Source organism: Mustela nigripes, chromosome 15 (assembly GCF_022355385.1).
Source record: "Mustela nigripes isolate SB6536 chromosome 15, MUSNIG.SB6536, whole genome shotgun sequence".
Lineage (NCBI taxonomy): Eukaryota > Metazoa > Chordata > Mammalia > Carnivora > Mustelidae > Mustela > Mustela nigripes.
The window spans coordinates 28447091-28519179 of NC_081571.1; the positions used below are offsets into that span (position 1 = coordinate 28447091).

Below are 72089 nucleotides of genomic sequence, written 5' to 3' on the forward strand. Positions count from 1 at the left end.
GTTTTGAGCCACACACAGGCACCAGCTAAAAGTGAACAGCTGCCATGTGTCGGCCCCAGTCAGGAGCGTTGCTGGAAAAGAACTGGAGAAGAAAATCTTCTGACTGCTCAGACTTCCAACAGCACCTCTGTACCACCAAGCCTGGAGGTCTTGAATCCACAACCACAGCCCAGGTGGTTAGTCTTCATTGGTCCCCCCAGATCTTTTCCATCTCCTTGTGTCACGCTGTATTTGAAGAAATGTCTTTTAATCAGGTTTCCAGGGGCGCCTGGGTGGGTCAGTTGGTTGAGCGTCTGACTTTTGGTATCAGTTCAGGTCATGATCTCAGGAAGGTTAGATCAAGCCCTATGTGGGGCTCCACACTCAGCTGGGGGTCTACTTGGGATTCTTTCTCCCCCTCCCTCTGCCTCTCTTCCCACTCATTCTCCTTCTGCCTCAAGTAAATAAATAAATTTTTTTTTTTTTAATGGCAATTACTGGGACACCTGGATGGCTCAGTCAGTTAAGCATCTGCCTTTGGCTCAGCTCATGATCTCAGGGTCCTGGGATTAAGTCCTGCACTGGGCTCCTCACTCAGTGGGGAGTCTGCATCTCCCTCTGCCTGCTACTCCCCTTGCTTGTGTGCTCTCTGACACATAAATAAAATCTTAAAAAAAAAAAAAAGATTAAAAAATAAAAAGCTTTAGTTTGTTTTGGCCACACAATGTATAAAGAAATTTGTGACATAAACAACCAAAAGGCTGAGGACAGAGCTGTAAAGAAGCAGAGTTTTTGTACATTATTAAATTTAAGCTGGTACAAATTCAAATTAAAGTGTTGTAATTTTAGAACGTTAAATGTAATCCCCATGGTAACCACAAAGAAAATTTCTGTAGAATATACAGAAAAGGAAACAAGAAAAGAAATAGAACATATTACTGTAAAAAGTCAAGTAAACATAAGATAAGACAGTCATGTGAGAAATGAGGGATAAAAAATTATAAGGCATACAGAAAACAACATAATGATATAAGTCCTTCCTTATCAATAATTGCTTTAAATGTAAATGGATTAAACTCTCCACTTAAAAGACACAGATTGGAAGAGGGACGCCTGGGTGGCTCAATTGGTTAAGTGAATGCCTTCCGCTCAGGTCATGATCCTCGAGATCCGGGACTGAGTCCCACCTTGGGCTCCCTGCTTGGTGGCGAGTCTGCTTCTCCTTCCAAACCTCCCCTTCTGTGCTCGCTCTCTCTCTCATTCTCTCTTTCAAAAATAAATAAATATGTATATCTTTAAGGGAAAAAAAAGACAAAGATTGGAAGAATGGATTGAAAACACAAGATCCAGGGCACCTGCGTGGCTCAGGCGGTTAAGCATCTGCCTTTGGCTTAGGTCATGATGCCAGGGTTCTGGGATCGAGTCCTGCATCAGGCTCCCTGGTCAGCGGGGAGCCTGCTTCTCCCTCGGCCTCTGCCTGCTGCTCCCCCTGCTCTGTCAAATAAATAAACAAAATCTTTAAAAAAAAAAAAATAAAAACCACACACATAAGATCCAAATATATGCTATATATAAGAGATTCATTGAGATCCAAAGACCAAACGAGCTGAGAATAGAAGGAAGAAGACAGTCCGTAGGAATAGTGACCGAGAGAGCAAGAACTTAAGTCGGAAGAGCTTACAAGAGAGAAAGAAGAACATTGAATATTAATATAAGGTTAAATTTAGTAAGACAATATATAACAATTATAAACATTTACACACCTAATGACAAGCCATCAAAATTTTTGAAGCAAAAACTGACAGAACTGAAGGGAGAAAGAGACAGTTCTCCAGTAATAGTTGGAGATTTCAATACCCCACTCACGATAATAGATAAAACAACTAAACAGAAGATAAATAAGGAAATAAAGGACGTAACACAATAAAGCACTAGATCTAACAGGCATATATAGAACACTCTAACCAACAACAGAATACACATTCTATTTAAGTGCACATGAAGCATTTTCTAGGAAAACCGTGTTAGGTCACAAATTAAGTCTCAATAGATTAAAAAAAATAAATAAATGGCCATAGTAGGATGAAATTAGAAACCAGTAACAAGGGGTGCCTGGCTGCCTTAGTGGAGCATGTAACTCTTGATGTTAGAGTTGCAAATTCAATCCCCAGGTTGAGTGTACAGACTACATAAAATCTTTTACAAAGTAAGAAAGAAAGGAAAACAGAAAAACTCCTCAAAATTATAGAAATTTAACAACACACTTTTAAGCAACCAATAGATCAAAGAAATTAGAAAGGAAATTGGAAATACTTAGAAACAAATGAGGGTTCAGTCGGTTAAGCAACTGACTTGTGATTTCAGCTCAGGTCATGATCTCAGGGTCACGGGATCAAGCCCCGTGTCAGGCTCCATGCTGACAGGGAGCCTGCTTTGGATTCTCTCTCCCTCTGCCCCTCTCTTTTGCTCCTCTCCCTCTGCTCGTGCACACGTTCACTCTCTTTCTCTCAAAAGGACGGAAGGCAGGTAGAAGGGATGGAGGAAGGGAGGAAAGTAGAAAGGGAGGACGGGGGGAAGGAAGGACTTAGAGATAAATGCAAGTGAAAATACAATTTGCCAAAACGTATGGGATGCAGTGAAAACAGTGCAAAAGGAGAAATTTATAGCTCTAAACACATTCAAAAACAAGAAAAATCTCAAATCGACCACCTAACTTTATAACTTAGAGAACTAGAAAAGAAGAAAGAACTAAACTCAAAGCTAGCAAAACGAAGGAAATAATAAAGACTCCAGCAGAGATCAATGAAATTGAGACTAGAAAACGGGGCACCAGCCTGGCTTAGTTGTTGGAACATTCGACTCTTGCTCTCAGGGTTGAGTCTGAGTTCCACACTGGGCATACAGTTTGCTTAAAAATAAAATTTAAGGGGCACCTGGATGGCTCAGTTGGTTAAGCAACTGCCTTCAGCTCAGGTCATGATCCCAGGACCTTAGGATTGAGCCCGGTGTGGGGCTCCCTACTCCTCGGGAAGCCTGTTTCTCCCTCTCCCACTCCCCCTGCTTGTGTTCTCTCTCTTGTTGTCTCTCTCTCTGTCAAATAAATAAAATCTTTTAACAAGAATAAAAATAAAAATAAATAAAATTTTAAAAATTAATTCAAGATGAACCACCAGCCTAAATCTAAAACAGTAAGACTCTTAAAAGAAACAGTACGGGGGCACCTGGGTGGCTCAGTGGGTTAAAGCCTCTGCCTTCGGCTCAGGTCATGATCTCAGGGTCAGCAGGGAGCCTGCTTCACCCCCACCTTCTCTCTCTGTCTGCCTCTCTGCCTACTTGTGATCTATCTGTAAAATAAATAAACAAAAAGTTAAAAAAGAAAGAAAGAAAGAAACAAACAAACAAACAGTACAGGGGCGCCTGGGTGGCTCAGTGGGTTGGGCCTCTGCCTTCAGCTCAGGTCATAATCTCAGGGTCCTGAGATCGAGTCCAGTATCGGGCTTCTCTGCTCAGCAGGGAGTCTGGTTCCCCCCCTCCCTCTCTGACTGCCTCTCTGCCTATTTGTGATCTCTCTCTCTGTCAAATAAATAAATAAGATCTTTCAAAAAATCATCTTAAAAAAAAAAAAGTACAAAAGCTTTACCACATTGGATTCTGAAAATGATTTCTTAGATAGAACAGCAAAGGCACAGGTAACAATAAAAATAGCCAAATTAGATTTCATGAAAATTAAAAAATTTTGTGTATCAAAAGACACTGGCAATAAAGCAAAAAGGCAATTCACAGATTGGGAGAAAATATCTGCAAATCATGAAACTCCTGAAACACAACAACAAAAAACAACATAATTCAAAAATAAAGGACCTGAATAAACATTTCTCCAAAGAGGATATGCAAATGGCCATCAAGCCATGATATTCAATGTCACTAATCAGCCGAGAAATGCACATCACAAGATATCACCTCATACACAGTAGGATAGCTGCTCTCAAAAACACAAAAAAGTAACAAGCGTTAGCCAGGATGTAGAGAAATTGGAACCCTTGTGCACTACTGGTAGGAACATTAAAATGGTACAATCACCACAGTCTGCTGGCCTGTCCTCCTGATTTCGGACTTGGCAATCCCCCACAGTTGCATGAGCCTATTTCTTAAAATAAATCATGTATATATACATATACAGACATACACACACACAGCCTGCTGGTTCTGTTTCTCTGGAGAACTCTAATACATACCCTTTAAATCCATTCTCTACAAACGTTAAGTTTGCTTTCTCCCTAAGAAGTGAGTTCATGGTATACACAGGAGCCTGCACCTTAAGTTTTTCCTACTTAATAATGTATTATGGATATCTTTCCAAGTCAGCCAGCTGAGATCTAATTCATTCTTCTCAAGACCAATACAGTAAGCCATTGTATGGATTATTTAAGCAGAGGATATACAGACATAGAAGTTTCCAGGTTTTCTGTTCTTCATTCCGTTATTTGCATCAAACTTTCAAGAAACCTATTTATACACACTGTCCTTGTCTTGTATTCCTGTTTTGCTTCAGAATGGATTTAGTTATACTCTACCAAAAATTTAGTGTCTCATCTTCCCAGTTGCCAGTTTAGAAATAAATAGCCTGGATTAAAAGCCAAATATGTCTTTTTTTTTTTTTTAAGATTTTTATTTATTTGACAGACAGAGATCACAAGTAGGCAGAGAGGCAGGCAGAGAGAGAGAGAGGAGGAAGCAGGCTCCCCGCTGAGCAGAAAGCCCAATGCGGGGCTCGATCTCAGGACCCTGGGATCATGACCCGAGCTGAAGGCAAAGGCTTTAACCCACGGAGCCACCCAGGTGCCCCTAAAAGCCAAGTATGTCTTAACAGGTACCATAATGCGCATGACAGTTCTACTGTCCACAGGCCTTTGAGAAACACTAGCAGCCAGTGGTTCTTGCTAACCTTCATACAAAGTCAATTGTGTGTGTCATTTAATCTCTCAGGTAAGAGAACTAAGAAAGTGCCCATTTTTCCCGGCTTTATTTTTTTTTCAATAAACCACCATCTTTAATTCAAATGTTAGTAAGACAGGCACCTAGAAAAAAAGAAGTGTTATGTTTTTTATAATCTTATGGAGGTTTCTTTTTAATTTTTATTTTTGTTTAAGTAAGCTTTACGCCCAGTGTGGGGCCTGAACTCATGACCCTGAGATCAAGAGTCACATGCTCTACCGACTGAGCCAGCCAGGTGTCCCAAGAATATTTTTAGGTGAAAAATTTAATGAACTAGGTTTGTGTTCTAGCCCATGGCTCTTCTAAGCCAAACACAGGTGCCTTTGCCTGATCCACAGTTAATCAAACATCCCAGCCCATCTCTTGCCAATGCCAAACGCTGGGAGGACAGAGGGAACCTGAAGGCTCAAGGCACCCATGCCATCACCCTGGTATTCCGCATTTCCAGAAGGTTTTACCCAGCCAGTCCATGGATCAAAGTCACTGGCCTCTGCTGGGCTACAGAGGATTTCATATAGTGGGAGGTCACACAGATGTTCAGGCAATAAGGAGGGTGATCCTGGGGTACCTGGCTGGCTCACATGATAGAGCATGAAATTCTTGATCTCACGTTTTAAGTTCAAGCCCCACATTGAGTGTAGAGATTATTTTAAAATTTAAAAAAAAAAAAAAAGATGACCCCCCCAACAACTTCTCCATGAGGAGAAATGTCGGTAGCCACTTTCACAAGTGCCATTTATTTCTACTCCAACCTTCTGGACTCTTTGGACCTTGTCTTTGTTTAAAGGTTTCTATTTATCCAAAATAAACACAAATCATTTGGATTGTTATGTATTATTCCAGTTTATTAAACAATGAAACAAAGCTTATGCCACATATGCCAACAATGCTTAAATAAAAGAGCTTGAGATATAAAGGCTTATGAAAAATGTATAGTCTTTACATAATACATACTATTTCTAGCTCATGAATAAATATGGAGAACAGGAGCCTTTTTATATCACAGATCGGCAACATTCAGCATCGATGATTATACAAATCCACGAGCAGACAAAAAAAAAAAAATCCATGATCTTCATTTTAGTTATAAAAGCTAAAAATCCTTTTGCCACATTTAAGTAATATCCAAGGGGGCTGGGGGACTTGTAGTCACACCCCTGAAAATAAGGGCACTGACTCTCCAAGTCCTTAAGTTCTCTCTTGGTTAGAAGCTTAACAATTGCATGAACTCCTTCAGGAAGCAGAAAAACCAGAACAGGTGAAGATCCTGTTCTACATAACGTGTTTTATAAATCTACCCTGGAGAAATACTTCATTTTTGTCTTTAAAAAATGTGCTCAACTTTTATAGTGAGGTTTCCGTTTCTTTTCATCCTGGTATGAACATGTACATAATTTGAATAAATTGATACAATCAACATTGCATGACGTGGACTCTTGGTCTTCAAAATGAACTTGCTTCTACTATTTTAGAAATTTAATGTACACTTTAAAAATACAATGTTTTCTTCATTTAAAAAAAAAAAAAGTGGTTCTTAAAAAAGTAATCCTTTGAACTAGAGGAACCCAAAAGTGAAAGCCTTTCTGAGAAAGCCCTGACCAGGTCAATGGAATGTTTTGGTAAGAAGAAAAAAAATCTCTGTCTAAAGATAACGGTTCAGTACCAGGAGCTAGGCCCCGTGCACCTGCTCTGCAGTCACGTCTAGAGTGGGCGAGGGGATCTGGACTTTCAACTCAGTCTTTAACCAAACACCTACATGCCACTCCACCACTTCTCTTCTTAATGACTTTGTCTCGAGTTTGGAAATAACCTTTCTACCTCACGAAATCTTTTTCAAAGTAAATGTTCATAGAGAAGGCAACGTGAAAGTGATTGGCAGGGAAAAGGCCCCATCCGGAAGAGAAACCTACACCCCTTCAATGCTGGGTACAAGGAAGGTGGTGATCCAGGATGGGAACAAACTGAGAACCTGCCCCGCAAATACTTTAGTAGGAGGGTCCATCCCAGAGCCCCCGTCAGTGTGTCATGTTCTCGAATGGAAGAACTGAAGGTACCCAAGTAAATATGTCCCCTTCCCTGGGCTGTCTTCGAGAAGTGTAAAGTTCTTCGGGTTCTCAGAGTCACTTTGTAGTTTGAAAAGAACAAGATGAAGGTGAGAAAGAAGAGGGAGAACGATTTTTGTTGTCTTGGGGAAAGAAAGGAAGATGCTATATATTTTTTTCAGAAACCGGAAAACAGGTGCAGCACTGAAGAGATAGTTTCTAAATTTTCAAGCAAGTGTTTTCCAACCAAACTGAACAGGAAGTCTGAGGACTTCCTTAATATAACTTCCTTAATATAACAGGACATACCTTAATAGATAACCTGAACTAAAGTAAAAACTGAGAAATCCGGAAAAATCAACTCTGATTCCCTCACAACATCTTGCTACGGAAAACATAAAAAAACTTAGACCGTGTTCTCTTTTTTCACAAGGCCTTGGCGAGGGGCTTTGCTAGGGATTCCAGTGAGAGTCCCATCATGAAACCACTCTCTCTTCTTTACACCAGCCTGTTGATGCTGGGATTCTGGCGGGACGACAGCAGGGCTGAGGTCCATCACCTACCACTATTCTTGTCTTCATTTGACCCTCCATATCAATACAGGTTATCGTCCCCATTTTACAGAAATAATAAACTTTGCTAAAAATCAGAGCAGACTGCTAACATTACCTAAGACTGAACCCCAGCTGCCTCAAAGATCTTCCATCAACATGGACCCTGCCATGTTCAAAAGCCAACACATCCCACCGTCATGGATTTAGAGATTAATACTTCCTAACAATTCCTCACAAAGGTCAAGCCTTCGAAGGCCAAAAATCACTTATTTTAAGTGAAGGATCCTGCCAAAATAAGAAATTATAAAGCAGGGCAATGTTCCAGGGCTCTGTTTCCTGTACTGTTTCCACCTGGAGTTGAAAGGGCCAGGTCTCCATGTGTGAAGGTTCTTCAGCTGACGAGAAGGGACAGTCCCCAGTTCAGGAATAACAACACCCTCTTGGAGGCTCTATTCCATGGTTCCGATGAGCTTCTCTAGAGCAGCCTGGCATTCTCAGCTTTCCCCTGAAGAAAACGACACCGAGTTCCTGATCTTCTCGCAAGTTCTCTTTAGCAAGAAACGTATGTTCCACATGCGGTCTTTGATGTCGAAGGGCACTTGCATGGTAAGGACTCGTGTTTGGATGTTAGTTTCTAGCATGAAACAGTCGATGCACGGCGTCCACTGCCAACACACAGCAATCTGAACTAACCCCTTCAGAATCTGTGGTGAACCAAGCAGTGAGAAGCAGCGTGACACGCAGGAAGCTTTATTGGTTCAAAAGGGAGTGTTTTCAGAGCACTGTCTCATGCAGCCTTGACTTGTCACAAGTCCAATTTCTTCAACTGCTCATAGGTCACAAAGAACTGCGGTTACCGGTTAAGGCTCACAGAGAAGACGCCATCTTAACAACCCAGACCTCTAAAAACAGGGTCACAGATAGCACCTTTAACAGATACGTCTGGGCAGACCATGTGCCATGGGCAGGACTGAACATGAGGGACTCCATCCTTATCCATCCCATAAGATCTTCCCACCGGCCTCCCCAAGGTCAGCCTAAAACAGAACCACCACAGCAGAGATATCCAAATCCCTTAGCACCAGCTCCCAGAGCCCCTTTGTAGATGGCATCCCCCCTGGCTAGCTCTGGTGACCATTGAGGTGGGCAGACTCTCCAGGACAGTAAATTCTGTGTGGAACAGAGACAGCAAGTCCTGGGAAGCTCTCCTCAAGGGTCACGGTGAGGCAGGCCTTCAGCAGGGGGAGGCACAGATAAAGAGAAAGGAGATGGTGAAAACCACATTCCCTTCTTTGTAATTCTGCCCTTCCCTGTCTGATGAACCTGCCTCCCACTTGGCATACAGGAAACAGTGCTAATCGGCCCAATAACTCAGGAGCTAATTCCCGTTTATCCTCAGGCATTCTCTAAAATAAGCTTTCTAGAACACCGCTGTCAAACCACATCCTTCCCCAGGGTGGCTTGGGATATCAAATCAATCCCTGTTTCTCCTTGTACTCTTAAGTATTCTCAGCTTCTAAAACAGAGTCTCAATAGAAATCTGTATTGATGTCATTCCCTTTCAATAATACCAGCACTAAATCAAGATTCATATAGTCCAGCCCAGAGATTTTATACCTGCTGAGATAAAAACTGAGTTATTATCTCTCAGAATCAGAGGAACTCAAAAGAAGCCACTTCTAAATTATCATGAATAACATGACAGTTTATACAATCTTCTTCGAGCTCCATCTTTCTTAAGATGTACTGGGGTAGAAAAGGATACAATGATATTCCAAGGACCAAGTCTCAACCAATTTGGCCAAAATCCTTTATACAGAGCAAAAAACCCTTCATTCTTCCATGTCTGTTACAAGGAGGGGGGAGAAAAACAAGTTAACTTGAACTTTCCAATTAGGTCAAATGTGTTAATAATTCTTTAGGAGCCAGACCAAATTATCTGTGTTTCTTAAAAATAAAATCCTGTTTGAAAAGACTGTTTAAAACCTCATTGCCCCCTGCCCCTTTTTGTTCTTTAAAGGCTTCCGCGTTGAGGAAGGCGTGTCAAACGCGCCCACACCCCAGCAGGCAGAGAGCAGCTGGAGGAGGGAGAAGGGAGACTGAGGCCCAGCTGGAGTCGCCTGCCTCTTGGCCACGTGACTCACGAGCAGGTGGGAAAGAAGTGAAGCGATGGCGGTAAAGACCTAATTCAGAGCATCTACTTCACGTCTCTAGGTGGATAAAGACACGCCTCTCTGCTCTGCTGCAGCAGCACTTGAAGCCTAGGCTGTGCCCGCGTCACGCCAGAGAAAAGGAACAGCAAAGCAGACCCGGATGCTGGGCTGCTGGCAATCTAGTCGGGAGACAGCTGCGAACCTGCATCCCCTCGTGAACAGGAGCCCTCACTGTTCACACTGAAAAGTACAGTAAGAGCGACGTGTTCTTTTGAGAGATGTCTGAATGCGGGATATTCATTCCAGCAGCACTCGAGAGGAGGGAGGTACACTTTGGAAGGACACACAGTTCTACTATGATGGCAGAAAATCTGACTATTTTCTCTCCCTTTACAGCAGAGCAGTGGTATAAAGGAAATGAACTTTTCATTTCTAAAGATTCATCAAGATTTTGTATTTATAAAATTAGCCCCAGTGTGGCCTAAACTGGGCACCTTCTCAAGGTTTTGGAGCATCATTCATGTTAGTTATAACACCCTGAAAATTTAGTCCCTTCTTCAGTTAAACAGATATATACAAATATGTGTGTGTGAATATGCAGGTCTATATTCACACACACACACACATTTGGGGGGCAGTTCCAATGACCGAAACAAACCACGAGAATAGTGAAGAGTAAGTAAAATATATTAGCTTATTTCATAAGAGTCCCTTATTATTATTATACTAACAAGGCTTACTACGCATAAATCCAGGCACTATCCTGTTTTGTAGGCATCATCTCAATGATTTTTACAAGAACCCTATGACACACGTGCTATTATTGTCCCATTTCACTTATGAGGAAACTGAGGTAGAGTCTGAACCTCCGCCAAAGTCAGACAGTCACAAGTGTCCAACCCACAGGTTTGTCTTGCTTATCTAACCCTTGTTTTTTTCATGGTGATAAGAAAACTCTTCAGAGGGGAGCAAGGAAGCTAATAAGCCATGCAAGGACCACATGACCCTGCCCAGGGGCACATCCACTCTCACCTGTAATAAGCAGTCCAGGGTACCTGTGTAGCCAGAGCACGTGCCATCCCGTAGGACTCTCTGATTCATCATACGTGTTCTCACAACATCCACGGGGTTGGAGGCCAGGGCCCCAGCCAGACCACAGGTGAAACTTGAGCTGTGAAAAAGATACCAATGGAAAAATGAACAGTTCACCACCACTGAGCCACAACCATCACTAGCAGAGGCAGGAAACAGCCTCCTCCCCAACATCGCCAAAGTGACATGTAACAGAAGGCAAGGTCCCCAGGAGGAGGCCCATCACTAGAGTGCTGCATCAACTTCTTAAATATGGCACTGACTATAGTGGCTTCTAAATTCTGGTCCCAACTAAGAACACCTTTGAGGTTCCAGAATGTCAAAGAATCATAGAAACATGAAGGAATGTCCTCCAATGATGATTTATCGCATCTGTTTGCTATAAGCAGGCATCAAAGTAATTTTAGCCCTATCATAACCATACTGTTCTGGGAGAGCAGAGAAAAAGTCCTCATTGTAATGCCTCCCCACCCCACCCCTCGAGGGGTCTCCGGGTCTACGAAACCTTCCATCTCACAAGACTAAGACCACACTTGGTATCCATCAACTCAGGGCAGTGTGTCTCAACTTTCACACTTCTAACATTTTGGGGATCAGGCAAGTCTGTGTCGTGGGGGGCTGTCCTGTGCACTGTAAGCTGTTGACCAGCTCCCTGGCCTCCAGGAAGCACATGCCAACAGTATTCCCTAATCCTATCCATCTGAACAGTCTCCAGAAATTGCCAAAGGTCCCTCGAGGGGCAAAAATCAGCCCTCAGTGGATGAAACCATAATACATCCATACTAACCTGCAGCTATTGTAAATTCATGAAGTCTGTCTGTATGTATATGGAAAGATAATTGGAGCATATTATTAAATTAAAAAAAGGAAGCAACCAACAAATACTGCATGGTACCACTTATATGTGGAATCTACGAACAAAAAATATAGAACCCTAGAAACAGAGTAGAAAAGTGTTGCAAGGGGTGAGGGATGGAGGAAATAGGGAGAGGCTGGTGAAGGGCCATAATCTTCAGCTCTAAAATGAACAAGGGCTGAGGATCTAATATGTAATAGGGTGACCATAGCTGAGAACACTGTCATATAACTGAAATTTGCCAGGAGAGTAAAAGTTAAATGTTTTCACACACACACACACACATACATGGATAAACATGTGAGGTAACATCAATGAACTCTGGGGGCAGAGTCTTTCACATTGTGTATGCTATCAATCATTACGTCCTATGTTTTTAATAGCTCACAGATTTGTCAGTTATAGCTCAATAAAACTAAAAAATTAAAATAATAAAAATAAAAAGAGAATGCTAAGCATGATCTTGCTTGTGTAATAAGTACACATGATATACATTTATAGACATATCTGCATGTGCCCAAAAACCAAGCTGTTGACCGTGGTTACCTATGTAAACAGATAATAAGAACTTTCACTTTTTCTTGGTTTACTTTTGAATTGTAACTTTTCAAATATGAGGATATATTCATAAACCTTCTTTAAAATTTCTATACATTTATAGCAAACTGCCACCCTGAATTAATGCATCCCTAAAATATCATTAAAAAAAAATCTCTAGGGGGCCTGGGTGGCTCAGTGGGTTAAAGCCTCTGCCTTCAGCTCAGGTCATGATCTCAGGGTCCTGGGATCGAGCCCCGCATCGGGCTCTCTGCTCAGCTGGGAACCTGCTTCCTCCTCTCTCTCTGCCTGCTTTTCTGCCTACTTGTGATCTCTGTCAAATAAATAAACAAAATCTTAAAAAAAAAAAAATCTCTAAACATACAGGAAGTGGGTATACACAGTGTCTCCCATGAGGCCCGAGAGAATCAGATGCTTCTTGGTGAGGTCATAGACGGGCAGCTCCACACCAACAACGATGGCAGCCCTCTGGGCCGTAAGGGACACGCCCTGCATAAAAATAAGAACAACCAAGTTTTAGACAGCTCTCCGTGGAACCAGCCTTGGGAAAAAACTACACAGTGACAGAGTAGAAAAGTCCAGACGATTAAGAAGTCCCATGCCCGGTTCTGATTCTGGCACTAACTGTACGACTTTGGCCAGAACTTGGCCAGGCCAAGTCGCCTCACAGAGGCTCCGGTTTCCAAGTACATACAGAGGACCCTACTGGATGACCTTTAGGGTCTACTCTGTGAACGGACGGGTCACTGGAATACCAGGGAGCAGCAGCCCACACCAGCACTTGCCTATTCACGGTCTTCACTTAAGGACCAAGAAATTACACAGATCAAAAAATCCATCATAACTATGACCTAGAAAACCCTTCTCTATAAGAATTTTTTTTAAACAAACAAAAAAATGCTCCATCTTCACAGAATTTCTTATCCATGAATTATTCAAAAGGTACTTTGAAACTATGACATATTCCTTGTAATTTCCATTCTACAGACAATAAAATTAAGGAAGAAAGCAATTTTGAGGGCAGACGTCACTCTTCTTCCTATATGCCATTTTGCCATTCGGATTAAAGAAGATGATGGAAATAGGAAAAATAAATTCAAAGAAGGAAAACAGGGAAGAACTAAGTCAGGAAGTTGGCTCTGTTTTGTGGACTTACCTTCCACAGGCCCCTTGCTCCCTCTTGCTGGTAAATGTTAACAAAGTTGCCTATCATCCCACCTTGAATCCTGCTGCTCTGTGCCTGCATCCGAATCTGGAGATTATTTTAAAGACGAGCATGAGAAGGAAAGCACATTTCTCTCCAAATGTAGACTTCTCAAAACCATTCAATCTGTTGTTTACTAACCATTAAAAGAACTGCAGTATACATAGGACCGTAATGCTAGTTTAAAATGCCCTGGTAGGATTTATAAGGATTTCTATTTATGAGGATTTAACATTCATAAGGATTGGTTCTGAGACACTCTGGAATCAACAAAATGCATCCAGTGGAGTCCAGAGCTCATTAAGTGTCCCCAAAAATGGATTTTTTAAAGTAGTCTTTTGAAAAGGGAAAAAAAAATTAGATTATTTTCTTCTAAGTTACTGAACAGGAAAGAGAATGTGATGGTATGCTAAGATTTCATGTAACTGATAAGAGTATCCAGCATACGTGGCAGTACAAAGCATGGGCAAGGGTATTCCTTAAATTAGTTACTTCAAGCCTCTACTCTTTCCAACCAGCTGAACCAAAAGGTATGCAAGCGAGCTGAGCACGAGATGACCACACAATGCCCATCACACTCAGTTACACCTGAATGTACAAATAACCTTGACAACAGCCACAGAATTTTTATGACCAAGATTCCAACATAAAAATAATGTTTGATGTAGCTCTCCAAATTTTTTTAAAATTAAAAGGGATTTCCCACTAAAAATTTGTTCCTTACTTTTGTTTAGGGAGCAATTATCTCTAACTTCTAAAGGAAAGTGTTACTACCATGCTAACATGGGAAAATAAACCAAAATACAGGAACTGCCTTTCTACAAACCCGTATGTATGTCTGAGAGATTAAGGGACGTATGGATATTTCTCTCCACTCTTTCCCAACAAAATCCCAGTAAAAGCACCTTCACACATGCTGTACTCTACACACTGTTGCACAAAACTCTGATGTCTATCAGAATCTCTAATAGAGTGAAGGCTCTGAGGGCAGGGTCCTTATCTTATTTGCTTTTGGATCCTAAACATGTAGTATGTCAACTAATAGAAGGCAGAAGCAGCGAATGCTGGTTAGCTAATAGGAACAAAAAAGGAGAGAGAGGGAAAAAGACAAACATCCTGAGAGCCGTGACAAAATAAGTCCTGGAGCACCTAGGTGGCTCAGGTTCAGCATCGGCCTTCGGCTCAGGTCATGATCCCAGGGTCCTGGGATTAAGCCCTGCATCGGGCTCTCTGCAGCAGGGAGCCTTCCTTTCCCTCTCCCCACTGCTCATGCTCTCTTTCTCTCTAATAAAAATCTTAAAAAAAAAAAAGAAAAGAAAAGAAAAAGGAAGTTCTGACTAATTTCTATTTTGTTTAATTAATTTATTTCTTTGTCTTATTCCAGAAAGAATTTAAGGAGGCTGTACCCTGGTGTTGGCAACAAGGTCATCCAATACGTAATGTCTAACTGCAGTAAGGAAATACTTCCATTCGTATTTCCTGAAATTAAGTTAACAGATAACATCACGCATTCAGAAATGGTCATCAGTGAGCTAACTTGTGTAGAATCTGCAGCCCATCCATTTTTAATGAACCAATAAAACCTGGAAGATTTTCAGTGAAAAATGAAATTCAAATGTATCCAAGCCCAAATTCTTTTTCTGCTTAATCACCAAAAACCTTGTCTCCATGAGCTCTACTTTTGAGTTCCTTCCGGATCAGTGGGAAATCTACCCAGTGGAGGTTTCGAAGTTACAGTCTTCATGATATTTAAATTATAAACATTTAAAGTTCACATATACATTATGTCATATTCACAGCTTTTCATTATCTGAATGTTGTTGTCAATAAGAAAACGTGGAGTATGCCTGAAAGATATGGATTGTGGGGCACCTGGGTGGCTCAGTGGGTTAAAGCCTCCGTCTTCAGCTCAGGTCATGATCCCAGGGTCCTGGGACCGAGTTCAGCATCAGGCTCTCTGCTCAGGAGGGAGCTGCTTTCTCCTCTCTCTCTGCCTGCCTCTCTGCCTACTTGTGATCTCTGTCAAATAAATAAATAAAATCTTAAAAAAAAAAAAAAAAAGAGATAATATCGCACTGCTTACTTTCAAAACATCAGTTGGATTAGCGATGGTTGAGGATATGACTCCAGAGAGAATTCCACACACCACATTTATCAGTAGAGTTTCATCTATAAACAAGCACATATTATTCAGCTTTTCATATACACAGAGCTCTTTGTATCAATCGCTCAAATATAGGTGTAACTCGTTTACATACTGCTTGTACATCTTCAGAGAATAGTAAAATCTCTGCTTTACAAATAAAGCAATTTTTTAAAAGATTTTTAATTTTTTTTAAAGAATCTCTATACCCAGTGTGGGTCTTGAACTTATGACCCTAAGATCAAGAGTCACATGTTCCAGTGACTGAGCCAGCCAGTAGCCCCTGAATCAAGCAATTTTTAAAATATTAGGAATTTTGGGGCACCTGGGTGGCTCAGCGGGTTAAGGCCACTGCCTTCAGCTCAGGTCATGATCTCAGGGTCCTGGGATCGAGTCCCTCATCGGGCTCTCTGCTCGGCAGGGAGCCTGCTTCCCTCTCTCTCTCTGCCTGCCTCTCTGTCTACTTGTGATCTCTGTCAAATAAATAAATAAAATCTTTTAAAAAAATAAATAAATAAAATAAAATAAAATATTAGGAATTTTGCTGGCTTAATGGGATTTTGCCTAGCAAAATGACTTGATACCAAAAAAGGAATGTGAATTCTCATGCAAAGTAGACAACCATATACCAATACACTCTTGTGTTAAATGCAGACCACTCTAGTAATTAAGATGAGGTATATCTCATAGGAGAATAAAAAAGATACACTCCTGGAGCCCCTAGGTGGTTCAGCTGGTTAAGCATCCAACTCTTGATTTCCGCTCAGGTTATGATCTAAAAGTCCTGGATCGAACCCCAAGTCAGACTCCATGCTCAGCTGAGCAAAGTCTGCTTGAGATTCTCCCTGTCCCTCTGCCCCTTCCCCCACTAGGGCATGTGAGCACACACACTCTCTCTCTCCAATAAATAAATAAATCTTAAAAAACAAAAACAAAAACAAACAAACAAGCAAAAACCACTCCTAGAAGATACCCAGAAGATAAAGTTGTAAAAAAAAAAAAAAAAAAAACAAAAAAAAACCAGAAAAAGTTGTATGGATTAAAGCAAAGTCACAGAGTCAACAAGCAATAGAGTATTAGAATTCAGTTCATGATACTAAGGAAGGTATTCACTGCTTTCCTGAAAAATAGGCCTAATTCCTGATTTTGGAAATTTTTAACTACAACAACAACATACCCTCCAGTCTGGGTGTCTTGGAGATGGGGACAACTAAAAATTTGTTGAGACTGCCCCTTCTTTAACCGTCACCATCACTCCCCTAAGTTCAGGTAAGGACAGACTGGCTTTAAACACTATTCATTCAGACTTTCCAGCCAGTTTTCTCCTCAGCAGTAGTAAAGTCACAATTAGGCTCAAGAAAATCTGATCTCACCTTGACTAGAGACACACAACCCACCCAGCTCCTATCCACAAGTGGAAAAAAGACTCCCCACTCACCTTCTTGGTGTTCCACAAACAGTCGCTTCAAGCTCTGGTAAGTGCCTATCTTGATAGTGCCATAGGAAGCCTGGCGTAACATCGCAGGGGCGATCCTGTCACACCAACATACAAAAGGACAAAGATCCTAAAAATCACTTTAAATCCTCTAGAAGACACACACGCACACACACACACGCACACGCACACACGCATATACACACACAGATGCAACCATGTGTTTGCCTTCTACAATCAAACTATGCTAAACCAGGTTTCTCACAATTCAAAATCCAACAAAAAATATAGTTGTGTTCAGTTAAATTTATGCAAATTATTAGTTTACTAAGTGAAAGCTCAACCCCTTGTAGTCATCCTTCCAGAAAAGGTAAGTGACCGTGGAGTTCTGTTTGCTCACCGGTGTTCAAGGGAAATGGGACCAAGCTCCTGATGAAACCCACCCTCTGCAAGCAGCCAGCATTCTTCACTACTTCTCTGGAGCACCTCTCCCACCTCGTTGGAGGCCCTGTTCTAGTCCTTTCCCTCTCTTAGCCTTCTGGACCCCAGAACCACCCGGGGGCAGTTGTCCACCCAGCTGTTCCTGAATTTCCCAGCTCCTCCTCAAAATGCAGTCCCCCTTCCTTCTCCATCAAAACTGCCGTCACCAAGGTGACCAGTTGACATCTCTGTCACTAAATTCATCAGGTGTTCTACTCAGTACCTTACATGACCTCTCTGTGGTATCTGCTACTGTCCACCCTGCCCTCCGTGCAGCTGTCTCCTCCCTGAACTCCACAACATCCCCTTCTCGTTAGTTTCCTTTTCTCCTCTGCTTCCTACTTCTGTCCTCTGGGGGATCCCCAGAATTCCATCCTGTGCTTTATTCTCTCCCCGCTCCACACACTCCCTGGACGATCTCATCCACTCCCACGTTTCCAGCACCATACAGACTCAGGACGCCTAATTCCTGCTTCCAACACTGATCCAACCATGCATTTCCAACCACTTTGCAGATTTCTCAGTGTACATCCTACACCCAGTCCGTCTCCAGATCCAGAATTCCACAGTGGACTCAATGTTCTTCCACTTCAACTGATCAGCTCTCCTCTCTATTTCCCGGACCAGGGAAGGGATTTGGGCCCTCTGATGGACCAGATGAAATCAGGATACCTAGCCCATCCCGAGACTGTCCATGCCCTGACCCTTTACTATGGCTCCAGCTCTTCCTGCTCACTGCCTCCCAAACCATACCCACACCACCTTACTTGTAGTTCCTAGAATGTACCAAGCTTTCCTGCACATTCTACCGGCTCTGTAGAAACACAATTCCCTTCTAACTACACCTGGTTAACTCACTCTTCTTGATCCTTCAAGCTCACACTGGGCACTACCTGGATCAAGCAGCCTTCCCGAAACACACCCTCCCCTGTCCTCGTAGTCTGGGCTTGCCTGCCTCTACCAGACCCTAGCACTCATTATGTGAATCCATCATACCCCCTCTTCACACATCTGCAGCCCCAACTAAGCAACAGCTCCTTCGCGACTGTGTATTGCTGCTGATCTCCTTCTGTGCTCCCAGATCCAGTCTCAGCCTTCTCGGTGATGCTCTGCACCCTGAGAGAGAGGTGCTCACGGATGAGTCATTCAGGCTCCCCCGACTGACTTCCAGTTGGATTCCACCAGCCGACAGTGGGATGGAGGGAGCAGGAAGAAGAGGGATTCTCCTCTCCCTGGGCGCTACGGAAGCATCATCCCCCCACAACTACTGTTTGCTCCTTCAAGGCTCTCGTCCTAACAGACTCTGCTAACACCATTCCTGTGCTTGTCCTTTTGGTCCTAGGGTTGGTAACAACTTCTCACTTTGATCGTTTCTAGGTACCTCAATATTCTTCCTTTTTGTTCCCTTAACCCTCAAGTAACCCATCCATTAAAGTCTCCTCACTGAAACCACCCAAGTGAATTCTGTTTTCTCCAGAACTCGGGCTGACAGAGGCACCTGTCTTACTTACTTTCCTATCCCCTGCCTTCAGCACACTGTTCCCTAAATGTTGAACTAAAGAAACGTTGTTCACAACCCTTACCCACAGAGAACACGCCATCATTTTCCTTAGAGCAAAAACCTTGGTAATTCAGAATAGCCAAGGGGAAGGGCTTTTCTCAGAATGAAACACTGAATTATGAAATTTTTTTGAAACGTAATTTTTGCATTAGTATCTGTATTTGAAAATAATAAAAACATACTTTCACCACAACGTTCACTACTTAAGAGATACACAGAAAATAAAATTGAAATGAAACATGAAAAATCTCCCAAACTACTTGCTCTTTTCAAATATACCTCAAATTTCTACTTTTTCTCTATGACATCTTACTTTTCAGTCTATTTCATTTGGAAGATCAATAATCAAATATAAACGTACAGAAGTCTACTTACCCTGAGTACAGAGCTTTCAGCCCTTCTTCTTTGCCTATCCGCACTAACGCGTGCAACATTCCTCGATACCTGATTTCTTTGAAGTTTGCATCATTTGTCTGGCCTTGAATCTGGAGCCGGGTCTTGGTTAAGTCAATTGGAAAAGTACCTTAAAATTAAAAAAAAAAAAAAAAAGAAATATTTCACTCAATAAAAAGAAATTCCACTAAATAAAGGAAACATGATGACCTATTACTGAGGAAACATTTCGACTATAACATAAACAAAGAAACAGAATTAAGAAATAGCAAATACTTTTGCAATCTTTTCTCTATTTGGGAAAAAAACTAGGAACCAAAAGATTAAAAAGACCCCAAAGATTCATAAACATACCTTCCTTTTTTTATGTAGTTTCCCATATTATTCGACATAGGATTTGAGAAAGCTGCACTACTGATGTGAAAGGTAGCTACGCGGAATGATTTACATGAGCAGGAAATTTTAAAATGTTATTATTTTTTTGCATCTCCGAAAGCTAAAATCGGGTTCAATATGAATGAAGAGAGAGACGTTCCTTTAGAAAGGAACATCTCACTTTGTATTCTGTAGTGTAAAAGCCAATCTGTTTCATGCAGGTAAAAATGTTTAACCCAGAGGCGCCTGGGTGGCTCAGTGGGTAAAGCTTCTGCCTTCATGATCTCAGGGTCCTGGGCCTGAGCCCTTCATCGAGCTCTCTGGTCAGCAGGGAGCCTGCTTCCCCCTCTCTCTGCCTGCCTCTCTGCCTACTTGTGATCTCCGTTTGTCAAATAAATAAATAAAATCTTAAAAAAAAAAAAAAAAGTTTAACCCAGTGCCTCACGGAGAGTCCACAGAAACATGTAACACTCATTCTCAGCAAAGGTGACCCACCGTGGCCATGGGAGAGCTGACCCACACAGGCAGCGAAGTGGGTGGGTGGTTCAAACACCTTCACCCCCCAGCCCTGGTCCTCACAGACCCTTCAGGGGCAGCCCCTGTCCCAGGACGGCAGCGACCGAGCCTTGGGAGCCAACCGCGTGTCCAGCCCAGCACCTGGCACTCGGGAGCGGCTCACAATATGCTGAGTGAATTATGCCAGGACACAGACAGTGCTAACCAGAATGCGGACGTGGAGCTCAGCAGAGAAGGAAGTCCCGGACACAGTGTGGCTAACAGGCTCGGGGAAGACCAGGGGCTCCGCACGGTTACTAGCCCCGGGCGCTCGGGGGGGCGGGGGGGGGGGGGGGGAGACAAGGCACACCCAGACAGACTTAATCTACAAATGACTGATAAGACTTGCTGTTTGATTAACAAGTTCTACTTTCTCCACACTGAACTCTGAACTCTTAAACTCCTGGCAGCCAGATGACCATGTGTCGGAAAAACATACCAAAAAAAGACAATTTTGAAATCGGAGATTAATGTTTTCTATTCTCACATGCTGTGCTGGAACTACGGTCACATCAAATACCCCAGAGAGGAGCAAGCAAGGGACCTGAGTGCCCCCTACCCCAGGGGGTTCCTTACCGCATTCCGCTGTAATGGAGGCCAGGCCTCCGTACACAAAGGGCTTCCAGTTGAGGGCAGACATCTTCACCACCGTCCCTTCTCCTGGATCAGAGAAACATAGCCTCCGACAGGGTCTTCCCTGGACACAAAAGGAAGGCATGTCGAAGTCATAACTCCATGCACAAGCAGTTTCTTCTTTAAAACCTGTGTTCCAGGGCGCCTGGGTGGCTCAGTGGGTTAAGCCGCTGCCTTCGGGTTAAGCCGCTGCCTTCGGCTCAGGTCATGATCTCAGGGTCCTGGGATCAAGTCCCACATCGGGCTCTCTGCTCAGCGGGGGGCCTGCTTCCCTTCCTCTCTCTGTGATCTCTTCCCTTCCTCTCTCCTACTGTGATCTCTCTCTGTCAAATGAATAAATAAAATCTTAAAAAAAAAAAAAAAAAACCTGTGTTCCATCTGGAGACTGCCATCAGATGCTGTATGTGAACCACACCACTCACCCCCACCCCAGTAGCTCAGGGGAGCCTCGCCTTCAGAAAGCAAAGCTCAGCTACCTACAAATCTCATTTTATCAGTTGCCTGAAATCGCATTCAGGCCTTAAGTAACGCAATATGCTGTTCCCATGATATAGTGAATGTATTTAGTGGAACACAGGGGAGGCTATTTTCTGGGTAGTCCGTTTTATCTAAAATCCACTCATTTTCACTCAACAACTATGCGCCATTTGTCACCACTGTCTTTGTCCCTTAGGTCCACTAGAGCAAAGAAAATGTTGCAACCCAGTGTCCCAAGATAAAATGACAATTACTCCAAAGTACCATAGTGTACTTCTAGTTCACACTCCATAAATGTTAGTTTTCTTTTCTTATCCACCTCACGTTAAGAGCTGGGAGGTGTCTTGGTTTGAAGGAAAGGGGTGGACTCTAGGGTCAGAGTCACCCGTCATCCTTCCTAGGGAAGTTCCTACTAACCTCTAGGGTTTTTCCTCAACAACGTTATCACCTTCCAAGCAGCGAACACAACCAGTTAGAGGTGGGGCCCACGCTTTTATTGACTACGCTAAGTAAAATGCCTAGTTTGTACTCCCATAGTGGGGAATAAATATACACCTTCAAACTAGCACAAAAAATACAGTCAACAATTGTCACCTTCCATCTGCCTTTCACTTAAAAGGTGCTCACACGCTGTGACACGTAGTTACACACCTGCCATGCCCGGTCCCACACATTTATTACACATTCTGCAGTTTTATGCACTTTCAGTTGGTAAATCTGGCCTCTGCCAATAACAGGAGAAAACATGCAAATTAACACATATTTGCATGTGTACCATCAGCCATAATTATTGTGATTTGAAATAAAATTCCTAATTTATTATAATCATTACTGGTGAGCGATACACCCAGGGTTTTTACTGGTTTTACAAGTTTCCTAAGACTACATTTCTCAAGAAAGGCCTGCCACAAGTCATTATTGCCAAAAATGGCAGTTTGCAACAAGGCCCAGGGGCTTGCTTAAACTAAGAAAAAGCACAAGGAACCCAAAGGAGACTCTAAATACATCTACATTTACAGACATTAACCGAATTCAGACTGGTTACAAGTGAGTAAGATAGGGGCGCCTGGGTGGCTCAGTCTTTAAGCATCTGCCTTGGGCTCAGGTCATGTATGATCCCAGGGTTCTGGGATCAAGTCCCACATCCAGCTCTCTGATTGTCAGAAGGGAAGCCTGCTTCTCCCACTCCTACTCCCCCTGCTTGTGTTTCCTCTCCTGCAGTCTCTCTCTCTGTTAAGTAAGTAAAATCTTAAAAAAAAAAAAAAAAAGAAAAAAAGAAAAAAGTAAGATAAAGGGCTCTATAAGCATGGAACCTGAAAAATCATCATTTGCTTTGTTTCAGGACCAAGAACAAGTCCTGCCCCCAAAAACTCATCTCAACTCCCTATCATCCTTACAAACATTTAATAATATCTGTACATAACTAATTCTTAACCTAATGATATTAATAATATAATGATTAATACTATGAGCTATATACACTGTCTGAACACGTTAATAATAAATTTAATAACTCATTAACATTCCACTAGTACCATTCTTAATCCATTCTAGGATTCTGCTGAATTCAAATTAAGAAAAACAAAGCAGTAACTATGTAACAGTGACACGCGGAAGCACTATAATTTGCCATTATAAAAGTGTCTGATACAAACAATATCACTGGATCCCCCAACAAGTTTGGGATGGGAGAACAGAAAAACAGACTAGGAAACAGAGTCTCAAGCAAGGTGCCTTGCCCAAGGGCACACAGCTGACCGGTGTAAGAATTGGGCCTCCAACCCAAGGCTTCTGATTCCAAATACAGTGTTCCTTCTGCTACAACTTGAGGCTGTATGCAACCATAAAGGAGCGATGATGTTTTAATTAAGGAGAAAAAAATGCTAAGCACCCTCAAAAAGGTAGTACTGATAAGCAGCATCTTATAAAAAACAAAAATGTACTTAATTTAAAAGTCTTAAGAGAGACTATAATATTCAGAAGGTAGGCAGTCAACCTAAACAGCAATAGTTGTTTTTTTTTTCCAATACACAGTATACAAAGATAGTATTCAAATAAATTTTGGGAGTTGTTCACGGTGGTGAAATTCTCATACTAATAAAATAAGCCATTTGGTAAACAATTCAGAGGCACATTACACATTCAGGATGCTGGTGGTGGTGGTGAGCGCCTGGGGCTATCTAGTTCCAAATTCTCATCCCCAGAAAAGAAAACCATTACCCAGCTGATCCCCACTCCCCCACCCCCCAACAGCCCCTTCAGGTCTGTGATACTATGTACACGGTAAGCATCTGTGTGGCACACAAAACTCCTTATTAGGAGTTCCTAAGCTGACGACCAAGTTTCTGAAAAGTTCAGACCCTAGGGCCCCACCTAAGGAATGAGGACGTCGGGGACATCCAAAGCATCTGTGCTGTTACTGAAAATAAGAGAGTTATATCCGTGGTGCCCAATTCGCACCTTGGAACACTTAGCACTTAGATGCCCACTTTACGTAGTTAATTCTCAGTGATGATTTTAAAGCTTATCCTTCTCCTTACTCATTTATTTATTTATTTATTTATTTATTTGAATTTACTTATTTGACAGAGAGACAGAACAGAGGGAACACAAGCAGAGGGAGTGGGCGAGGGAGAAGTAGGCTTCCTGCTGAGCAGGGAGCTCAATGTGGGACTTGATCCAAGGACCCTGGGATCATGACCTGAGTGGAAGGCAGACGCTTAACGACTGAGCCCCACAGGCGCCCCTTACTCATCTTATTTAGTAGTGACTCTTTTTCTACACACATGTATGTTCAGAAAGTTTCCTGCAAACTGTCAGCAAAACTTTAAAGGAAATGGAATCATAACTAATCTCAAATTTAGAAGCAAAACAAACATTTTTTTAAAGACTCTAATGCCATATGGCCTCATGCCATCTCAGCAATTAACCTTCTGGTTTCCTGCCACTACTTATTTGTTTTACTAGCTTAGTTTTAATGGCTACTTTTGGCGACTTTGTCTTACATCAGTTTGTTTTTTTTCCCCAAGATTTTATTTATTTGAGAGAGAGCTAGAGCAAGGGAGTGAGCAAGAAAGCACGAGTTGGGGTAGGGGGGGAGGGAAGGGACAGAGGGCAGAGGAGGAGAAGAAGGCGGCTCCCAGCTGAGCAGACGCTGGGCCAGGACCAGGACCTGAGCAGGGATCACGATCACGACCTGAGCCGACCTGAACGGGGATCACGACCTGAGCCAGGATTATGACCTGACCTGAACCAGACGCTTTACCAACTAAGCCACCCAGGTGCCCCTCCCTGCCCACCTGCCGCCCCCACCCCTCATCTTCTGTCAGTTTTGATATCAACTTTTCGGTTAAATCAAAACCCAAAAGCTCTGGGTTCAAATGCAAATACTCAACTAGAACTCAAAACTGCTGTAGAAGTGCCTCTCCAGGGTTTTGAATCAAGTGGGCGGAGCACATACCCAGCTGTTCCCATTCAGATGCGCCTGGACCATAAACTCATCTTCCCCAAGTGAGTGTCCATTCCTGCATCCCCAGGTTAAACTCTGAGACAGCACTTACTTTCTATTCAATTACAATTTTTAAAAGTTAGCTAGGAATAGGGTAAAAATCTTTCGCTTTCCTAATGCTAGGACTAGATTACTGGGGAGTTAAGCCTGCTGCCTGCCTTCCCACGTTAATGTTTGCTGTGTCAAAGAAAGAATATCTTAGGGACGCCTGGGTGGCTCAGTCAAGCAGCTGCCTTCGGCTAAGGTCATGATCTCAGGGTTCTGGGATCCAGTCCCGCATTGGGCTCCTTGCTTCTCCCTCTGCCTGCTGCTCCCCCTGCTTGCGTTCTATCTCTCTGACAAATAAGTAAATAGACTCTTAAAAAAAAAAAAAAAAAGAAGAAGAAGAAAAGAAAGACTACTCTGGCTAATCAGACAGTATCAGTTGTTGATCCAACTAGAGAAGGTTCTAGCTAAAGCTGGAATAGGAGACATTATGTTCAGTACGGTATGCTGGCCACCGCAGGCAGAGACAGGGTTGCGGCTATCTCAAGCTGAAATCTCTTTTCAGTAAACTGAACCATTTCTTTATTTTGGAGCGCTCTTTGGAAGGGTTTTTCTTACATACGTTACTTAACTTCCTAGCACAATTCTTTGCGAAAATCCCAAATCTACTCAAGCCCCAAGCACGACAGTCCAGCACAGTCAGGGAGCCTTCTGTCCTTAGCAGTCACTAGTGTCTGGATGACATCTCAGCCTGAGACCCAGGGAAGGGATTACAACTTTGGAAAAACTCCAGTGTCGGGCATACCAGTGCCTGTGATCACTTCCCACCCTGCACTCCTCTTTAGGGCCATACCCTTTAGCCCTACTAAATCTTGGGACCACTTCTCTGCTGCGTTTTAAACACCATGCTAATAACCACAGCCATCTTTGCTGAGTATCTTCCATGCCAGACATTGCTATAGATTTTCCACACAAATAATTTCATTTAATCCTTACAACCCTATGAAATCGGGAACGTTAGCCACATTTCACAATTGAGGAAAGACAGCCTCAGAGAGGAAAAGTGAGTTTTCCTGGTCACACAGCTACCAAGTATGCAAACTAAGGTCTCCCTGAAGGAACACATGATCTTTCTCCTCTCTGTACTACAAAGCCAGATGTTATTTTCCAAAGGCTGTTAAAAAAATATTAGCGGGTGGCAGTGCTGAAATTCTGCACAATCGGAATAAATGTACGATTTTCCTGCAAAGGATATACAAACTTTCCACCTATTTTTTTAAAGTGTTTCCTGAGTGGAAATGCCTACAAAATTAAGGATTCCAAATCTTTAGATATGTACTAAGTTACTATATCCTCTCTCACTTAGTACTTATTCTCTCCTTACCTCATTTGCACAGCTGCAAAAAGAGGTAAAATATACGACAGTAATTGCTTCCGGAACTTCTGAAAGCTTTCCAAGTTTCTGTTTTATAATTAATTCTGAAAAAGTTCTTTCAGATTTACTTAGGTTTCCTTTTCAGTCTGCAGTCTTAAACTGGAATCACAGTCTCTAAACTACTGTGCCCTCTTAAATCTTTGTTCCTCATGTTTGCCTTTCATAGACTTTCATTTCCCATTCTCTTTCAAGGTACAGTATGGAAAATAAACTCATTACAGCCTTATGAAACGTGGAATTTAAAAGGAATCTTAGAAGTCATACCTCATTTCATACGAATTAACTGAGCCCATGATCACAAAATTTGGCAGCGGCAAAGCCAAGACCACCGTTCAGGCCTTTCAACTTTTTTCAGTACCCGAGGAAGACGAAAACTAGAATCTGTAGGACAGTCCCAACACTGTTCTGCTCTTCTGGCGCAGGAGCAGCAATGATGAACACCGCAAACGCTTTATACGAATTTACACCTAGAAAGACTCTAAGATCCAGACCTACATTAACCTTCCAAGCAAATTAAGTGCACCCGTCCCTACAAACGTGAGCCAACCTGCAGGAGCAATTCAAAGAAAGCCCAGTGTGCCCTTTCCCAGAGTAAGACGCTGTCGGGCACCGGTGCCGCACACTCCGAGTGAAACGCGAGTGGGAAGGATGCAGAGGCAGGAGAAACACACCGTGGGGACCAGGCCGCACAGTTGGGACCTGTGACGCGGGGGCATAAGTCACCCCACGCAGCCAAGTGATGAGGCCCTGCAGCCGGCGCTCCCGCCGCCGGCGCCCCTGCCGGAAGAGCGCGGCCCAGCCCCGGAACCTCGCGCCCCAGGGAGCCGGGCTCCGCAAGCAAACCAGGTAGCAGCGGCAGACGCTGAGCACGCCCGGCCCCGTCGGCGCTCTCCCGGGCCGCCATCCGACCGCAGTCCCAGCCCCGGCCGAGGCCGACCGGAGGGGCAGCACCGCCCGCGGCCGGGCAGGGAGTCCCACGCCGACCAGTTCAGGACGCCGCGGCGAAAGACGGACGGGCCGGTGGAGGGGAGACCCGGAGCAGGCACTGAGCGGTCAGCGCGACCGCGGCGCGGTGCTCAGACACTTACCCGGCGGCGGCGACTTCCTCCAGCCCCGCTACCTGCGCTCCAGCGCGCCTGGAGCCAACCCGCACCGCAGCTGGAGAAAAAGCTCCGGAGCCGCGAGCGGCCCCGCCCATTTCACCCCTCGGGGCTCCGCCCTCTGCCGCGGTTCCCATTGGCCGCCCGGGCCGAGGCCACGCCCATGACAGCCGGCGACTGGCTGACCGCGGAGGGACCGGGCACTGAGTAGCGGGCTCCCGGCTGACCAGGCGGGGAGCTGTGGGAACTCGGTGACTCCCACGGCCTCCGGGGTCCACTCCGCAGTGCAAGAGAAACTTTAGGGAACGCACCGGGAGCCTCGGAACTGGAGGCTTCTTGGGGTGCTGCTTCCCTATGTGAACCTCCGCAGTCGGAGAAAGGGAGAGCTCACTAATTTTTTTTAATCCCAGTTTTTTTAATTTGAAAATTTACGGACCGATGAAGAGTTGCAAAACTAGGGGCGCCTGGGTGGCTCAGAGGGTTAAAGCCTCTGCCTTTGGCTCAGGTCATGATCCCAGAGGAGTCCTAGGATCCAGCCCTGCATGGGGCTCTCTGTTCAGTGGGGAGCCTGCTTCCCCGCCCCCGCCTGCCTCTCTGCCTACTTGTAATTTCTGTCTTCAAAGAAATAAAATCTTTTAAAAAATTAAAAGAGTTGCAAAAATAGTACTATGAAGCATATAACCTTCACTCAAGACCACCATTTCACATTTGCGTCCTCTCACAATGTAGGCCCCACCGCCAACCTTTGGAAAGTCGCACACAACCCTGCCTCGCCCCTAAACATCTCACTATTATCATGTATAAGAAACTTAATACCATTTCTGTCATATCATTCAACATACTGTCTTTATTTAAATTTCCTTTATTGCCCCAAAATGTCATACAATTGCACACTCGGGATCTACCCAAGATTCACCCGTTCCGTTTAACACCGTGCCTCTCTAGAAACTTTTATCTACTAGGACTTTCACTTTGTCAAAATCTTTCGTAACTTCCACATATTGGAAAAGTCCAGGCCAAATGTCTTGTAGACTGCATCATTTTGGATTTTTCGAATTGCTCCCTTATGATCAGATTCAGACCAAACATTTTAGTAGAAGTGGGAAGTGATGTGTATCTCCATGTTCTTTTGTCCCATCATCTGTACCACCAAGATGGATCACTTGATCAAGGCATGGGCTGGCCAATCTCTCCACAAAGATACTGTCAGAAGCTCAGAAATGATAGAGGTAATACTAAGGAATCACTAAGCCAGTAATCAGTAAAAGTTTATTGTGCACACATCAGAAAGACAGTTTGCAAACTGGGAGCACTCAAACCAGAACACGGAAGGAGGCTCAGAATTACGTTATAAACAGCTTGTATAGCCAGGAAGCAGTGGCTATTCTTCACAGTGATTGGTTATAATATTAGAATTTTCTTAAACAGGGAGCTGGTCAGTGATTACCTCTTACCAACCTTAACAAACAGCTCAAGACTTGCTTAGGATTTTCAGAGGCATAAGCAAGACATTATCCAGGTGAAGTTAGTCTTGCAAATTAAGCTTTGTATGATTAAACTGTTTTTTTTTTCTTTTTTTCGTTTTGGTTTGGTTTGGTTTGGTTTTTTTGTCCATGCAGAGAATTTTCAGGCCTGAGCTCCCTTTCTTTTTTATTTCAACCATACCTCTCTCCTACTGCAGCAGAGACTGTCCATAGCGATAGGCTGAACCACATGAATTGTTTTGCGCAAGGGGTATAAGCACACACCAATGAATGCTTATTGAATTGTTTATAAAATGGTGATTTTCTAATGCTATCTTTCTTCTACCCATCTAAAGAAGAGTACCCCCTTTTTTCTCCTTTTCTCATTTTTTCCCCTGCTTCTCATCCTTTTTCCCTTCCCAGCTCCCCTTCCTGACCTTCCCCTTTTTGAGTTAACAGTGTCGACTCAGTGTGGACTCCTGCATTTTGAAATCCAACTTAAGTCACTTACTATAATTACTATTACTATTACTGCATCACTATTATTACTTTTGGTGCTCAAATTCCTGATATTTGATCAGTGGAAGCCCCCTCGCCTGGTTCCTTTGATTTTACCTGTATAATACCCTATCAATCTTTGAGCACTTCCTTGTTTCCTGACCCAAGACCTACTAACATTTCATTGAATCTTCTCTGCCCTTGGCAGGAAAACCCTCGCTGCTTTTAGGAGGAAATGGCACTTAGAAAATTAGATCAGGGGTGCCTGGGTGGGCTCAGCGAGTTAAAGCCTGTGCCTTAGGCTCAGGTCATGATCCCAGCGTCCTGGAATCGAGCCCTGCATAGGGCTTTCTGCTCAGCAGGCAGCCTGCTTCCCTTCCTCTCTCTCTCTCTCTCTCTCTGCCTGCCTCTCTGCCTACTTGTGATCTCTGTCTGTCACATAAATAAAAATAAAATCTTAAAAAAAAAAAGAAAATTAGATCAGAGTTCTTGTGCTCACTGTCACTGGGATGTCATTCTTCCAGGCCCTTACAATGGACAAAGATATATATATTTGCACAAATATATCTATGGAGATATAGATGTAATGCAGTAAACAGTATACCTTTCACCCAGATATAGTTTTATTTTTTTTTAAAGATTTTATTTATTTATTTGACAGAGAGAGATCACAAGTAGGCAGAGAGGCAGGCAGAGAGAGAGAGAGGAGGAAGCAGGCTCCCTGCTGAGCAGAGAGCCCGATGCGGGACTTGATCCCAGGACCCTGAGATCATGACCTGAGCCGAAGGCAGCGGCTTAATCCACTGAGCCACCCAGGCGCCCCTTTTTAATTTATTTTTTTTAAAGATTTTATTCAGATATTGTTTTAAATCATGAATTCATACCTCCATGTCAAAATCCAACATCAGAAAGTCTCCTTCTTTCCATATTTATATCTTCCTTCTCCCTCAGTGAAAACCCTAGTTCACGACAGCATCAATGTATTTGATCATTTGTTCTATAATATACAGAAACCAGATGAGAATCACATACCAGTACTACCACCGCAACAAATCTTCTAAACTTAAGATTTCTTGGCAGTTTCTCATATCTTGATCATACATCCTTCTAAATTATGTGCAGGTAGAGCACTGTGTTCAAAGTTTACTTGAATTCATTGCTTTTTGCTATGGTTATGTTCTCTCTTTGATATATTGTCAGGTTGGTCATTTTCATTTTCATCAATTTTAGATTTTTGTTTTCATCTTTTTTTATTCAATTTCATTTTTTGAATGTACAAAGCATCCACATGGTTCAAAATAAAATCTTACAAAGGTGTAACTCCCTCCCATTCCCTACACTCTGGTCCCACTCACCTCCTAGCAGTAATCCTGTTCCTCAGTTTCTAGTATATTCTTCCACTGTCCCCAAGTTAAAAATATATAGAACTATATGGATTTTTTAGTTATCGATTGCTATATAACTAAGCTTACCAGCTTAAAACAACAAGCACATATGAGCTCACAGTTTCGGTGGGTCAAAAGTCCAGAGGGGCTCCCATAGGCAGTGTACCAGGCCTCCCAAGATTGCAGTCAGGGTGGCACCTGGGGCTCCAGGCACATCAGGGGCTTGAGTCAGGGAGAATCTGCTCCTGAGTGCACGCAGCCTGGCCGTTGGCAGGCCTCAGGAGATCCTGTTTCAAGCTCACTCACATGGCTATTGGCAGGCCTCAGGTCCTCACTGGCCACTGGCCAGTGTATTTGTTTCCTGGGGCTGACATAACAAATGACCAGAAAACCAGAAACTAGATGGCTTTGAGAAACAAGAATACATTCTCTTTCTCACAGTTCTGAAGGCTAGGAATCCAAAATCGAGATGAAGGAAGGCCATGTTCTCTCTGCAGCCTCCAAAGGAAAGTCCTTCCTTGTCTCTCTCCTAACTCTGAGCCATTGCCAGCCACCCTTGGCATTCCCTGGCTTGCAACTGTATGCCTTCAGTTTCTGCGTCTGTTTTTACATGATGTTCTTCCGTCGGTGTATGTGCCTCTGTGTCCCAGTTTCCTTTTTTTTTTTTTTTAAGATTTTATTTATTTATTTGAGAGAGAGAGAGCATGAGAGGGTAGAAGAAGGTCAGAGGGAGAAGCAGAATTCCCGCAGAGCTGGGAGCCCGATGTGGGACTCGATCCCAGGACTCTGGGATCATGACCTAAGTCAAAGGCAGTTGCTCAACCAACTGAGTCACCCAGGTGCCCTCCCAGTTTCCTTCTTATACTGACATAAGTCATGGGAATAGGGCCCGCCCTAAGCCAACATGGCCTCATCTTAACTTGATTATATCTGAGGGGCACCTGGGTGACTGAGTCGTTAAGTGTCTGTCTTCAACTCAGGTCATGATCCCAGAGTCCTGGGATGGAGTCCTACATCAGACTCCCTGGTCTGCAGGAAACCTGTTTCTCCCTCTCCCACTCCCCCTGCCTGTATTCCCTCTCTTGCTGTGTCTTTCTCTGTCAAATAAATAAATAAAATCTTTTTTTTTAAATGGGGAAAAAAACCTTGATTATCTCTGCAAAGACCCTATTTCCAATATGGTCATATTCATAGGTACCAGTTGGGTTAGGACATTGACATATCTTTCTGGAGGGCACAATTCAACCCGCAAGAGCCAGAATTCTGTTTCTTGCATTGTGGCCCCTTCATGTAACTACTCACAACATGGAGCTTGCTTTATCCTGGAGAGGGAGAGAGCGGGGAGAGTCAGGGAAATCGACTCCAAGATGGAAGCCAATCGTCTCTTTGGAACCCAATTTAACACTTCTGCTAGATTCTGTCTGCTGGAACCAGTTGATAAGTCCAGCCCAGACTCAAAGGGAAAAGATTATATAAGATTATATGGAAGAGGCAAGGATCATGGGGGACTATCTTCAAGGCTGCCTTCCATAATATATGTATTGTTTTTCCTATTTCCCCTTCTTCCTTATGTGAAAGGTAGCACACTTTATTTAACCTTGCTTTTTTCAGGTACTAGTATATAATGTATCCTGGAAGTCATGTTAGAGTAGCTCACAGAGGCCTCTCTCATCACTTCTCATGACAGCATCGTTCTTTGTCGTGTGAATGGACACAGCATATGTACTCAGCTTCCAGTGTGTGATGGACAGGGTCCTAAGACGGGCTCCAGGATTCTTGGCCACTGGTACACACACACCTTCTCCCAGCCGATTGATCAAACACTCCTCTAGGTATGGCAGTGAAAGGATTTTGCATGCATGTAAAGAAAGTCCCAAATCAGCAGATCATGATAGTGAGATTGTCCAGGTGGATGAGCTAATCACACAGGCCCTTTAAAAGCAGGGTTTTCTCTAGCTGCTCTTAGAAGGAACGTGAGAGCTTCGAATCACAAGAAGGATTTGATGGATCGGTTTGAAGGTGAAAGAGGTGTGTGGCAAAAAATGGAGGTTGCCTGGAGGAGCGGAGAGTGGCCCCCGGCTGACACCAACAAGGAAGTGGGATCCTCAGTCCTGCTGCCACAAGCAGCACCTTGATTTTGCCCCGTGATACCCTGAGGAGAGAACTTAGCCACCATGTCAGGCTTCTGATGGACACGGTTATGAGCTAATAAGTAGGTATTGCTTTCAGTTAAATGTCTAGAAATATATCAGGCAGCCACAGAAAACAAATAGATATGACGTGCAGGTATAGTGAATAAACTTTTGCATGTATTGTGTTAACTGGAGGAGACAGAGCTTCAAGGTAAACTTCTGGGAGAATCGCTGGGTCAAAGAGTAAACACGTATGTACAGAACCTGCATTTATTGTTTCAAAGAGCCCCGGCAGCGATCTTGACATTCATGGGTTTATTCGGGCCAAAGAGGCATCAATTCCATTTACCAATGAGGGAATGAGACTCCCAGAGGTAACTGGCCTATGCCAGGGCCCAGTGCTCCCAGCCTTTCTTTCCCTTTTCCTGTTTCTCCAGTAGCCCCAGGCTTGGGCTCACACAGTCTTTTTTTAACTCTCCAACTTGAACTCTACATGAATCCTTGGAGTTTTGTCCATACACGGTTTTGTTATTGATACAGTTGGGACATGCTTCGGGTATCACCTGAATCCTGACTTAAAATCAAATGCAGTCCCCAGCCTGTGGGGGAAAGTCATTGAAATGCTTCTGTTCCTAGGGCAGAGAAAGAAGTGCATGACTTTTGCTACCCACACGTGCATTTCACCATGTCTAGTCCCTCCAGACTCACAACTGTATGGCATCTGAATACAAAGTTACCAGACTTCCCCCTTCCTAGTTATCTCTATAGCCCAAATTCCACTGTTACCCTATGCCCCATCAGCCTCTATTGATACACATCTAATCCTTAGAAACACACACAAAGCATCTGGTAATTTATATTTAATATTTAGTGGTACACAATTCCCCACCTTCCAAGAATTCTATTGTCAAGTAAACTAAATTTTTTAAAACTTTGGAGACCCTGTCAAATAGATGGTAGTATTTTCAGCTTCCATCAAGAAAATGCACACTGAACCTGAGGACCCTCCAAATAATCATGGGTCCCCCAAAGTGTCTTGATCCACAGGTTGGAAATCACTACTGGATTACTGGAGAGCAGTAACTTTGTTACATCATTATGATTAGCTTTTTTTTTTTTTTAAAGATTTTATTTATTTATTTGACAGACAGAGATCACAAGTAGGCAGAGAGGCAGGCAGAGGGAGAGGAGGAAACAGGCTTTCCACTGAGCAGATAGCCCGATGCGGGGCCTGATCCCAGGACCCTGGGATCATAACCTGAGCCGAAGGCAGAGGCTTCAACCCACTGAGCCACCCAGGCGCCCCTTATGATTAGTTTAGAAACAAGTATACGGTGTTGACAATATTGACTCCATCTTTGGCCCTCTATCTTGTTCATGTCCGTGTGATGACCTCCCTTGGGGCTTCATGTTCTAGATCCTCTGGAGGTTAATGTATGCCCTGACTAGAATGTGGAAAGACTTCTTCTGGTCTTCCCTAGAGTTGTTTAGATAACTAATAGAGATGATGTAACTCACCCCCGCCCCCATCCCCACATCATGCACAAACAGTACCACGAGGTCTGTTTAATGCTAATTATCAGTTTAGGTGTATGCAGACCCCCTGACTTCATCACAATGCCCTCTGTACATTCCCTTGCCCTATACAATCTGTAGATAACGGTCTGGACTTGGTGGAGAACATCTGCACAGTGTCTGGATTGTCATCCCCCTGATGTCCCCATCAGTAAGTTACCCTGAATAAAACTCTTGTGTAAATTGTATGGAGTTGCTTGCTTTGTTATTCAATCACAAAATGCCTTCTCAGTTCTGAGGCTACTTGATTGCCCCTCCTCCACCCTCTAAAAACAAGAATAGCAAAAACAGAAGTGGTAAGCCTCAAAAAAAATCTACTGACTACTCAGTGCACAGCTAACTTTTCTTCTACTCTTTGCCTTCACTTGCCCTTACCAGCTCTTCGTGGACAGTGTTTTTCTCTCTACAGTAAACACACCCACAGGGCAGTGTGGAAACGGAGACCTAGGTTCTACTCAGTCCCGGCCACAACTTTATTAGCTCTCTGCCATTGATTAATCAGTAACATCTCTAAGTCTTTATTTGCCAAATGGAAACAATCCCTACCTGCAGAACATTAAATGAGGTGAAGGGTGCCCAGATGCACTTTGTAAAATGTAAGTGCTCTAGAAATATATTCTAAATTCATCTGGCTATGTCACTTACCAGCTTACAACTCTTCTCAGCTCCCCAGAGTCTTCAGGATTAAGGACAAAACCCTCAGCCTGGCACAGAGGCCCCTCACTGTGTGGCCCTCACGACTCTGCAGTCCAGGAATCTGGTTCCTCCTTCTCCTCACCTGTTTGCCTGCCTCCCAACCAGTCATCTTAAGTAGCTGGACTTTTATCCTTATTTCCAATTAGGACTTTTATTAGCACACTGGGTTTGTCGCTGTTCAGAGCAGTAAAGTGCTCAGGAGCCAGCAGGGCACTCCATGAGGGGACTGTCCCAGTCCCCATGAAGAGCCGGGCAGGAGGGTCCATCCCCCACCCACATCGTGTTTCTCTTCATCTTGGCAATTGTGTTTGCATTGTGCCCTAATGAGAAACAAATGCTGTAGAATCATCTGGAATTTAACAAATGAGTGTGCAACGACACTGAATAATAAGAATGGCACTGAGACATTGTTCTGTGGCCCTAGATCTTGTCAGGAAAGAGTCTCCTGTTTTCTTCTGCATGCTTGGCACCAAACCAAACCACTTTTAGGGAGAGCCTTCAGTGGTTGGTGGCAGGGGGGTGTTGTGGGGGAGGCGGAGAGGAGGAGGAGAAGAAAGAGGGGGAGGTTGTATCTGAGACATTTTATTACCTCCCCACCCGTCTTTGCAAAGAGAAGCAGTAATGCTCCTCCCAACAAGAACACCAGGACTGGCAAACATTCCCAGCTGGGACACTGGGAATGAGCCAGTACAACTCTTTATCATTTTATCCTTTTTTTAAAGATTTTATTCATTTATTTGACAGAGATCTCAAGTAAGCAGAGAGGCAGGCAGAGAGATAGGGGGAAGCAGGCTCCCCGGCTGAGCAGAGAGCCCAATGCGGGGCTCGATCCCAGGACCCTGGGATCATGATCTGAGCCAAAGGCAGAGGCTTGAACCCACTGAGCCACCCAGGCTCCCCTTTTATCGTTATATCTTATGCCAGTGGTTCTCAACCAGATTCTGTCACCTCGGGGGACACTCGGCAATGTCTGGAGACATTTCGGTTGTTAACTGCACAGTTGTGACTGGCATCTATTGGGTAGGGACCAAGGATGCTGCCAAACTTCCTACAATGCCCAGGCAACTTTGTGTTGCCCTCCAGCAACAAAAAGTCATCAAAATGCAATAGTGCTGAGGTTTAAGAAATTCCGTTTTGTAGGACTGTGCTTTGGCATAGGTTTTTCTTGGTCACAGGATTTCTGAGAACACATTTGTGGGGTTGGTTTACATGGGGGGTATTTGTATGAGACCCTTGCTGCTCCCCAAACACACCAGGGCTCCCTTTCACTGCTGGGAACTCGTATGAGCTAAACTCCTCCCCTTGCTTATTCCCTCTTCTCCTTCCTGCCTCAGCTTGGGGGTCATCTCCTCCAGGAAATCTCTCCTAATCCCTCCTTTCTCTAAGAGGCCGCTGTGATGGGCAAAACAATGACCCCCAAAAAAGGTCTATGTCCTAATCCCTGGAATCTGTGAACACGTTAAGTTACAAAGTAGAGGAGAATTAGATTACAGGTAGAATTAATGTTACTAACCAGCTGACTTTTAGATGAGGGCTTCTTGGATTATCCAGAAGGCCCAATGTAATCACTGGAGTCCTTATTAGTGGAAAAAGGAGGCAGAAAAGTCAGAGAAGGAAATAGACTGTGAAGACAGTTTGGAGGGATTTGATATAAGAACTCAACCCTCCATTGTTGGCTTTGAGATGAAAGGAGCTGGGAAAGTCACAGAAATGGATTCTCTCCCAGAGCCTCCAGAAAGGAGCGCCACCCTGCCCAACATCTTATTTTGGCACAGTGAGTCCCATCTCAGACTTCCGACCTCTAGAGCTACAAGCTAATAAATGTGTGCTGCTTTAGGTCCCCGAGTCTGTGGTCCTTTGTTCTAGAAGCTAGAGAACACTATTTGCACCTTCCTGACTCCCTGGCTGCCCCATCTCCGTGCTATCCTAACTGGGTCTACACCGAATTTCTCTCACACAAGCCCCTAGTTCTCCGCTGGCAGCCCCACATCTCAGGCAAGCCCTTGCCTGGGTCTCCCGGAGCATGCTCCTAGAAACCTGACCTTCACTTCCTGTGGTCTCCCTATAAACATTCAGGAATAGGTTGAGTTTTCACCACCCCCTTCTGTTAATTTGCGCCTGTTGAGCTCATGGGCAGCATGGTCACACAGGAGGGGGAAAAGTAAAGGTACACCTGCTCCCTCCCGCCACCAGCAATATGGCTGACAGGGCTCCTCCTGGTTAACTCCTCTCCCTCCACAGAGAGTGCCTGAAGATCTGGCATCTTATTAGTGAGAACTGAAAGAGTTACGTATCTTCTTTATAATTCTCAGTGCCCTTAAAAGTAAAATCGATGTCATGCTTTCCTCAGAGCATTTTTGGAGTAATAAGGAAATAAATGAAATAATGAATATGGTGCCAGTGTATGGTTCAGCATATACTGAGCATTGCTATCGCCACTGTCCTTAGTGTCATCACAATCGCCGTTGGTCTGAACATTCTCTTGCAGCTTATACACACAAAAGGCTCCCTGCCTTTAGGAAAAACCAGTATTGCTGGATAGTTAAGAGTCTAAAAGTGCAGACTTTTAACATTTCCTAGTGGTTTTGTCCTGAGGCTTCTACTCAGTACTTTCAACGAACTTTTATTGAGTAATACAGTTTCAAAACTACAGTAGGAACATGGGATGACTGGCTGGCTCAATCAGGAGAGCAGGCGACTCTTAATCTCAGGATTGTGGGTTCGAGCCCCAGGTTGGGTGTAGAGATTACTTTTTTTAAAAAAAATTAAAAATACAATAGGAACAGAAACCAAAATGGCTACTCACTTGCTATGATGGCTAGTTATATCTATGCGACACTAAGAAAATGAACCCAATTCGACATGTTAAAAAAAAAAAAATCAAGCTGAGCTTTGATTGGAATTGTCTGTATTTTTTTATAGTCATTCATTTGACCAAATACTTTACCTCTAATTTTCTGGGTTGCCTTCAAGTAGACCTTGCCTAAGAAAATGACCAGATTTAAGTTTATCTGAAACAAAATTTAAAAAGGTAAATTACAATTCCAACAAATGGAGGGGCACCTGGGTGGCACAGTCAGTTAAGGGTCTGACTCTTGGTTTTGGCTCAGGTTGTGACCTCAGAGTCCTGAGATCAAGTCCCACCTCAGGCTTGGCACTGAGCGTTGAGTTCCCTCTTCCTCTCCCTCTGCCCCTCCCCCCTTAAAATAAATAAATCAACCTTTAAAACAAAACAAAACAAAAAAAACTCCACCAGATGGAATAGTGGCTTTTTCCATGAAAAAGAATTTGGGACAAGTGATCTGGGACACCTAATGCTGAGAGGCACAAGTATAAAAGGAACTAAACAGGTGGCTTCTGCGGGATAATTTTAGCCAGAGCACTCTGCAGCCTGCTTCTTAGGAGTGTAAGGGAGGTCAGCACCGTGGCCTGTGGCTCCAGAAATGCCCTAGAATGTTCAAGTACGTTCTCAAAGTAACTGGGGACAGCAAAGCCAGGGCCAACCCTGTTCCTACAGTTGAAAAGTTATACAGCCCTCTGAGGGCTGTGTTCTTAGTTCTTACAACTTGCCTTCAGGGCAGACTGTCAGGCTCCAGTTTTGCCTCCGATAGAGTACCCATGAACTTGGCACAAGGACTCTAAACACCCCCATTATCATCCCGGTATTTGAAGGGTCAGGGCAGTAGGCGAGGCCTGAGGGTGCCCATGCCTAGTTCTGACAGGACCATAGTCATTTATGTCCGTAGCTTTCAAACTTGTTAAACTATAACCTACATGAGGAAACACATTTTACCTCTCAACCCAGTACACACACACACACACACACACACACACACACACACAACTAAAGCAAACATTCCAGGAGAAAATGCTTCCTACGAGCACCGTGTACTCTGATATTTATTCCTCTGTTCTCTCTCATTTGTTGTCGTCATAGGCCCCCAAATTGAAACACATCAGTTTAAAAAACATGGGTATTAAAAGTCAAATCCGAGCTATCCTGTAATTGGAGGGACCTGTGCAGCTCTCCCCTTTATCCTTGTACAGTTAGAGGGGGTGGGAGGTCCGGAGAGAGGCAGGCAATGCCCTCAGAGTCTCTGGTTTCATAGGATGGCCATACCTGCCCGCCTCCTTGGTGGGCCTGTTGTGAAGATCCAGCAAGCTGATTCTGTGTCCGTGCCAAGGAGGGGGAAAGGGCTCTGCTGTAAAACTTGTTGTTGAGGTTGAATAGTGGCCTGACCCACTGATAATTCATCCTGAGGCCTTAATTTGGAAAATTCCTCTCCCAGTGAGTGGATGGGAGGAGAGGCTCTATTTTCATGTAGGAACCAAGCCACCCACGTGTCTTGTACCCGACTCCGTTTGGTCATCATTTGTTTGCTTTTGTGTGAACTTAAGTGCTATCTAAACCACCATAAAATGATTAAACAATAAATCCTCAGCCAACAAGCTTCTCACTGTGTCTTCTGCAGCTGAGGGACATTTGAGAGAGGGCAGGCAGGTTTCTGAGAACTGGGAGAGCTGTCTCATAACACTAGTCAGGAGGGTGTCTTCTTATGTGAACTCTATAGCTCCTGGGGTCAGTCTTTCTTTTCACCACAGAGGACCGGCTCATCCTGACACTCACACGCACTTGTTCAAAAACAGGTCATTTGGGTCTGGACAGAGGTGACAGTTACACAGTCACACAGCATTACAATGGTCGGTAAACTCATGAGCTGAAGACAACCTCAAATGAGTCCATCTGAGGTGAATTTTACCTCAGTTTCTAAAAAACAGAAACAAAACCAAAAAAAAAGAAAAAAAAAAGAACAATATATAGGAACACATACCACCCAAACAATGAAAATGTAGGGGTTTGGGGTTTTTTATTCTACTTTTCTGGCATTCTGGACCAGCAAAGCAAAAAATCTTCAGGGCTTTAACTTTGAGTAAATGAGAGAATTCTTGATAAAGAGCAAAACATCTCACACCACCCCCTCCCCCAAATAGGCAGTTTGACACCGCGCAGCAGATGGCCTAGAAAGAGGGATCCAGGAGTGGACACTGTTTCATGACTTCATCTGTTGCCTCAGGGAGCCTACCTCACCCATTCTCCCGGCCCTTCTTTGAATGTATTCAGGTGTGACCAAGAGTCGGAGTCCATGACCCATCACCCTGCTCACACTTATAGGCCAAGGAAGCCATTGCTAGGCCAGCCAGAGGCCTGGGGTGGCTGTTGGCTAGCACCCTGCCCACAGCGGCACCTCCAGCGGACAGGGAAGGCCGTCCAACAGATGTCCCCTCAGAACATTTGTTATAAGATACAAAGAGAAAGTCTGCCAGTTAAGACAGGAGCCACAGGTTTAGAGACAAAAGATCTGAGTCGCAGAATCCACAAGTGTCCAATTCTGAAGAGCCACCTACTGAGTACCATTGTGACAGTGCCCCCAGAGCTGGAGCACTGATCATAGTCCAGACTGTTCCACATGACCTGACCACAAAGGTCAGACCACGTGGCCTGAGACAACCTCCTGTCTCCTTTCTTTCTTTCTGCAGCCTTATAATTAGCCCTCCTAATTGTGGGAGAACCAGAGCAGGTGTCTGTGTCATGAAACCGAGAAGAATCTAATTCATATGCAAGTGCCACAAGGGGAGCCATCAAATGGATTCTGACTACTCCTTGCTTCCCTAAAGGAGGAGTGGTAACTCCTCTTCCACTATTGGTAGGGTGGCTTATGCCTAAACCTCTTCTGCTTTGCTGGCCTCCACTACCCAGCTGAGAAAGTCAGATACTTCTTGCCCAGTCCCTCTGCAGCAAAGCATGACCACATGACCAGTTCTGGCCAATGAGACAAAGGGGGAACTCGTGGGGGCCAGGAGAGTTACCTCTGGGTAGCTTTTATTTCTATGTAAAAGGGCCAGGGCCAGGCATAGTGGCCACTGGTCCTGCCCCTTCCCATCCTCATACCTATAGTACAGAGAGGGGTGCCCAGAGCTGTGACAGTCATCTTACCATCACAAACCAGCCAGTGTAACAAAAGCCCCCCATGCTAAGAAGGACAGAACCAAAAGACAAAGACAGAAAGAGTCCTTAAGGCATTGTCAGGCAGCTAAACCAAGGCCAGCAGCTTCCTGCCTCTAGACCTCCTTTTTCTTCTTTTCAAGATTGTATGTATTTATCGAGAGAGAGAAAGCATGCACCTGGGAAGTGGGAGGAGGGAGGAGCAGAGGGAGAAGCAGACTCCCACGGAGCAGCGAGCCCAATGTGGACTTGATCCCAGGACCCTGGGATCCTGACCTGAGCTGAAGGCAGACCCTTAACCGACTGAGCCACCCAGGTGCCCCCAGACTTCTTGTTCTATGAAAAAAATACCACTTCAAGAATTGTTACTTGAGGTTTTCCTAACCAACAACATTGTCCATGTAAAACGGACAACAAACTAAGGCTTACAGATCTATCATTTCCTTAAGTCGACTTTCCAGGAGGCCTCACAGTAGTCATTCCACAGTAGAATCCGGTCATTCCACCTACTTCTCATAAAATCTCCAATTTAAAAAATCACTTTGGGTTTTGTTAAGAAGAGAAACTCAAGGGCCCCAGCTCCACACAGTTCAGCGCCTGTCCTTTGCCACAGCACCTTAAAGAGAAGGGTCGGTATTGGGCCGTGCCACCTCTTACACAGACGCCGTTGCTGAACAGTTTCATGCACTAAATGTGAAAAACTGAGTTACATCCCCAATTAAGTGTACTACATCCCTGCTCTGTGAAGCAGTTATTGTAGAACAGAGGCAGCCCTACATAAAGTGGTTGGTTCTTGGAGAAATACACAGCCATACAGATATTAAACCTTTTCCCCAGCGCTCAATAAATTCATGAGCTTAGGAGCACATGCTTAGCTTACTCACGTAACACCAGCTCCAAATCAGACACTCAGCAAATACGCGTTAACTAATGAATTCCTTGGCAGAAGGGAGAACAAGTAGCAGCCATATTTCAACACCGTGCTTGTGTGGGGACTGATAAGAATGTCCTGTTTGGGTTTCTTTTATCGCCACTGTCCTTCTCCACAGGTCAAGGCCAGTTCTCCCTTGATGGCTTGAGTCACATGAACATGCATTCCTCTTAGAGGGGAGAAATGCCAAGAAACAACAAGCATGTTGTACTGACACCATGGAAGGGTTTTGAATTGACAGAGGTCTCTATATGACCAGGAGCCCTGTCCTTAATCTGGATTTTCCAGCAGGCTGGGAAAAATGCCACAGCCAGAGCTGTAAGGACCCACATTACCACCAACACCCTTTCACCTGCTTCCCAAAAAAGGGAAAACTAGACTTTGCCTGGGGCATATTGATCTATTCAAGAGGATGCCCTCCACACTTTGGCATGGTATCTCTCGCAAGCTGAGAAGAAAAAGTCCTATGTAAACAAACAGAATGACCCTTTCCCCAGATACATTTCCCTTAATCAGAGTTCAAAGAAAAATTAAGGCTTAGGATGATTTGGCAAATTGGTTTGCATGTGGTATTTGTGATCTTCTTTCCATTTAGGCTATAAAGATAAAGACCTTGATGGGATGGCCAGATGTTTTTCCAGTTGTAAATATATCCTACACAAATGCCGTGAGTGCTGAATAAGTGTTGGGTAATGTTTTTTAACTGAATTGCAATTGACATGTAACATATTAGTTTCAGGCTTAGAGCATAATGATGTTACACTTATATACATAGTGAAATGATCACCACAGTAAGTCTAGTTACCATCCATCACTCTACAAAGTTACAATTTTTTTTCAATGTTAGGTAAATTGTAATCTGGGATTTTACAACCTGGGAATTTATAAGATTAGGCTGAGAATGATTCCTTGTCCTTCTTTCCTTCTGAGAATGCCATGATGAATGTCTCCAAGTTTGCATTTCATTACTTGTGCTCACCCACTAACAACACTTTACCTTAAAATGAACCACAGCAGCTGACTCTCCTGCAAAGACAGGAGGGAAGAGATAAGGTGTCTGACTGCGGTGTTTCCACAGCTAACCCATGGGGATGGGGGCAGGGGTTGTAAGATGACCCTGCTAGGCAGGACAATGGAATCTCCTATGGCTAATTTTGTCCGCTGTAGTTTACAAATTTAACTTCCTTTGAAGATGCTTTTTCACTTACTTTCCTGGTCCAGGAAACTAGATTGAATTTCCAGCCGCTGGTGTGTATCCTGAGTCTTGAGTCTCGTTTCCTTTTGTGTTTAGTAGAGAATGAAACAGAACAAGAGAAAATATGCCCAGGGAAAAAACCTGATAAAATCTATGGAGCATGGTAGTTGTAATAGAAATGACCATATTTGACTGAGTCCCACATGTGGAAAATAAATACTATTACCTCACTTCATTCATTTGTATATTTCTGCATTCATGCAACTAACCGTCAATGATTAAGTGCCATGCTGGGTACAAGGTAGGGGAGTCTTTGCCTTTAGAGATTTATGGTCTGAGGGAAGAGGGAAAAAAAAAAAAAAGATAACCCATCAATTACATAACAGTCTGAACAGACTCTTGGAAGTCTTCCTGGGGGAGATGACACTTGAGCTGAACAAGTTTTGAAGCAGGAGTATAGGTTCTCAGTCGAAGAGCTAAATTAAGATGGCGATAGAAGGAATGAGGAGAGTAGAGTCCAGAGAGATGAAGGAGGTAGAATCCAGAGAACCTGACTGGTCTGCCGCAGGGCTGGAGGTGACGTGAGTGAGGCAGACACCCGGCTTATACCAAAACATATCTGATGGTGTCACTCACAGCACAGAGACTGCTGGAAAGGAGCTGGGTTAGACATTAAGGTGGTGATTCTGAGACATACCCGTTTAAAGTGTCTGAGAGCCTTCACATGGGAGTGTCTAAGAGTCAGTTTGCTCTAGGGTCTAGAGCCCCGGAAATAGGTAGGAGCTGGAAATGAATGCAGGATCACTGAAGTTCCATGAGCAGTAGGCGAGTCTGAAGATCTGGCTGTGTCTCTAGGGTCAGGGAGGGGAGCAGTGGCTAAGGACCCAATACATGGGATGCCGGCTGGGAGGCAGGACTGTAGAAGGGGTGGTGGCCGACATGTCACTTGCCAAAGGGACGAATGAGATAAACTCAGGGGTGGGGGATACTACCTCTTCTTCTGTGAAAAAAGTGAAGGACCAAAGGAAGCATGATTTGAAGAGGAAGAAAAAGACAAATTATCATGTCAGCAAATGTGGAAATTGAGATCACCTAGAATGTGGCACACATTAGCTTAGGAGTTCAACAACATCACATTTCCACAAAGGCAAAAAGTGTGGTAGAAATCTGGGCTGGCTCTGTTACTAACAAGCAAGGTGATCTTGTGCATTCCACCATCTTGTAACAAAGAGGTAAACCTGGGTAAAGGAAGCCTAAGTTTCCTTCTTCCTTGAGGAGGGGCTCCCTTAACTCAAATGGTGCTGGGCCCTCTCTCCGGTCCGTTCTCAAAGGCCCCTCCTGCATCCCAGGCAGTGCAGTCACACCAGGTGTGCTGGAGGGTGCAATGAGTCTATCACAGGGGTCTCCCACCCCTAAGGAGAGCCGGAGGTCCTGGCATTCTGGTTAGAACAGGAAGTGCCAGGGCACCTGGTTGGTTCAGTCGGTTAGGTGTCTGCCTTCAGCTCAGGTCACACGTGATCCCAGGGTCCTGGGATTGAGTCCCACTTTGGGCTCCTTGCTTAGCAGGATTCCTGCTTCTTCCTCTACATGCTGCTCCCTTGCTTGTACTCTCTCTCTCTCTCTCTGACAAATAAATAAATAAAATCTTTTAAAAAAAATAAAATAAATCTCAACAGAAAAATCTTATCAGGGCCACCACTACTCCAGAGGGTGACAGGTTGCTGGCACAGGTCCCATGCCTTTGGGTCTGCAACACTGCAGAGGGGTCTAGCTCATGCAAAAGCACATCCATTCCCACAGTCCTTTCAGCTTTTCGTAACTGTGCCCCAAGCTCGTCCCAGACCTTTATCCCCTATGTCATGCCAGGTTCCAGCGCAACAAGGGCCTTTCCAACCAGAAAGTGAAAGTGACAGATCTCATTTTGGAGAGCTCAGAGCAGCTCTACCAAAAACTAAGCCTCAGGGCGCCTGGGTGACCCAGTCAGTTAAGTGGCTGACTCTTGATTTCCACTCATGGTCGTGATCTCAGGGTTGTGGGATCGAGCCTCAAGTGGGGCTCCATGCTCAGTGGGGGGTCTGCTTGAGATTCTCTCCCTCTCTCTGTCCCTCTGCCTCTCCCCCCCTCAAATAAATAAATAAATCTTTAAAAAAGATTAAGCCTCTTAACAATTTCCTTTTATGTCAGCTGTTGAAGGGAACCACATCCAGCTGATAGCTTTGGAAGAAATAATTCCGGTGATTTAGTCACAGCCCCATAAATCTCTCCTGGATTTTGGTGTCTCTGTTTACACCATCATTTTGTCTTTCCTCTCCTGAGTTAGAATTGAAACCCAGGTCCTCTAAGAAGCCTGACTAAGTGACTTGTTCACTGCCACACCCCAGCTGCCTGGATGTCACACCTTAGAAATAAATGACTCTGACCTCATAAAAGGTTCTGTTGATGTTATTACTTCACTAATTAATAGCATTAATAATCAACCTATCTTGGTATTTGTCTTGTATTATGCAACTTTTCACAAGTATATATCTTATCTTCCAAATCTAGTGTTAATATTGTGTCTTTATGCTTCTCATTAGCATCAGTGCACACAATATTGTGTGCATAATGGCTGCTTGGTAGGCGTTTGAGTAAGAATCCAGAGTTTCGCCAAAGGGCTTCCTTCCCCTCGATTCCCTCTGGGCTCATCCTTATTCTGTACCTGTTTACCCTCTGACTCTACACACTGCGCTCTAGTACAGTTTCTCCTCTCCAGAAAAACCCAGAACGGTCAAGAGAAAACAGCAAGATTCATGGAGGGCAATTAAATGGAGTTAAGTTCCCTGGGAAAACATTCCAAATGACTGAAGAAAACATGCTGAGAATAATTCTTCTAAGCCAAAAAAGTCCTGAGGCCAAATAACTACTTTGTACTGTGAACTGAATCATGAGGCACTGGGAAGTGACCTTGACAGAGGACATAGTTAGAGCTGAAAATGGCAGTAAAATGCAAAAGCTACAGTGGGACTCATCTAATCAAGCTATTCTTTTTTTTTATTTTAAGATTTTATTGATTGACTGATATGAGAGAGAGAGAGAGAGAGGCAGAGGGAGACAGGGCTGGATCCCAGGACCCTGAGAACATGACCTGAGCTGAAGGCAGACATTTAACCGACTGAGCCACCCAGATGTCCCAGAGTATACATTTTTAAAAATATTTTTATTTATTTATTTATTTGACAAAGAGAGACAGAGATCACACGAAGGCAGGAAGGCAGGCAGAGAGCTGGGGGGAAGCAGGCTCCCCACTGAGCAGAGAGCCAGATGTGGGCCTCGATCCTAGAACCCTGAGACCATGACCTGAGCGGGAGGCAGAGGCCTAACCCACAGAGTCACCCAGGCACTCCCCAGAGCATACACTTTTAAAGGCAGGAGACCAAGAATACAAACACTATAGCGAGGGAAAATATTACTCGGAGGAGGGTTTTACAGGACAGCTCGGATTCACAGCATTCAACATTCCTCTATTTTACGTGTGGTCTTTGTGAGCTACTTTAGAATCAAGTTGGGTAAAAGTCTTGGTCAGTGTGGGCTGCTATCACAAAACACCACAGACTGGGTGGCTTACAACAGAAATTCATTTCTCCCAGTTCTGGAGGCTAGAAGAAGTCCAAGGTCAGGGGGCTGGCAAAGCCATCTTCCGGCTGAGTCCTCACATGGCAGAAAGAGGGCAAGACAGCTCTGTGGGGCCCCATTTATAAGGGCACTCATCTTATTCACGAGGCCTCCATCGTCACACCCTGATCACCTCTCAAATGCCTGCCCAGATGACCTCATCTATACTCTGTATCCCAGTGAGTAGGGCTTTCAAAACAGAAAGTCTGCCCATCTCCCTCTCCTTCATGGTTCCCTGCTGCCTTCAGAACAAAGTCCAAATGCCTGGGTATGACACCCAAAGCCTTTGTTCATCCAGCTCTTGGCTTCAGCCCCTCTTTTCCATGCCAAGGCGTACTGAGCTTTGGCTCTGGTAAAGGTGAAGAGGTTTGCCCTTGTGCAGTTCCTATACCTCCCCGTCTTGGTGCTCAGTGCTTCTGCTTTGTTTTGCTAACAACCTGTGGTAGATTATTTGCAAAAACTGCCCCAGTCATTCCCCTCTCAACATGTATTTCCCCTGTGAAATACCCTTGCAGTGTCTCTTATCAAGCATTGGCATCTATTTCCACAACCACTGAAGCTGAGCTGGCCTGTGATTTGCTTTGACCATTAGAATGTTCTGGAAGTACACTGTGTGGTTTCTGAGCCTAAAACTCAAGAGACCTCCAGCTTACGTTCACCCTCTTGGATACTTACCCAGCCACTGTGTGAACCTAAACTTCACTTCTGGTTGTAAATGAAACACCACAACGTTGAGTCTTTGGGGTATGATTTCCTAAGCTGTCTTTGGGGAACTAGGCGGAATAAACTAGAAGTTCAGGGCATTACACCCCCACCCTGGATGAACCTCAAGCAGTTGGAGAGGAGAAACAAGAGGGAGCCAGACAGGTACACCCTCCCTCCTTTCTGTTTCCGGGACTACTCTGAGGTACGGCCCCTCTCTGGAACCTTCTACATGAGCCAATATGCCACTGAAGAATGTCTTTACTGCTCACTGCAATAGCCTATCTCAGAGCAAATCTGGGCATCTTTCCTTGCTTCCTGTCCCTTTTCTTTCACCCTCCTTGCCCAGGCTTGCACACCTGAAGAAGGAGTGAGCATCCTAACCTTTCTAGAACCAGGTTCTGGTTTCTAGAAGATAAGGCTATGGCAGCAGCCAAGGTGCACAGATCACAGCTAGGAAGCTCATTCCTCATTCAGATGCTCTGGGCAAGAAGCCAAGACTTCCCAGCAAGCACAGGTCCTCATTTCCTGTTGCTTCTGTAACAAGTCATCGCCAACTTAGTGACTTAGAGCAACACAAAAGTCTATGAATGTTCATTAGGTCTTAAGTTTGAAATCAATTTCACTGAGCCAAAACCGAGTTGTTTGCAAGGCTGGTGCCTCTTACAGGCTCTGAGAGCTGACTTTGTTTGCCTGCATTTCTCAGCTTCTAGTGGTGGCCTCTGCTCTCTGGCCTACGGCCCCTCCTCCCTCTCAAAGCCCATTACTCTCATCTCTGCTTCCATGTCACATCACCTTCAAATCTCCTTGGCCTCCCTCTTACGAGGACCCTGTGGGCATGCCCAGATAATCCAGGATAACGTCCATCTCAGGACCTTTAATCACAATGGCAAAGCCTCTTTTGCCATATAAGCTACCATCCCAAGTTCTGGGAATTCAGACCTGGATATCTGTGGGGGCCATGACTCAGCCTAGTGCAGCACGAGTCCCTCTGCCCCCGAGTGTGACAAAAGAGTTACCTCTCAGAGTCCTCAGGACTTAATTTCTACCAAAGTTTCAGGCCCTCATTTCATTTTTAAATGAAAGGCCAAGTGTATAACATAATTCATCATTAATTTGGACAGATATTCTAGCTCATTTTCTCACTGCTTAAATAAAGGATGCCTTTGAGAGTTTAACTGCATTTGGTTGTCACAGCATTAAATAGACACTTGGCAATTACCTGAATAATTTGGCCAGTTTGGATGTCAGATGCCCCTAATTTCATCTGGATAGGTGTTCAATCTCTCCTTCCCTTTGTGCTGGCTAGACCCAACTGGGTTCTGAGGCAATAACTTCCCATGGTTTCTAAGGAGAAACTGGAGCTTAATGCATCAACTGATACCATACTCTATCTCCCTTGTTGCCTGTTTCTTTTTTTTTTTTTTTTAAGATTTTTTATTTATTTATTTGACAGAGAGAGATCACAAGTAGATGGAGAGGCAGGCAGAGAGAGAGAGAGAGAGGGAAGCAGGCTCCCTGCTGAGCAGAGAGCCCTGATGCGGGACTCGATCCCAGGACCCTGAGATCATGACCCAAGCTAAAGGCAGCAGCTTAACCCACTGAGACACCCAGGCACCCCATCTTGTTTCTATGACTTACAGGAAACTGACTAGGCCCCAAGACAAGAAATGGGTGCAGGTGAGCAGATCACCCAATTGTTCATGTCTCATTTTCTTAATGCTTTATTTCTTAACACTTTATTCCCATAAAATCTTATTCTTGGTGTAAACCAATTTAAATATGTAGAATGGGGACAAGTTGTGATGACAGCCTAGTTTTAAGACATTCATTTGACTGTTTTTTAAAAAAGTACATTCTTTCAGATAGATGATGTGTTTGTCCATTCTGCCAATAAATACTAATTTCATTGATATGCCAGAAACTCTACTGGGCACAGTGCTAGAAGCAAGGAGCAAATCTGAGTCTCCACCATCTTAGACCTTCCACTGTGCTAAGAGGGGGCAGACAATAAACACACACACAAGTACACAATGTCAGGTGAGACATCTTATAAAGAAAAATGAAACATGACCAAGAGAAAGAGACTATCAGGCACCATGTCAGATGGGGTGGTCATGTCTGAGAAGAGACTTGATGAAACAAGACGACAAATTCTACACACCTGACGTAAATGCAGAGGGAACAATCCACGTAAGAACTTGAGACACGGGCAGCAGGAAAGGCAGTGGTCTTGAGGCCAGTGTTACTGGCTTGATGAACAGCATGGGCTCCTGGGTGGCTAGAAATGGAGTCATGGCAGATGTTTGAATGTTTGTGTCCCTAAATTTATATGTTGAAATCACATTCCCCAGCATGATGGTATTAGGAGATAGGGCCTTTGGAAGGCTTTAGGAATGGGACATGAAAAGAAAAGAAACTCCAAAATAATGCAACATTGTGTGTCAAACATACTCAAATTAAAAAAAAAATTTTTTTAATGGAAAAAAAAAAGAAAAAAGAAAGAAGTTTAAAGAAAACCAGAAATTTTCCTTGCCCCTTCTGCTATGTTAAGACACAGTGAAAAGACATTTTTGAACCAGTATGTGGTCTCTCCACAGACCCTGAACCTGCTGGGACCTTGTCTCATACTCCCTAGCCTCTAGAACTATAAGCAATAAGTTTCTCAGTAAAGAAGTTTGCCCTTACCAATGGAGATGGGCATGATCTAAACCACTGAGGGCCTGAAGAGAGCAAAAAGACAGAGGGAGGGTGAATTTGTCCTCTTGCTTGAGCTCAGACATCCACTCTCTCCTGCTCTCAGACATTAATGTTTCTGGTTTCTGGCCTTTAGACAGGGACTGAATTACAGTGGCCTTCCTAGGTCTCCAGCTTATAGAAGATAGACTGTAGACCTCCTCACCCTCCATAATGGCGTGAGCCAATTCCAATAATCAATGTCCTCTTATGTATATCTACATATACATCCTATTGGTTCTGCTTCTCTGGAGAACCCTGACTCATGCATCCATATATGACTAACACTACCTCGATCTTCTAGACTCCTTTCCATCTGACTGCCTCTGATATAATAGTAGGCTTCGAGGCTCCTCTCTGCCCTTTTGGTCTCTGGATGGGAAATTATATCCTTGATCCTAAACTAACACTTTCAGAGATCAATAATCAGAATTAAGTGTCACGCACATGTCTGGCTACAGAAAAATAACATAGAACTCACTTTGGATCCTACAGTTTAAGGCCTGAACTTGAGGTGGGTTTTTACATTATTAGAATGCCATGACTGAATATGGTAACTTTTGTATGTTCACGTTGAACAGGGAGAAAAGAAATTAGAACTGAATTTCTGAGCCTCATTTATCAATTTTAAATTTACCTCACATTGCACATTGAGTGAATCAAGAGGAGCATTCTAGCCAATATATTTGCCATGACTATTTCAGAGATACCCCGATATCCAACAGTGAGTCTCCAAACATGAGAAGACACAACCCAAGTTTACCTCTGAGAGAAGGGAAAGGGAGTTCCCACATAATGAGCATCACACCCGTCTCTTCCCTCTTGAGCACATTTGGCTTGGTCAGTCCAATCTCCCTGAGCTGGTAGGTACCAGAGCTGTCTTTGGATCACTGTTTCTCTGTGACAGTCTCTGCTGACCTGCAGTCTTCTTTCCAGATTTATTCCTGACCTTGCCGGCGGGGGGCAATCTGGGCCCAGCGCAAGCACCCTTGGGCATAGGATCCCTCAAGGCCAGAGAAGCAGAAGGAGAGCTTCAAACAAAAGGGTTGGGTTTCCTCAGCAGCCACAAGTTAAAAGCATCATTTCTATTTTTGTTTGGTATGTCTGTGAAACTGGTTTTGTGACAAGAGCTGATAAAAACAAAATAACAGAACAATTAATCATCCATACCGATTGTTATATATAGACTCCCAGACTGCCAAATATGCATTAAGAGAACAAGTACAGCCAACGTAAGAGCAAATTATAAAACGTAGTATGTCCCTGGGAGATGGCCTGCTGCTGTCCTGTGATGGACTGAATGTTTGTGTCTCCCCACAATTCATATGTTGAAGCTCTAATCCACAGTGTGATGGTATTTGGGGCTAGGGCCTTTGGAAGGTAACTAGGTCATGAAAGTAGTGCCCTCTTTCAAATTTTTTAAGAGGGCCCAGACAGCCTGTGCTTTCCAGTCAATGCTGAAGCAGGTTTTGTTGTTTTCATTGGGGATGAATAAAATGACAATTTTTCACCTCCTTGTCTAACTTCCACCCCAGGCCTTGGCACAAGTTTCCCAGAAGTGGGCTGGGGGCTCAGGTCCAGAGTTCAACATATGAACAACATAGCTACATCACACTCAAAATGGCATCTTCCAGGTGACATCCACCCAGGGTCTGGTCTGTACCAGTGCACCCAGGCCTCTACCCTTTGTGTGAGCTTCCCACCCATGCAGGAGACTACCGAAGATGCTTTCCTTAGCCCCACATTTGCCTGAAGAACTTCCACTGGCACCTCTTGGAGTGCAGGCCCGCTGGAGAGAGATACTCTCCATTTTCTTTTCTCTGAAAATGTCTTTATTTCACTTTTATTCTGGAATGTTAGTTTGTCTGGATATAAAATTCTGGGTTGACAGGGATTTTTTTTCTTTTTTTTTCCTCAGCACTTTAAAGATATTGTTCTACCATTTCCTGGTCTCTGTGGTTTCAATGAGAAGTCAGAGAACTTTGGAATTATGTTTTCCTGTGTGTAAAGTGACATTTTGCTCTGGGTGCTTTCAGAATTTTTGTGTTTGTTTCTTCACAGTTTGACTCTCATGGCATGGTTTACTCTGTATTTATTCTGTTTCACTGATCTTCTGGTATCTACAAATGGCTTTCACCAAATGTGGGAAATTTTCAACCATTATTTCAAATATTTTTTTCTGTTCCATTTTCTCCTATTTTTTGGGATTTCTATCACCGTATATAGCCATATGTCCTCAAGATAGGAGTCCTAGAACAGGAAACTCCCCTGAATGCCAAACCCCCCTTCTGAGTATTGACTCCTACAGAGCCTTCCTGCTTTTGACCATACTCAGCACCTCCAGGTGGTTTTCCTGGCCCCCAGGGTTTGGAGTTGTAGTCTGTGGGAGGAATAGTCCTTGGCTATTCCCAGAAGTGGACCCTGTTCAGGATGTTTAGAGGAAGTCACTTAATAGCCCTTGTTCACTACCCCCGGTGCCCATCTGACCTCCCAGGAAGTTTAGCCAATCAGTGGGAAAACAGAATTTCTCAACCTAAAAAGTCCAATCCCAGCAATGGTCATTCAGAAAAGGATTCCTTCTGTTATTCTCATATAAACATGATTTTAAAAATTAATGAAGCAGGGTACTTGGGTGGTTCAGTGGGTTAAGCCTCTGCCTTTGGCTCAGGTCATGATCTCAGGTCCTGGGATCAAGCCCCACATCGGGATCTCTGCTCAGCAGGGAGCCTGCTTCCTCCTCTCTCTCTGCCTGCCTCTCTGCCTACTTGTGATCTCTCTCTCTGTCAAATAAATAAATAAAGTTTTAAAAAAATTAATGAAATGGTTTTTTAAATAGTCCAGTCCTGACTTCATCCATTCTAAATCAAAAGGATTATGATCCCAGAGGAATCATAAAAGACCTGGGTGAGGCCTAGTTCTTCCACACCCCAGCTGTGTGACCTTGACAGGTAACATACCATCTCTAAGCCAGCTGCATACCAGGAGACCATAGTGCCCATTCCACCCTATCTCAGAGGCTGATTCTGAAGATCAAATGAGGTAACACATGGGAACATTATTATAGACTATGTCTGACATGATTATTCTATTGTGATTCCCTGAATTTCCAAGACTGACTTCTAATCCTGGGGCAATGGCTCATAGAGGGGCTTGTGTAAATGTGTGAACAAATGGTGTAGATCTGATCACATTCTTCTGTAGGCAGTGCCTAAAGAGCAAGGTGAGGGAAATGACCCCTCAGGCAAGTCCCAAGGAGAACAGGGCCAGCTTTTTCCTTTTTGGAAACATAAAGCTGAGGTCATTTATTTGTAAACTCCAGATAAAATACAATCCTTTTGGCAAGTATTACTAGCTATGCTGCTGAGCATACCCCTGCCCCTCCAGCAGCCCCTTGGGAAGCCTTGGAGGGGAAGCAGGAGCCCAGAGACCACTGACCAGGAAACTGGACGGTGCCCTTAATAAACAGGGAGGAGAAAGGAACTCTGCTTACACTATGAGAGCCATTCACACAAAAGGAAACTGGCTTTAATTTTGATCAGAGTAAGGACCTGAGAATTAGGGATAATATGAGAGCCCCACTGAGCCCAGCTGAGCTAGGAGAGGCTGATGGGAGAGATGGTGGGGTGGGTGACACCCAGGGAAGGCAGACATGGGCTGGGGGGGAGGTAAGCCACAGGTACAAACAAAAGCAGGAAAACTAGAGGCAAGGTCTGGAAGGAAATGAGACCAAACCCACCATTCAATTGGTCTAGTGCCTTATCTATGCAATGAATGAAATACACCCACCTCTTAAAGTTGTGCAACTATTTTCCAAATGTTCCCCCTTCCTTCTCCCCCAAAGTCCTCCCTACCTCCATGACATTTTGCCTAAGAGAAGGGAAAAGTGGCTATTGGTTTTAAGGTAAGTCACAGGATAGGAGCTGGATGGGCAGGCTGGCTAAGCCTGGAAATGCCTTCTCCCCCTTCTCCAGATGTGTCCCTCCAGCGGTTGCCATGATTTGTCCCTCCTTCCACATCTTTGAACACCTCCTGGGAGAGGCCTTTCTGGACCCCAGGCCTCAGGTCCCCTGTGGGCCAGTCACTTATTACCACGGTGCCCTGTTTTTCTCAAAGCCCTGGATGTGATCTGAAGTTATCTTGTTGACTTGTGTGTTGCTGGTCTGCCATTCTCAGCAGAACACAGGCTGCATGGGAGCCTGTTTGCTCCCATGGCCTGTTTGCCCATTGCAGCATCCATGGGATCTGGAATCCTTTGAAGTCTTGACAAATATTTGATGAATGAATGAACAGGATAAACAAGATTACAGGTGATGGTGTGCCTAAGCACTTGAAGCACGCCCACCAGCTTCATGACGGGGTATTTACTGGTAACAATAGTCATTTTTCTGCTTTTGTTGCAAGTCTGTTTTGTTGGATAAGGCAGTAATAATGACCACGAAATGGTAGTGGAGGAAGCACCGAGTTTTCAAGAAAAGCACCCTTCTTTTTTCTAGAGGACAAGGGCAAGACCCAAATAGATTCACCACTAACCTTCCGGAGGGCACTGAGTGCTGGAGAGAGCACAGGCCCATGGCTTTGTGCTCATCAGCTGTGTGACCTTGGGAAGCCTCGACCTCTCTGAACCTGTTTCCCCACCTGAGAAATAAAGGGGATTGACCAGTTGCTGTCTACAAACCCTTTCTAACTAGAACCCTCCCTCATCTCCTTATGCTGTTCTTTTTAGTGCCTACTGGAAGAAAAGTGAATGAACTAAAGACAGGCAGAAGCAGAGAGTCCAGAACTAAATGTTGTTGATTTTCAAACGGTTGGATTAGACAGTCTCCTTTCTAGGGAGAGAGGAGGAGACCCAGGAGAAGTCTCAGAACACCTATGCCTTTGATTCAGCTTAGAGACTACCTTGTTTTGAACACTTACTAGTAGCTGCTTTACACCAGATGTCTTTATCTCTAAAACAACCTTACAGGGCGCCTGGGTGGCTCAGTGGGTTGAGGCCTCTGCCTTCCACTCGGGTCATGATCTCAGGGTCTTGGGATCAAGTCCCATATGGGGCTTTCTGCTCAGCGGGGAGCCTGCTTCCTCCTCTCTCTCTCTCTCTGCCTGCCTCTCTGTCCACTTGTGATCTCTCTCTGTCAAAAAAAAAAAAAAAAAAAAGGAAAGAAAAAAGAAAAAATCTTAAAACAAACAAACAAACAAAACCCAATCTTACACGGTAGGCATTGCCGGTCCATCCTACGAGGGGAGCGGGATGCTCCCAGAGGTCACAGAGCTAAAAACAACAAGCTTGGGAGGGAGAACCAGGTTTCTCTTCTCACTCGTTCAGCTTCCCGAGTTGGTGGATGTTCCACCAACGCGTCCCAAATCGCTTGATCATGAAAATCAGCGAGAACAGCCTCAAGGGGGGGGTCGTACTAAACCAGAATTTTCAGGGGTGCTGCTGAGAAATCTGTGTTTTTCAAAAGCTCTCCATGTGCCACTGATACAGCCAGGCTAGGAAACCACTGCGCTCTACTGGGCCATGAAGCCACCGAGCTGTTGGAAATTGTCCCAGGAACGGGCCAACACTTCCCAGGGCTGTCATTTAGAACGCCATTCCACGCTCCCCGCGCCCCTCCCCGCCGGGCTGCGCCTGCGCCCGCGGCAGCTGTGTCTCCGCAGCGCCCTCTGCTGGACACACAGCCAAACTTTAACTGCAAAGAACTTTCTCCGCGGGGAGGTATGCGGGCGTCAAGCGGCGCTCCCCAACCCTTTTGTAATATCAAAAAAAATGTGATACAACAGCCTACCGTACTGTGAAGGTGAGTACTAATGATACCCGCTGACTGAGAAAATACATACTGATCATATGCTATTAATGGACAGATGGATTAAGAATTTGCTGTTAATTAGAATAGAACTGGGGCGGGAGGAACATAAGGTTTATTCAGTTTGGGGCACGAATAGGTAAAGAGTTGCTTCCCTAGGAGTTACCCAGACTTTCTTTATTCACGTACTGGGGCATTTCTTTCCAACAAGTATTCATTGAGTAATAAATACTTCTAAACACCAAGCATTCTTCTAGCTTAGAACAAGACAAAAAGCCCTCTCTTCAGGGAGTTTCGAGTCTAGTGATGGAGACAGGAATTAAATAAATAGATAAATACCTACTTACACTTGGCGATGGATCCTATGAAGGAAAAGAACAAGGTCTGGGTGCCTGGCTGGCTCAGTCCCGCCCAGTCTGCGACTCTTGATCTGGGGGGTTGAGTTCAGGCTCCAGGCTGGGTATTAAGATTACTTCAAATAAAATCTTTTAAAAGAGAGAGAGAGAAAGAAAGAAAGAAAAGAACAGAACAGAACTAGGTTTTGAGAGCCCTATTTTGGGAAGGAAGGTCAAGGAAGGCCTCTCAATGGAGCTGACTTGAAGCTGAGATCTGACATTTGAGCTATAATGAGCCCAGGTGAGCAGGGAGGGGTTTCCAGGTGGTGTACAGAGGTCTTATTTAAGGTGCTCAAAGGAAGCAGGAGCACGTGAGTAAGGGTCTTGTGAAGTGAAATAAGACTGAAGGTGGGGCCCAATGGACACAGGGGAGAAGAGGACGGATTTAATACAGAAGGGACAGGACGGGAGGACCGATCAGGTGCAGGGTTTGTGAGAGGAAGCTGTGTGAAAGATGGCACCTGAACTCAGGAAACTGGCTATGGGCCACTGACTGGGACGGAGGTGGGAGCAAATGTAGGAGAGTGAGTATGGTTGGGTTTTGCATACGTTCAGTTTGGGATGCTGGTGATGCATCTAAGTGAAAAATCAAGTGGACTGTTGGAGGCTCACAGGCATCTCAAACAGTGTGTGTGTGACAGCAAACTGCTGGTTTACCTCTTTCTGAAATTCAGAGGAGACACCTAGGTTAGAAATGGAAATGTGTTGTTTTTAGCATAATAGGCCCTAGAAATAGAGGGTGCTGCCTAGGGAGGGAAGGGGTCCAAGGACCAAGCTGTCTGGAACTTGGGCATTTGGAGATTGGACCTGGAAAGAGAAGAAGCTGGAAGGAGGGAGACAGTCAGTGATTGAGAAGAGCCAAAAAAGGAAGGAACGACAAAACAAAACCAGCCTAGGATTGCCCTCACAGTGTCCTCTGAAAAAGGAAGGGACACCTCCTTCCTGTTTCCTTACATGTGGGGTCGATTTGGCCCAGACCCAGAGGCAGCCAGCAGCTGAGTGTAGGGAGCCCATAGGCTTGGGTAAGTCCACGCATCAGTCTACATTAGGTCACAGTAGGTACACCCTGAAACAGTGCCAGTGTCACTTTCCCTGTCACTCCTCAGCCTCCTGTTGGGCTCACAGAGCAACACAGAGCCCGGGACACGGACAGGGTGTCACGTCAGGAGCAGATGCCTACAGACCACTGGAAGACGGATCTCACCTTGAGGCTGGGCGGGGCTCAGGCATTACTAGTCAAATTCCCGTTGTCATTTCCTGTGGTTTTTTTTTTTTTTTTCTCCATCTTTCCCTGCCGCTGCCCATGATTTCAGCCACTTCTCTTTCTACTTTATTATCTTCACCCAGAAAGCATTATGATCTTAGCAATCATTTTGTCCCCATAATCTCATAATCATAGTCTAATCCTTAATTAATATGGTGATAAAATTGTCTCTTTTCCATCCCTTTTGGGTGCTGAGAATGGCTGCATACATTCTGAAGAGGTTCTTGTCTCTAGCAGGAAGAAAGGCCAAATCAGTCTTCACCCTGAGCTCTCAGCCTGTACAGGAAACACAATTCTGCACTGAGTGCTCTCCAGCTTCTAGCCTGTCTGCCCGGAAATAGGGGTAACTAAGAGTCATTGGGGAAGCTCTATGATTTTTTTTTTTAATTTATCATTTTCTTAATCACGGAAGTGTATTTTACTATAGAGTTGGGCTTCTCAAATTTTAATGAGCCCATGAATCACCTGGGGACCTTGCTAAACTGCAGCTTCTGATTTGGGAGGTCTGGTGGGGAGGGAGATGCTGCCTTTCTAACAAGCTCCCACGTGATGCTGAGTGCTGGCAAATGGACCACATTTGAGTCTCAAGGATCTGCCAAGTAAACAACTAAAAAATAGGAAAACACAAATGAACTGGGAATGTGTCTCCTTGGATGAGACCTTCTGCTTCCCCTTCATGCCCCCCCCACCCACCCCTACTCCTCCCCCCACCCCCCCACCCTTGGTGCTGAAATAGCGCAGGGTCCCCAGCTCCCTCCTCAACATCCCTCAGAGAACCTAGAGAGGCCAGGAGCCCCTGGGGAGGCAGGAGGCTGTTTGGAAGGTGGCTACAGGGTGGGGAGAGGGTGGCCGGGGAAGGCGTCTGGTCCTGCCATTGACCCTCCCCTGACACTGCCTGAGAGGTTGGAAGTTTGGCCTCTTCACCAGCTGCGAGGACTCCGGGATCCTCAGGATCAAGAGGGAAGTCAGTGAAGAGCAAGAATGGGGCATAAACAAGCAAGACTGACCAGACCCAGCGACTCAAGTCCCCCCACTTCCTTTCCCAGGCCCAAAGCAAGGCTTGAGGACTAGATTCCAAGGGATGCCTCCTCCTAAGACTGCCAGCACTCGGTGTGGGTGGGGGTGTTAGGGAGAGCCTTGACCTTGACTCAGGAGTGAGAAACCCTGGTTCTCAGAGCCTGGGGAATCCCCCCTCCCAATCCCGCCACAGCAGGGCATGTGTGCCATCATTTATCTCCTCATCCTCACCCTGCTGGAATCCCCGAACAAAAATGAGAAACCACACCAAAGATTCAAGTGGAGAGCTTAGAATGAAACACAGTGGCCAGAAGGAGATCCCCATGGGATCGGGGGGAAACTGACATGGCCGAGAACAGAATGGGTGAAAATGAAAGACCAACTTGTGAACATGCTGCAGAAGGAAAAAGGAAAGGATGAAGGTCTTGAAAATAGAGAAGAACAGTTAGGTACAACAGAGGACAGAAACAGAGGTCTCAGGAAACAGGAGGCCTACCAAGAAAATAACTGGAGAGGATTTTTTGTTTGTTTGAAGAAACCACCGAGATGATTTTCGCACAGAGATGTGGAATCTCAGACTGAGACCCATAGAGGCCAAAAGGGAGAGAAGGAACACCTGACACCTGCATATTCCACTGAATTCTAGAATATCAAACACAAGGAGAAATTCCTAAAAGTTTTCAGAGAAAGCAGACCATTAACAAAGCGCTGCTTTCAAAGCAAGCATGACGGAGTATCCTTACACACGTATGTGTGCGTGCTCACACACATTCTCCAGAAGCTGACAGACCCTAGATTACGGCAGAAGAAGGGCCACATCCTTACACATTAAAAACTCTTTTTCTTAATCACTCTTAAGGTTAGCCTCCTGAGAGAGGTTGGCCCTCATCTCCTTGAACTTGGAGAGCATCAGTCTACAGATGTCAGATGTCTGACGCTCAGACAAGGGTCCCAGTGATGGATTCCCACAGCTGGGAGCTGGGTCTCAGCTGTTCGGGTCAGTGCCCCAAGAGAGGAGTTGCCTCTGGCAACTGGCACCCATAGGGAGGGCTTAGGACTGAATCTCTTGGGAGAGCCCCAGCCGCTGGTGGCCAGGGGCCACATTTGTCCCTCCCTTGACTCCCAGCCACTGCTAACTGTGGTGGGGGCAGGAAGGATGGAAAACAGAGTAAGTAAGGCAGCGCCCCTCCTGAACATGGGAAGGTTAAGCTAGCTGACTGCTTTGAGCTCAGCTCACAGTTCTATGGAGATGGGACAAGCTGAGAGCAAACCGACAGCTGAGAGTGAACCATGAGACAGGGAGAGCACATGGGTGGTGGGAAGAGCAGCAAGGGTAGAGTTGCTACAGCTCTGCAGGGGTGGGCAGCAGGAGCACCCCATCTTCTGACTCTGCTTCATTCATTCATTCATTCATTCATCAGGAGGGAGGTTTCCCTATCACACCTGTCAGTTGGGGACCACTCTAGGTTCTGGAAATGCAGTGCAAAACCAACGAGTCAGTGACTTTGCCCTCTTGAAGCTCCGCTTCCAGGGGGAGCCAAAGAAGGGGTGAAAACACATGTAAACGGGTGCAGGTGCGGTCACGGTCACGACAGGCTGTCTGAACAGAGCAGGGAGCAGGCTCAGTGGAGGGGGTGGTCTGGCAGGCCTCTCGGAATGGGGAGCATGTGCACTGTGACCCGGGGGTGAGAAGCAGCCCCGGGAAGGACTGCAGACAGAAGGGCCAGCAGAAGCCATGGTTTGTCGGGGGAATAAGAACGTGGTGTGTTTGGCAAAGAGAGAGGAAGCAATGAGGCAGCGGGAGGACCAGGTGGAGGAGAGATGAGGAAAAACACCCACTTGTCTAAGTGATGGTGAATTCAAGAAGATCCAATACCAAGAGCGGTTTGGAGAGAAAGAGCAGATCACTGACACAGAGGTAAGATTGGAGAGGTTGGCCAGAGCCCCATCAGAAGGGATTCATGAGGCCACCGGAGGAAGCTGGCTTTTATTCTAAATGAGGTGTGAACCATTCGAAGGAATTTTTTTAAAAGATTTAATTTATTTATTTGGCAGAGAGACAGCAAGAATGGGAAAATAAGCAGGGGGAGCAGGAGAGGGAGAAGCTGGCTTCCCACTGAGTTTGGAGCCCTACGCGGGGCTCAATTCCAGGACCTCTAGATCATGACCTGAGTTGAAGGCGGACACTTAAATGACTGAGCCACCCAGGCCACCCAAAGGAATTTATTTTTTTGAGTTTACATTCAACTCTCAATTCAGTGGGAAGTCACTTGGAAAGCTGTGAGTAGAGACGTGACTTGGTCACACTCTGATCTATTAACGAGCAGCAGCTACCACAGAGTGCCTGACACTGGCCAGCAGCAGTGATGGACGTGATAGACGGCGGAGGAGGAGCGGCCGCGGGAACCGGACGTGCTCCGTGACTGCTGGGCCCGCAGGGAGCACTGGGGACCTCGCCCCGGGCAGCCCAGGCAGTGCACACACAGAAGAGTATGGCTTTGAGATATGTGTCCCAGGCATAAGCAGCAGGAAATGCTGAAGCTCCAATATGGAGGCAAGAGAGAGAGGCCATCCAAGGATGACTCGTCATTGAGGGGGGACTGAGATAGGGAAGTTGGGGGGGGTGCCCGTTTTGGACCATCCTGTGCTGCTTATTTGGGGTATCATTTCTCATCAAGGGGCAATTATCTTCTGGAGGGCTGGCTGGGCCACTTGCTATGCCATTAAGCCTCCAGCCACATTCTTTGGTGAATCCATAAAGAAAAACTTGGCTAACAAAAAAGATTGTTTGTAGATGCCTGGGTGGCTCAGTGGGTTACGCACCTGCCCTTCGCTCAGATTCACAATCCCAGGGTCCTGGGCTCGAGTCCTGCATCGGGCTCCCTGCTCAGTGGGGAGTCTAGTTTTCCCTCTGCCTGTTGCTTTCTCACTCTTTTTCTCTTTCTCTCTCTGACAAATAAGTAAATGAAATCTTAAAAAAAAAAAAAAAAAGGATTGTTTGCTGTTGTAATTGTAGAATTATTCATCCCTTTGAGTCTTTTTTTGTTTAATTAATAGTCTTGTAATAAGAAAACCTCAAAAAACATAAAGTTGGGCAAATTTATTTCAGCAGCTAGCATTTTACCATGCCTCCTTCTGATGTGCCTGTGGGATGACTTAGTTGTTTATTAATCAGGAGACTCGGGGAACGTGGGTGGCTCAGTGGGTTAAGCCTCTGCCTTTGGCTCAGGTCGTGATCTCAGGGTCCTGGGATCACGCAGCAGGGAGCCTGCTTCCCCCTCTCTCTGCCTCTCTGCCTACTTGTGATCTCTCTCTCTCTCTCTCAAATAAATAAGCAAAATCTTTATTAATCAGGAGACTCACAGCAGAGATGAGCAGGGAATCTTCTAGGCCACAGCTTCCAGCTTGCCCATCACACCAGCTGATGGCCACCCAGCCTGCCGAGTTACACCTTTCCTGACCTACAGTGAGCCTTTGTGTGCCCATTTCCACCTCCATGGGACGTACCCATGGAAATACCAAGGCTGCACAGAGGATGAAGAGGACTTTGGTTCATTTTTAACAACCGAATCTGAAAAGTGTCAGGCAGGGAAAGCCAGAGGCTTTCCATCCATCTGTCAGCAGCTAGAACTATGGGGCTCTTTAGTGTTGCTAATGAGCAGAGCCTTCTACTCCCACCATGGCCCAGAGCCTGGCTGGAAGTCAGGCCTGTGTATGGCAATTGTCAGCTTGGCCTTCCGTGGGAGCCAACACAACTTCCGAGCAGCGTGATTCAGAGCTCCACATTTAGTGAGACTCCGGTAGACTCAGTAACAGTCTGAGAGAGGGCACCTTACTCTCTTTCGTGAGCATCCCACCCATCACAGGAAGACACGGGCTTCTGGCAAATGTATCGGCACAGGGATTCTAAACATAGGAGTGAGTCATGGTTAAGATAGTCCGTAAACATTTAATGTTGTGTGCAGAATGTGTGGGTATGTGCTCTTTTCTGGGGGAAAAGATCTATACCTTGAATCAGATTCTCACAGTGGGCCAGGATCTAAAATACCATGAACCATGAAAGGAATATGTCCTAGTCTACTTGGCTGTTCTAACAAAACTCCTGTAGACCAGGGGGCTTATACAACATTTCTTTCTCACAGTTCTAGTGGCTGGGAAGTCTAAGATCAAGGCACTGGCAGGTTTGGTGTCTGGTGATGGTCAACTTTCTGGTTCAGAAATGGTCTTCTTCTGGCTGGGTCCTCTCCTGGCAAAAGGGGAAATGTCTCTTTTGAGGATCTCTTTCATGAGGACACTAATCTCATTCACCCTTATGACCTAATCATTTTCCAAAGACCCCACCACACTGAGGATTAGGACTTCAACATGAGAAGTTTCAACACAAACATGGAGTCTACAACAGAATCAATTCCCAAGTAGTATGACAATGGGGCTCATTTAACGGAACACCAGGCATTTCCTGAGTGAGTCGATTCTCTTCTACCTGCCCCTTAATTGAGTATCTGTTCCCCAAAAGGAGCACATCCTTTTGGGGATACACTTGGCCACTAATTCAGGAGTCAAGGACATATATCACATGTTTACAGTTTGCACATTAAGCCCCTTTCACCAGCCCTGAGGACCCGAACACTCACATGGCACACCAAGACAGAGGTCCTCTCCAGAATGTCCCCGGTCACCTGGCCGAGGGCCCTGGAGCATTAAGTCAGACATTTTGATAATAAGACATGTCACAGATATCACTGGTAGAGAAAACCAAATGAGATACTGTGAGAAATTAAAACCTGTACCTTAGATTCAACCGAGTAAACCCCATAAACGCATGAACTGGAAAAGCCTTTCGATATACCCTTCAACAAACAGCCAAACTATGTGTGAATGTGTGTGAGAATGTGTGTGTATCCCCTTCATTAAAGTCCATAAGGAGGATTCTGGGGAAATGGCCGCGGGGGTAAGGTAGTTTTTAAATGTCTCTGAATTCCCAATTGAAAACATAGAGCAACTACAACAAAGTCAAAGTCTTATGGATGACACTTACGACAAAATTAGGAGTCAGAAATCTCCATGATGATCAAAATAGAGGCAGATAGGAGAAAACCTTGGCCAGCTCTCAGACTGCAAGGTTTTGACACCTGTGCAGGAGAAGGCAGAGGGTGCTGGTGGGTTGACAGACCTGAGAACAGTGACCAACAGGTACTCACAGGGAAGCATGGCAATGGGGAGAGGCTCTGCCGTGCCAAGGGTGAGGCAATGCCAGGAGTCTGCAGTAAGCTTGAAGAAGCTGGATAGCCTAGCTCCTGTGAACTCTAGGAATGAGGAACAAAAGAAACAGAAAGGCCACATAGAGGTAGGGGAGCGGAGGGGTGCATGGGTGGCTGTGTGGCTTAAGCATCTGCCTTTGGCTCAGATCTTGAATCCAGGGTCTCAGGATCTAGCCCCTTTTCAGACAGGGAGCCTGCTTCTTCCTCTCCTGCTGCTTGAGCTCTCTCTCTCTCTCTGTTAAATATATAAATTTTCTTTTAAAATGGGGGAGGAGAGCAGAGCCAGGAAACCCCAGAGAGGAAGTTGCCTACGTATTTGAATCCTATCCAAAAACACCAGAAGAGGGAACTCTGTGAGGACAGCCAAGCCACTCTAGAGCACACCTCGTTCCAAAGGCTCAGGGAAACTGTTCACACAATAACAGATAACAGCAAAGCACCGAGGTAAGATTCAATACACTATTTGATGATACCAAACTTATAAAAATTTTATGGGGTGCCAGGGTGGCTCAGTGGGTTAAAGCCTCTGCCTTCAGCTCAGGTCATGAACCCAGGGTCTTGGGATTGAGTCCCCCATTGGGCTCTCTGCTCAGTGGGGAGCCTGCTTCCTCCTCTCTCTCTCTGCCTGCCTCTTGTGACCTCTCTCTCTGTATCAAATAAATAAAATCGTAAAAAAAAAATATATATATATATATATATATAAATTTTAAAAAGAGCAACAGCCAGACCATATGGACCCCCATATGGAATGAGAGCATTTAACCCCATGATGGTCTTACCGAAGGGATTGAGTCTTCTTAATCTTAGTCTTCTTAAAGGGATTGAGTCTTCCTGAATCCAGGAAGACAACTTTGTGGGAAATACAGAGGCCAGAGGAACATGAACCACACAAAATCCAGACCACGAGAAGCAGGACAAATGATGTGAATTCTCCAACAGATGAACCTGAGGGGAAGAACTGAAAGGAACCACGTGGACCAGAAATAAACTTAGAAGAACAATCAGATTTTTCAAAAAGCCAACACTAAATTCTTATATCTATGGATGCTATTCGGCTTAAAACCTGTAAAAAGGAGGAAGTGATCAGTATAGAATCAGGAGAGTATCTACTTTAGGGAAAGGGTAGACTTGAGATGGGATAGCACTCATTTGAGGGCTACAGAATGGTGATACTATATATGTAGTATACCATATATATAGAATAGCATATACGGTACGTATATGTACAATACCGTATATGTAAAATACCATAATTCTACCATATGTGTAGATAAAATTAACCATTTTAGACATTTTTAAGCACATAATTCAGTAGCATTAAGCGTATGCACAACATTGTACAACCATCATCACTATCCATTTCCAGAATTTTTGTAACATCCCAAATAGAAACCCTGGTATCTACTATTTCTTTTTATTTTTTAAGACTTATTTATTTATTTATTTATTTATCAGAGATAGAGAATGAACACAAGTAGGCTGAGTGGCAGGCAGAGGGATAGAGAGAAGCAGACTCCCCACTGAGCAAGGAGCCTGATGCAGGACTCGATCCCAGGACCCTGGGATCATGACCTGAGGCAAAGGCAGTGGCTTAACCGACTGAGCCACCCAGTGTCCCATCTACCATTTCTTTTTAAAAATGTAAAAATTTCTAAAAAGACACTTTCTTGCTTCCATGGTTTGGTTACCCGGGGTAGGGTTCATATGCAAAGGCCAGATAAAGGCTTGATGGGGATGGGGCATGAGGGGCAGCTTTTGGGGTGGCCCCAGCCTGTTTTGTTTCTTGTCCTGGGAAGCGATGACAAGCGCGTTTGCAGGGCTCTGAGATCACTATGTAAGTCAAGGGAGAAAGAGAAGGAGATGGGAGGGCCAGGCAAAAGAAGGAAGGAAATCTGCTACCACAAAAAAGTACATACAATATGATGACTTTTATGCATTTCCTCAAATGAATTACGTGTGGTTCTCTACACCTAGAAATAAATAAAAAGGGAGCATGTCCCTCTGTTAGGTGGATTTAGGCATAGGCCTACTTATGGGCAGATGGGTATATAAAATAACTTCTTAGAAGTCCTTCTGGGAGCAAGATAGGCTTCTGGGGTGCTGGTCATGATCTGATTATAGATCTGGGTATGGTTGCATGCATGTGACCAGTTTGTGAAAAATTATTGGGCTGTACGCTCACAATATGTGCATTTTTCAGTATGTATGTTTTCACAGAATCTTTTCTAAAAGACAAAAAAAAACAAACAAAAAAAAAAAACAAAAAAAGGGAACTTTTTCTTATAGTCCTAAGATCCTACTTTAGGGAAATACCCAATCCTCATTTAGGTTGTTAGAAGAATGCATTCCGACATGTAGAACTAGATTTGTAGTCCTAACTACTCATTGATTCCCCACAAAAATGAAGTTAGACCTGACTCATCCCCCTGCTTGTTCTTGACTGAAAGAGAGAGCCTATACCTCTGGTCACTGGGCCTAGGAATGGCTTAGTGGCACCCACATCTTGGTCCACCCCTACAGGACCCAAGCAAAGCTGGTGTAGCTGATGGCTGAGTCTGACACCAGTGAATGGGTCCAAGATGGAAGTTGAAATATATCTCACCACTGGCAGACTCTAAGAAATGGAGGGAGGATGAGGAGGGGAGAAGGAAGAGAATCTAAATAAAAGTGTTTCTACCTCATGCCCACTGTAATACCGATCTTAGAGCTATAGGCCACAATATTGCTACAAAGCATAGATCACCCTGTGTTTTATAACAGAGGGACATGAAAACTAGCCCTTGAATGGGATTTCCCCTTAAATTCTCTGGTCCCATTAGCTCTGAGATTCTAGATTCTCTTGAAGAAATAATTACCTAATGGAATTTGCTGTAACTACCATCCTTGATTCCTATAGACTAGGAAGTGTGCCTGGAAGGAAGTGGTAATTCTTATTCCCTGAGAACATTGATGAGTAGTCATTTGAGCTCGTTGGCCAGAAAATTCTTTGGAAATACCAAGTCCCTGAAAATTCATTCCTTAAACAAATGACTTGTAAGAAGATGATGTCCCTGACTGCTGTTTTTCCACAACTATGAAGCATTATTCTACCACAAAGTTCTAGACTCAATGTTCTGGGAAATCATTCTACTGAAGGAGAGGACAGTACTGGCAATTGAAGGGAGAAAGACATAAAAATATATAGGACTCAAGGTACCTCAGAGTTTGTCACTTTACAAATGAGTTTCCCAGAATTTCCTTTTGGATGACTTGCGCTTTTCTATATGTATATTAGTCAATAAAGCAAAAACAGTGGGTGATCCCAGATGCAAATTGACTCACAAAAGCAGGGAGGGAGCCAGCATTTGATGAATGCATAAAGTCAGGCAGTGTGGTAGTCACTGGGTTTTTTCGTTTGTTTTATTTTGGTAAAGTATACATAATAGAAAATTTGCCACCATCCACCATCCATCTCCAGAATTTTGAGTCATCCCAAATGGAAATTCCATACCCACTACTCAAGAATGAGGCAGAAGGGCACCTTTACCGTGCACTTCAGAGACCCTAGCAGGGTCACGTCCATAAGTGTTAGCAATTCTAGGTCACTGCTTAAAGTAGTCTACAAGTTATAAAACTTACCTTGGGGGGGGGGGGGGTGCCCGGGTGGCTCTGTGGGTTAAAGCCTCTGCCTTCAGCTCAGGTCATGATCTCAGGGTCCTGGGATGGAGCCTCACATGTGGGGGGGGGGGGGTCTCTGCTCAGCACTTTCCCCCACCCCCGCCTGCCTCTCTGCCTACTTGTGATTTCTCTCTCTGTCAAGTAAATAAATAAAATCTTTTAAAAAAAGAAAAAAAAACTTGCTTTGGGTATTATCTTCAGAAACTTTTGTTATCCTTTAAGGAAATGACTTGATATTTTGATTGACTTATCTGAGATGCCACCTGCAACGTTCCCATCTTCCCCTGGGCAAGGTTTATTGCTCTATTGCAATTTGCATATTTAATTACACACCTGGACCACTTTCCTTTCAGGGGAAAGACTCTGCCCCTTTCATGTTGTAAGTCTAGCAGCTGCTAGTCGGCCTGGCACATATTAATTGTTCCACACGCATGTGCTGAATGAATGAATACAAAATTAATACTACTCAATTCTTACCAAAAGCTCAGGCGCAAATAAACTTTTTTTCCCTTTTGGGAAAGAACTGCCTCTCGGAAAATAATGCATGGCCATGTCATAGAAGTGAGAGACCTTGAAGGCAAGAAAGAGAGATGGTTACGCTGCCTCGGTATAACAAAACAAGTAATTTGGTTTTTTTTTTTTTTCTTCTGAAGAGGGTGGGGAGCAGATCCAGGAAGGGAGAAAAGAGAACAGCCAGTGAGGGGTGCTTGGGTGGCTCAGTGGGTTAAAGCCTCTGCTTTTGGCTCAGGACACGATATCAGGGTCTAGGGGCGCCTGCGTGGCTCAGTGTGTTAAAGCCTCTGCCCTCAGCTCAGGTCATGATCTCAGGGTCCTGGGATGGAGCCTCGCAGAGCCCCACAGAGCCCCGCAGAGCCCCCGCAGAGCCCCGCATCAGGCTCCCTGCTCAGCGGCGAACTTCCTCCCTTTAAAAAAAAAAAAAAGAGAGAGAGAGAAAGCGAGCAGCCAGTGAGCAGGTGGGAGATGGGGGATCGTACAAAGTCGTGGCTGGTAGTTAAGTGTACTTTAAGAACAGGGACACCCAGACATCACCCCGTGATGTAATATGCTCTCTTCCTTCCCGTGTATTGTCTGTGACTTATATAAACACCAACAGAAATCTTGGAGAGGGTTTTGATTTCCTCAGAAGGTATGTACCAACCTCCTCTAGATTTCATGGGGACAGGAGAGCCCAGCTGACATCTGTGTTGCAGAAACATACTTGTGCTAGATCGCCTGAGCAGTGTTCTAGCCATTCCAGATCATAATAAAATAATTTTATCTTTGGATGGGTCCTGACCTTGGAAAACTGTAAGGCAGGATCTCTTCGTTCTGCCAGCCACTAGAATTATTTTTACTTTTATTTTTTTTAAAGATTTTATTTATTTATTTGACAGAGATCACAAGTAGGCAGAGAGGCAGGCAGAGAGAGGGGGGGTGAAGCAGGCTCCCTGCTGAGCAGAGAGCCTGGATGTGGGGCTAGATCCCAGGACCCTGGGATCATGACCTGAGCTGAAGGCAGAGGCTTTAACCCACTGAGCCACCCAGGCACCCCTAGAATTATTTTTATTGAGTTGAATTTGAAGATGAGGCCTACACTGAAGGAGATCATAAAAAACAAGGCACAGGGAGCCCATTGCTGGATTTACTGTAGGGCTACTTACTGATGAGGGCTTGTGTGTCTCATCACCAGACACTAATTAAAGTTTTCCCTCGGAAAAAAAAAAAAAAACACAGAAATGATGGCGAATCTTAGAACTAATTCTATTCTTTCTTCTCTTCAGTTGTGAAGATCTCCTGACTAAATTACGGTCCCACCTCTAATGACTGTGCAGGATCAGACATACCCAGGTCGATACCATCCCGACCCCTGGCTTCATACTCTCATTCTCATTTTCTGTTTTTACCTATGGCCTCATTGATTTTTGAAGGCGCTACAGAGACCTCCATAAGTTGCTACCAATAATTTTTGAAGCAAGGCAAAGTGGAAAGAAAAGAAATTCACATACTCTCCAAATTATGTTCTGTCTAGTTCCCACCCCATCTTGCATCTGCACTTGAATGAGTGGAAAGCAGAAGATAAGCTATCTTCCTCCCACAGCCTGATGGCTGGCTTGGCCCATCCCTCTCGATTCCTCCGTTGAAAGTACTGGCTGCCATTTCTAGCAAAGTTATTTATAGGTCAGTTTTTTGGATCAAAATCAAGCTCGCTCTTTCTCTCTCTTTCTCTCTCACACACACACATATGCCCTGTACCTATTAAGTGATCAGAAAACTCACTGCCTCCCAGCCACACAATCTAAAGACAGAACTCCCTTAGCTCTTCTCAGGTATAACATGCTTCTTATTTCTTTAGGGCATTTCCTTATAAATTGTCTATATATGACAGAAATATTTCCTCCATTCTCTACTTGAGTCACTATAATACCATGTTAGGTATCTGCGAGAAAAAGAGCTCTAGAAACTAAACGTGAACTTGCACATGAAACATCATTGGGGTAGGTTACAAGGCAAGCAATAATGGCACTAATGTTCCCCTTGACCACACTTTCCCTTTGCGCCTCTGCCGTCCAGAGTTAGCCGCTGTTACCAGGCCGATGCAATCCTTCTAGATTGTTGTCTATGCTTTTGCAAATATACACATGTATCCATAACAATATACTGCTTTTAGTATGTGTGTCTGTGTTAAATGGATGGTATGTTTTATGTGTTACACTGTTCTACAACTTGCTTTTTTCACTTAAGGATATGTCTTAGAGCCCATTTCGTACTCTGAGGGAAGAGCTTTTGTCTGTTAACTTACGTCAACAGACTGTTCTAGTCACTAGTGGCTGGTCTTCCATCTTTACTTTTCAGTCACCAGCACTGCCAAAGACCTGAGTCGAAGGCCATAAAGGCCTTCAGAAAATCTGAATATACAAAGAGAACTATCTCATAGGCTGCTAGGCTGAGATACGGTGCTAAACTTATCATTTGCCTCAGTCGCAAGTTCATTCCTTTACTTTTTGACTGGCTGTCCACCACCCACTGTTCCAGGCACTGGGGATTCAGCTGTGATTCATCTCTACTTCTCAGGTGCTTACAGAAGATATAATAGTAAGGAAAAGAAATAGTATTTTTGGTCGCCTGGGTGGTGCGGTCGGTTAAACGTCTGACTCTGTCTGACTCTTGTTTCAGCTCAGGTCTGATCTCCAGGTTGTGAGATCGAGCTCCGCCTCAGGCTCTGACCTCAGTGAGGAGTCAGCTTTGTGTTCTTTCTCCCTCTGCCCTGCCCCCACCACTCTCTCTCAAATAAATAAATCTTTTTTTTTTTTTTAATTTATTTTTTTGTCAGAGAGAGACAGAGAGTACAAGCAGGAGGAGCAGCCGGCAGAGGGAAGCAGGCTCTCCGCTGAGCAAGGAGCCTGATGTGGGACTCGATCCCAGGACCCCAGGCAGCTGCTTAACTGACTGTGCCACCGAGGCGTTTTAATGAATAAATTTTAAAAAAAGAAAAGAAAAAGAAGAAATAATATGTTGGTTGCCAATAAGTGCCACAGAAAAAAATTTAGGGAGAAAAGAATAGGGATTTCCAAGAGAAGACCAATGACCGCGATTTTAAACATGGTGGCTGTAGAGAAGGTAACCATCTGAGCCAAATTATATCTTTAATTTGTTCGGACAGGAGCTTCTTTTTCAGAGAGAGAGAAAAGGCTCAAATGAGGGATTTTTAGCAGCACTTTTCCCATCATTTAGCCCTCCCCTTGCTGGCTCACCTTCTAAAACTTGACTCTTGAGCAATGTCCTTGAAAGAGGGGTCTGGAAGATCTCACTTCTGCCGGCCTGCAGACAGCACACCAGAAAACAACTTGGCTGTTTTCTCTTTCTAGCTTCCTTTAACAGGCACCTGCGCTTCTAAAAGGTATCAAATTGCAGGGTACCTGGCTGGCGCAGTCCTTGGAGTCTGCGTGCAACTGACTCTTGATCTCAGGGTCATGAGTTTGGGCCCCAGCCGAATGGAGAGATTGCTTAAAATAAATAACAGCATCCAATGGCTTCTCTTGCCTTCTATTTTGAAAAATCCTCTTCTTGTTAATCCCTTAAAACAGAGATTCTCGGTGAGCCTGGTGGCTCAGTCAGTTGAGCATCCCACTCTTGGTTTCAGCTCAGGTCATGGTCTCAGGGTGGTGGGATTGAGCCCCACAATGGGCTCTGAGCTCAGCAGGGAGTCTGCTTG

General features: G+C 44.6%; 1 protein-coding gene across 2 annotated transcripts; it reads right to left on the bottom strand.

The window, feature by feature from the left end:
* Positions 1-5792: 5792 nt before the first annotated feature.
* On the bottom strand, positions 5793-27616 carry SLC25A30 (solute carrier family 25 member 30). 2 transcript variants are annotated; one of them, XM_059377507.1, is made up of 10 exons: positions 27502-27614; positions 20952-21072; positions 19428-19575; positions 17015-17109; positions 15517-15602; positions 13386-13481; positions 12594-12718; positions 10756-10894; positions 9336-9416; positions 5793-8417 (listed from the first exon to the last, which is right to left on the bottom strand). In XM_059377507.1, the coding sequence occupies exons 2-10, from the start codon at positions 21013-21015 to the stop codon at positions 8376-8378; spliced, it is 876 nt and encodes a 291-aa protein (XP_059233490.1). In that variant the 5' UTR covers positions 21016-21072; positions 27502-27614; the 3' UTR covers positions 5793-8375. The 2 variants fall into 2 exon arrangements, with proteins under 2 accessions (XP_059233490.1, XP_059233491.1); XM_059377508.1 differs by lacking the exon at positions 13386-13481 and having other exon boundaries at positions 27502-27616.
* Between the last annotated feature and the right edge of the window lie 44473 nt (positions 27617-72089).

Bases quoted from the DNA above. Each gene is read 5' to 3' on its own strand.
- SLC25A30 (XM_059377507.1), bottom strand. From the start codon at position 21,015: ATGTCTGCCCTCAACTGGAAGCCCTTTGTGTACGGAGGCCTGGCCTCC. The intron at 9,417-10,755 runs GTGAGAGTGGAT...TCCTTGTAACAG, and splicing joins CCCTGGACTGCTTATTACAG to ACATGGAAGAATGAAGGGTT. The intron at 8,418-9,335 runs GTATCCTTTTCT...CGGTAACCGCAG, and splicing joins TTGGTCCTTGGAATATCATT to TTCTTTGTGACCTATGAGCA.